The sequence below is a fragment of the Vanacampus margaritifer genome, chromosome 10, assembly GCF_051991255.1.
Source record: "Vanacampus margaritifer isolate UIUO_Vmar chromosome 10, RoL_Vmar_1.0, whole genome shotgun sequence".
Lineage (NCBI taxonomy): Eukaryota > Metazoa > Chordata > Actinopteri > Syngnathiformes > Syngnathidae > Vanacampus > Vanacampus margaritifer.
In genome coordinates, this window is record NC_135441.1 from 27,274,955 (window position 1) to 27,346,478 (window position 71,524).

The window sequence follows — 71,524 nt, forward strand, 5'->3', positions numbered from 1 at the left end:
TGTTTGTTTGTGTGTGTGGTTCATTTAGGGGGGGAAACACTACATCCCCATCAACACCGCCCTGCTGGCCAAGGTTGGAGATCTGGACGCCAGCGAGATGGCGGAAGAAACGCCCACCCGACCCGTTTCGCAGCGCGACTCAGGTGGCACCTGGTAAGGAGGGGCGGGGCATCACAATCACTAGCAATATGAGCCGCGCACAATTACAATTATTATTCCAACACATTTATTTTAGGATAGTTTACTTTCAAGAAAATGAAAAAAAAAATAACATAAAAGTTCAATTAAAGCAAATTTAAAAACATAAATTGGACCATGAGCTGGATAAGCAATAGGAGATTAAAATTGAGTTTAAATGGCAAATTAAATAAAATACAATTCAAACGAATTTTAGTAAAGAAATTAAATCATTTGACTGCAGTACTTGAGGTGAATGAAATTGAAGTACATTTACTATATTTTATTACATTAAATACATTGACATTGTTTTTAGTAAGTAATATTAAATTAAACCTAATGTAATGAAATAAATTTCATGAAAAGATATTTCAATAAATTAATTTAACCAGTTTGACTTCTTGACTATTTTTTTAGTAAATCAAATTAAAAGGTAATTCAAGTGTAAGTAAATAAATTACATAAATCAGTTTGACTAATTGAAATTAAAGTAAATTTTGAAATAAATCAATTACATTTACCACAATATTTTGAGTAAATCAACTTAAGTGAAATGAAATGAAATAAAAATACAGTTAATGCAATAAAATTAGAACAAATGTAGAAGAGGATAACATTAATTGACCAGTTTGTCCTTTTTAACTCAAATCAAAGTATGTAACCAAAAAAATCAATACATTCGATCAATTGAGTAGGATTACTTTTTCGAGTAACTGCCATGAAGTTTGCAGGCCGACAACCTGTTTTCCTGCAATTCTCACGATTTTGATCGTGAGATAATCCAACATGATAACATCGAAATCATACAATTGCAACATATTTCTTTCATGATAGTTCATGTTCAAGAAAATGACAAAAATAAAAGTTGAATGAAAGCCAATTTAAAAGCATCAATTGGACCGTACACTATGCAAGCCGATCTTTCCATACGTGTTCCACGGCGTGCTAGCCAGTTTGCGGCGTGCTATTCAACCGCAGCAGAAGATTGCGCCGAGCCAACATTTGCACGAGGAAAGACTTTCTGCTACTACGAGACCACTTTGTCGATTTATGTGGCTTTCGTGTCATATTTCTTCAATCTCTCGGGGCGTCACCTATGTTCAAAGTATGTTTTCCTGACGACGTGATGCAAAGCGGCGATGACAGCTGAAGCCCAAAGCTGAATTACTCCTGGCGTCTTTTAGCCGCGCGGCGGCCGGGACGGGCGTCCGTTCAACGCGTTGTTGCTCTAAGTCATTAAGTTCCAGCAGTTTTATTGCCGCTTGGCTTCAGCAAACGCAAACGCTGAGACGGCCTGAGATGGAAAATCTTTCTGTGTGTTAGGAACATCAAGATCAGACCGGCGAGCGTCAAAACCTTCGACCAGGTCACCGTGGACGGCGACGACAATCACAACCAAAAGGTAGGATGGATGGATGGATGGAGGGAGGGATGGAGGGATGGGTGGAGGGATGGAGGGAGAGACAGACGGACGGATGGGTGGTTGGTTGGATGGATGGTGGAAGGGATAGATGGATGGATGAATGGGTGGTTGGATGGACGGGTGGGTGGATGGAGGGAGAGACAGACGGACGGATGGGTGGTTGGTTGGATGGATGGTGGAAGGGATAGATGGATGGATGAATGGGTGGGTGGATGGACGGGTGGGTGGAGGGATGGATGGATGAATGGAGGGAGGGATAAGAGGGTGGATGGATGGATGAATGGATAAATGGATGGATGGAGGGATGGATGGATGAATGGAGGGAGGGATAAGAGGGTGGATGGATGGATGAATGGATGGATGGAGGGAAGGCTGATTGGATGATGGATGGATGGATGGAGGGAGGGGTGGTTGAATGGATGGATGAATTGGTGAATGGATGGGTGGTTGGATGGAGGGATGGATGTATGGGTGGTTGGATGGTGGAAGGGATAGATGGATGGATGAATGGGTGATTGGATGGACAGATGGACGGATGGGTGGTTGGATGTATGGATGGGTGGAGGGATGGATGGATGGTTGGATGGAGGGAGGGATGGGTGAGCAAACAAATGGATCTAGGGAGTGAGGGAGGGATAAGAGGGTGGATGTATGGATGGATGGAGGGAGGGGTGGTTGAATGGATGGATGAATTGGTGGTTGAATGGAGAGAGGGAGGGATTGGTGGATGGATGGTTGGTTGGATGGATGGAGGGATAGATGGCTAAATAGGCAATTTGATGATATTAAGAATGAATCCAAGAAATACTAATAATAAACATTTTTCAAGCGTGAAATGTAAATAATTGTATTGTGCCGGCCGTGCAGTGCGATAGCGGGATGGGCCTCTCGTCCGACAACATGAACACGCTGAAGAAGCTGGAGACGCTGGCCGGACGACCGCTCAGCATTATGGCTCTGGCGTACGTACACACACATGCAAAATGGCACTAGTAGCGGAAAAGAGTTCTAGTACGCGGACCTTTTGTTTTGTTTTCTTAACAAAAATGCTTTTTCAATGTATTCATTTTTTTTATTAGTTTTCGTTAAATATAACAACCTTGCGACTCAGTCACATGTCGGAACACATTGTGGCAAAAACAACAACATTTTGTACTGGCTGTCCGCAACTTAGCCAAAATGTGTCTGTGACGCACGTTTCGGTCCCGAGCCACCATTTGAAAAGCACTTTTGTAAACAATACGACATGAAGTTTAGCAACAAAGCGCATTTTTCAACAACACGTCAACTTGTGTTTTGCAGCATGAAGGCGATGAGCAAAAGCAAAGAGTCGGTCCTGAGCGAGCCCGACAAGGACAAGTACCCGCCAAGCGTCCCCCCTCTGGACCTCGGTCTGGACGACTCGGCGTTGGACGCCGACTTGGAGTGTCACAGCCCGCCGCCCGACTACAACTATGTGGTGCGCTACTCCACGCCGCCCGTGTAAGACGGCGTCTCGAAGTCTCGGAGCGTGTTCCGAGACTTCGGCCCTCCAGCAGGAAGAACAACTGTGAAACCAGCGATGGGCAACCGGTCCAATTGCGTCGTCCCGGCGACGCGTCGGACCGACTTTGTTGCAAACCAAAAGCGGCTCAGGTATTTCAGTCAGCTCCATATCAGGATTTTCTACTGTGAAACGGCTCCACGGGGGGCCAGCAAGAGGACAAGACGAGCGTCCGGGTCAGCTCATGACAAAAAAGGAAACATTTTTCAATTGTTGTTCACGGGTGTCTAAATAAGTCGCCGGTGAGAAAATTCCCAAGGACCCCATGATTTAGTTTGCCAACTGGCACCAAGACGCCTCAAAAATAGCCAAACTGCAAATATGCAGTCCATTTTGGAAAAAAAATGATTGCAGCTCTGCTTACCTTTTCACTCTAATGTCGTGAAATGGCACTTATTTGCACTAAGAATGCAAATGAACGGTGTTTGTGACCCAACTGTTCCAGACAGGTCATTAAAAAGTCCATTTTACAACACTGTTACTGCAGCTCTGCTTACCTTTTGGTTTTAATGTAGTGAAATGTCACCCCTCTGTGCTCAGAATTTCGCCATTGCCCCCTCCCCCACCCCTCACCAGACACAACAACTTGTATGCAAACAGCAAAAAGTAACTTTTCTAAAGTTGTTGTATTGCAGCTCTGCTTACCTTCTGACTTTAAAGTTTGTGAAATGTCCCCCCTGTTTCCTCACACATATTTGCTCAAATGTACCCAAATTGCTCAGGTTGTCTCATAAAGCCACACATGAACTTCAATTTTGCTTTAATAGTCTATTGAAGAAACCCCGCTCAATTGTACGTATATTTCCTCGTTGACAAATTTAGATGGAAACGCAATTAGGATGTCATAGGAAGCTTCTTTTGTTCACATTGTTTATCCCCCAAACACATAATATGTATTTATTTCATTAGTAAACACTGTCAAGTAGCAAGTTGCGTGCGTGGAGCGATGTTTAAGCAAAGCTGACATGCAGCATGCAGACGTTTGTCTTTCTCTTTCTGCTAACCATCGCTTGCGGGGCAGGCGTCATGGCAACGGCCTTTCATTGGCTTGCATTTTGGACAATGCCCTTGCTTTTTGACAGAATTTTTAAGGGGGGGAATTAATGGTCATCCTTACATACTCTTCGGGGTCAATTTTGACCTTTGAGAGTAATTAAGAAAAAAATAAGTCAAAATATTCTTTTACCAGGAAATTGCATGACTTTTCCTGAAGTCCCGTAAAATTTCGAAACAAGTCCAAGTCAGGTATTTTTTTATACAACAGCGTTCACAGGGCAGTTTTAAACCGTATTGAGAACTGTCAATATTACCACCACGGAATCATTCATGTTATCTTTTGAAGGTCATAGGTGGCATCTGGAAACAGTGAACGGGTAAAGCAGCATAAGAATGATCATCATAGAACTACAGTGGGCTAAATCCAAGATGAAGTGAATGATTAAAAGTCAAGCGGACGAACGTTCACGTCAATGCTGGTCCAAAACCACGTTTATTTCCAATTTTGACCGATAAGGGGAAGTCAAAAGTTCTTCTCTGGGCTCATCAGTGCAACACTGGGCCAAGTCCCAATTACAAAACAGTCACGCCCATGAAAGCAAAGAAAGCTGAGAATGTTACGAGCGCTTTTCCTTGAATGTTCATCATCATCATCATCATCATCATCTCTCATGAAGATGAAGAGTATGTAAGGGTTACGTGAACGTAGCGTGGACCAAATGTTAACTCATCAGATTGCTTGTGTTTCGTGACCAGAACAGGAAACAGGAAACAGGAAATGCATCCAAAAGTGATGATGATGTTGTTGTTGTTGTTGTTGTTATGCGCAGAGGAAATGACGATGCACTGATACTTTATATCAAATGTATTTGTTTTCATATTCTAATGATCATATTTTTATTCCACACTATTGTGGCTCACAAGTCGTACAATGAAAAAATTTAACTCCTTTATTAGCCGTATTCATTCAAACGTGTGTTGTAAAATTCCAGTTGACCAAAATGTTTGTGTCGATGCAGCTTATCTGGAATATCTTTTTCTTTTCTTTTTTTGTAATACTTGCAGCAGCTTATTTGTCATTCACCTTCACTCATGTAGTATAACACGTTTTTTTTTTTTTACTAATTTTCCACAACACTGTTGCTGAGCATATAGAGTAAATAAAGATCTATATATTTATACTTGAAATGCTTTCTTGTCTTATTTTCATTCATATATATATATATATATATATATATATATATATATATATATATATATATATATATATATATATATATATATATTCTGATGGGCACTATAACGGCAAAATCCTCGTTCCCGAATTGTGTTGTTGACAGCTCCAATAAGTTCTGGATGGATTACAAACTTCCACTTGTAATGACACAAAATGTTTTCTTTTTACTTTAAAATGGTGCTCCTTAACTCAATGACTCGCAGCCATTTTCACTGCAGCAACCCCCTTTGCTCCCGGCTGTTTTACTGGATTGGGGGCTGATTTTGCAAGGACCACAGAATACTGTGTTCTATTGCTATAAAAACAAAAGAAAGATTAGAGTCTCTTCTTTCATCAGAAAAAAATAAAATTATATATATATATATATATATAAATATATATATATATATATATATATATATATATATATATATATATATATATATATATATATATATATTTCGATTTGTTTCTGTTTTGCAGCAATTAGCATTAGAATATAGCTAAGTTTCATCATTATTCACAAATCTGTTGAAATACACTGGCAAAAAGAGCTTTTTACAACATGGCCCTGGTTGATCTTTTATACTCTGCTGCCACCCGCTGGCCATTTTTTTGTGATAACTACAATTGCGTTAAGCAACTTCTTCAGGTCAGAGGCTGCATCAAAGCCTTCTGTATGCGCTAGCATAAAAAAAAAGAAACTTTAAAAAAAAAAAAACGTATAAATATGTTTTTTAGGACCATGGCAATATTTAAAATAGAACGTTTTTATATACGTTTTGGGGAGCAAATGAGTACAATTTTGCGTTGCATTGTGGCCAAAGCTGCAATCAAATCCAAAATTCTCATCCTGACTTCTCTTAGTGTTCATCAAGCGAAATGTGTTTGTGTAATGATTGTGGGCTAGCAAACGGTGCGATTCCCTCCAGACTGGCCACGTGGTCACGTTTGCGCTTCCCTGCTTAACATTCCAAGTCTACCATTTGAAATAAATCCCCACAAGTGAAGCCATTTTGTTATTAGAGAAAGATCCACAAAAAGAGCATTCCTGTGAAATGACTCGAAATGCAGCCGCATCATTGCTTGCCCTCAAATATTTAAAGATTTGCTACTCTTGCAATTGTATTTTTGTGGAAAGGGAAACGATTTGAATTGAATTTGAGGCCATACGACCCAACCCAACTTCTATTCCTGAGGACATTGTGAATGTACGAGGTGGGAGGTTGCAAGATTTCCTGCTGGGCTTCCATCTCATTTGGTTTTCAACCTTGACCTTCCTGTTGACTCACATTTGTCTTTGGGACTCGTTCCCGCCGCCGGACGGGAACGCGGCGCTCCTCGGACGCCGTGACGGCGCTTCCCGGCCGGCGGGCCGAGGTGTCGGCAGCATGTCGGGGACAAAGGAAGGAACTCTTCATTTTAAATCACAACGCTCCCGACTGAAGGACGCCACACGCGAGGCTTCCTTTGGGCGCGCCCGCATGGAAAACTGGTTCAGATTTGATTCCGTTTCCTTCGTGTAAAGCTTCAGATAATAGCACTTCTGTACTAGTAGGCTACAAACTTCACTAGTAGAGTAAAACCCCTCCATATTCGTAGTTCGGCATTCACAATTGTTTCACCTTTTTGTGGATTTTTTTCATTCATCGAGTTAAAAAAAATATTTTTTTGAAACAATCACAGACCTTATTCATCATATTTGCAATTGCCTCTTTGAAGATTTTTGTTTTTGCCATTCACTGAAATGCTCAACTATGCACTGTTTTGGCGCCGACAACACTTTGGCACCATCTTGTGGCATCTCAAGGCAATTGCAAAGCTTTCTCGAGGGACTTCAGTTATCAGTAACTCTCAAGCAATCATTTGTAAAAGAAAAAGAGACGATTCAAAGTAAAGTAAAATCAACGAAAGGGGCCAGAAACGAGTCAAATTTGTTTCGGCTGCAACACAAAAATTGATTGATTGCTTGACTTCAATTGAAGTGTTTATTAAAAAATGTAACTGTGTTGAGAATGCTGTGAAATGTATATGGACACAATGTTTGGTATTTTCACATATTTCGGGCTAGTTTGTAACGTGCGTCGCCGCACTAAATTGGGCTTGGCGATGATGATGATGATGATGATGATGATGATGATGATTGTGCTTTTCGGATATCCTGCAGTGGATTTTTGTCACTGGGAAATCAATGCACGCTGAAGACGGGAAAGGTAAACGGATGCCCCTCATCATGGAAAAGAACTGTTGCCAACACCAGCCTGTTGTTTGTTGCCAAATGAAAAAAGAAAACAAGACAGTCACGACCCCCCCCCCCCTGCCCCCCCCCCCCTCCTTCCCCCACCGACATCCTTCCCTTGTTTGTGCGCGTTTGGCGTATTTTGCTGCTTAACCGCCACGCAAACACGACGGATCCGGTCGGACCCTCAAGGAGACTCGGGTTCCCCTCCGACACTCCCAGTCTGCAACTGACTTCATTCCGTATTCAGAGTGCGTCTACTAGTACACGCTTTGTCCTTGCTAGTAAGACCATTCAGCGCACTAGTAGAAGGTGTCTTACTTTTTCTCAACACTAGTGTCACTTTTGGCCTCGTAGCGCACAGTTGAAATGGCTAACTACTGTGCTGCACTAGTAACACGCACTAGTAACACTACTCATGCACTAGTGGCCTCTTGATCAAGGATATTGAATAAATGCTCAATGGCTTTGTCATGGAAAGCCATTTGAGCATTTCTTTGACATCCATCTTAACTCATTCACTGCCATTGACGGCTATAAACGTCATAAATTCATTTTAACTATTTCTATTAATTTAACTTTTTTCCCCCACTTTTTTTAACAAGAGTATGAAAACCTAGAATTTTTTTTGTACATTTAGAATAGATATAAAATTTGTCATTAATTGTGAGTTAACTAGTGAAGTCATGCGATTAATTACGATTTAACATTTTAATCACCTGACACCCTTAATTTTTTTTATAATATTTTCTTTTTTACATTAAAATAAAAATAATTATAATAATTGTTTCCAATTTTCAATAATCTTCCTTTTTTAAGAAAAATAATTAGGGGCGTCAGGCGATTACCATTTTTAATTGTAACTAATCGCATGACTTCAATTGTTAACTCACGATTAATCACAAGTTTTAGATCTGTTCTAATACAGAAAAAATTCTAAGTTTTCATACTCTTGTTAACAAAAGTGGGAAAAATGTTAAACTAATAGAAATTGTTCAAATGAATTTTTGACGTCTATAGCCGTCAATGGCAGTGAATGAGTTGATAACGATACATTAAGTATTCCATCACACAGGTTGTCACTCAATGTCTTGCTCTAACACTTCTCTTAAATAGATGCAAAGCACGCTTGCTTCAAGCTGTTATGTTAAAAAAAAAAAATTACATTGACACATTAATTTTTTGATTTTCACCATTTGTGGCAGAGGTTTGCTGCTCCCTGTACATTAGCAATACTTTGCTGCCATCTTGTGGCAGCTATGGGAAGTTGGACACATTGAAGGGTTTGTCAATTTTGCGCCTTTTTGCTGATGACACCATAAGCAAAGAGAACATGACAAACCCGATTATGAATGACATGCATTTTTTGACATTTTTGGACATTTGGAGCTGGCCTAATGGGCCGCCCTGATGTCAACGAAAGTTCCCAAAATGTTCCCCGACCGCCTCCAGAATGTGTCAATTGCTCAAGAGCGCCTGCCTGCTGGATGGAATCAATGCTCAGCCTGACTCGGCACGCACGTTCCTCTGATCTATTTTTGGGCGCGCTTGGACAGAATTTGTCAAAAATGTGATCCCGCCCGGCACGCCAACAGCGCAATGTGTGTTGTGTTGCCGTTAGGTCTAAAAATAGAAGCAGATGTTCCCGTTGCGCACGCCTCCCCGCAGAGAGGCGCTGCGGCCGCTTGCACAAGTTATGCAACGCCGTCTAAATCGACATGTGGGAGGACACGGCACCGGCTTGGAATTTGTCTTTCTCATTTGAAACACATTCACCTCCGCCAGTAGACGCATTCCTCTCTTAAGGGACATTCAATAACATCGTTTATCACAAAGGGGGATCTTCCCCATGCGAACCGGCAACAGGTGAAAAGGCCTCAGAACCTTGACACATTTTACTGCTCTCACACACTTTTAGTAAACACATTTAGACTTACAAAAACATGTATTTCCCCTTTAAAAGGAGAACTCAACAGGAAGTCAGACTCTTGCTCCACCCCGAACTAAGATTTGAAATCAAAGGGGCACCAAACACACAGTTTTTGCCCCCAAATCAAGCTTTTAAACAAACATGTACTACAATGTAAAAATAATAACCAGGACATGTAGACAGCATTTGTAGACACCGGTTTGTACAATTTATCAGCCCCCCCCCAAAAAAAAAAGTTGATTAAGTGTTGAGTTTATGAAAAAAAAAAAAAAGATGACGCTTGCTCAATAAGAGGCACAAAACTGAGGCATCAACTAAACAATTAAACATTGCATATTTCACACAGCAAAATGTTCAACTAAGCTTTACAATAAATCTCTACCAGCCTAAAGCTAACTTAATGCCAAACACCATAGACGGGGCTAATTGAAACTAGCATTGGTGTTAAGGTCATTCGATTCCTCCTCAACTCAACTTTATTTATACAGCATCTTAAGACAACCGTTGCTGTGTACAAAATGCTGTACAAGGAGTCAAGTGAAAGTCCTTCAAACAACTTCTGCTTAAAGCGTACATGCAGGAAGCAGAATTTGACAGTTCAACGAGCACGATGCAAGGCATGCCTGCTTCAAGCTGTTTAATTTGTTGCATCGAGTTGAAGTTGACTGTGAATTTGATCCATAGAACAAAAGCAAATAAAGCAAGCCAATTAAGAAATTCAAAACTGTTCAACCGAAGCACATACTCTGCTAGCTTAATGCTAACATAGCATAACAAAGTATTCATGGCATTAAAAAAAGAGACAGAAGCACTTTGCATGCCACTCTTAAATCAACAAACCTCACTCAAACTCAAGTTGATCTTCCAATACGTCACCGCCATACGACTCCAAACGTCTAGGCTAAAATATACATGACAAAAACTAAACATCCAAACTTGAAATCGGATTCATGTTACTCACCGGGCCTTTCCTTCTTTGGTCCTGCCTGTCTTCGTTGTAAGCTAACTGTAGCGCTCACTCACACAGGCCACTCAAATTGTATTTTCCAGGTTGAACCGAACCATCCAGCAAAGTCTCATTACGTCCAGTTTTTCTTGAAAAGAAAGATTTTTTTTTCATCATGTCCTACTTCTCTCAGCTCAGTCAATCGCACGCCATTGTGGGTCTTACCTGACTAGCTCTGATTAACCAATCAGAGAACAGAAAAATGGTGACATCACTAACCCTTCGCGAGGGCGGAGAGTTGTCAATATTGAATTTGTCATGCCTTCTGTAGGTATGCTGTGCACCCATATGTTTTGCATTGCATTATTTTATATTGTTCATGTACATTGTTATACTGTAATCTTTATTGTTCATGTACTTTATAGCGAATGAAGCATTAAAAAAAGTTGTCGATTTAAAAGCCATTTGGATAAATACTTTCTGCATCTGCTGCTGGAAATAGGAAAGTTGTCAAATCCTGAAATTTGTTTATGTTTCAAGTGTTTCTTTTTTTTAAGACCCCTGTTTTTTTTTGTTATATATATTTTTTTCTTCTTTGTATACTTTTGACAGATAGTTTTTTTTTTTTTAAAGTTCTGAATCTGAAATCTGATTAGTTACGATTGGTTAAAAAACAAAACAAACAAACCGCCAATTCTTTAGCTTGCGTGCGTGTTTTTAGGCGATAAACAATTTACTTTCCCTGGACGTTGTGCATGGAGGTACGCTGCCCCCTTGTGTTCACTACTGACATTGCAGTTGAAGTGAAATCCAATGCCTCGAAAAGCCACCAGAGGGCAGCAGCGCGTCGACAACAGCTTAAACTGCAAGGACAAACTAAAAACAAAAATGTCAAGTGATAACACTTTTAATCGTCGTCTTTTGTCGTTGTTGTCTTTCGGTGTCGTGTCCAGGATTGCCTGTCGACACAAGTGACAGCTTTACAGGGATTTTTATTCTCCACTCCAATGTGGCACAATGTGGAGAAACAACACAAACGAGCCTCACACTTAATAAATATCTTTCTATTAAACGCCTGACACTCAATAAATTTCCTTCTATTAAAATAAAAAAAGACAAGCGTAAAAGAGGAAAAGTGCTGTCTGTCAGTGGACACTTGTAAATATTTTGTAGGCAATAAAGCGACATGGTCAAACATTTATGAGCCAATTAGTCACCTGACAAATGAATGAGCCCTTGCAACAAACCAAATGATTTTCGAACCATTTGAAAGTCGTCCACGTGGCTCGTTTTGCATGCTGGATTTTGGGCGAGGATTTGCCATGACGATCCTGTCGCTCTCATGGGGGGGGGGGGGGGGGGGGCTACATGAGTTGGTGGAGGGGGGCGGGGGGTGTCTTCATCCTTGTAACCGGAATTAGCTGTGAAGTGCGACCTTGAGGTGTGAACGTAGCGCAGCGCACGGTTCAAGGGAGGGGGTGGGCAAAAAAGGAGGTGTGCTGGGGGGGGGGGGGTTAGGGGGGGGGGTCTCTCCCATGCTTTGCACCTCGTTTGCATGTGAATATGCGAGCAAATATTGGAAGCGTGGAACTTGCAAACGTGCACATCCAGTTCGTTAAAGAGGACAATCTTCTTATCAGATGAAAACTTTCGGCTCACGACCCTGACTGAGTCTTTCCGTAACACTTTTCGTAACACTTTTCACAGTGAGAACGCACAAAGTGCTTCACAATAAAATACACAAACACGCCATTTTAAAGTTAATAGAAGAAAGCACATATGTTAGCCTATATGTATATTTTGAACTTTTTTTTTGGGGGGGGGGGGGGGGAGAAGGTACACCCACAGCTATAAATGTATTATTTTCTTTATTTTCACTAATACGAAGTATATCCATGTCGATAAACAACTAAATAAAAGTGAAAATTAAGCTTATGTACCAATGTACACTCTAAAAACAGTTGGATCAAAAACTATGTGTCAAAAATGAACCGATCCTCCACTTGAGCCTATTTGAGCAAAAGTAAAAAAAAAAAAGGGTCTTTTAGGGTAAAACAACTCATAAATATTGGTCAGATCCTTCACTCGAGTCAAAAAATGGGGTCATTTTGTATAAAACAACCCAAAAAGTTGGGTCAAATTGACCCATAAAGTGGATCGGTCCATTTTTGATCAATAATTGGACTACCTTTGACCCGACTGTTTTTTGAGTGTCTAATAAATAATATTCAAAGTTTTGGGGTCACTTAAGAAACGTCCTTATTTATTTGAAAGGAAAAAACCTTTTAGCCTGCATTCCCTATATGTTCTTTATTTGACAAAAAATAATAATAATAAAGTTTTAAAAAAATATATAAATGTTGGGGTAGGCCTATCCTTATTTTTTCAAAAGATATTAAATAAATCAGACCGAGTCACTGAAAATAAAAATGCCTTTCAAAAAATAATAATAATAAAAAACGGTTTGTTTTCATTGTATATGATTTGGGTGATTACGAACTTGTATTTATTTATTTATTCATTTCTGTGTGCACAATTTGTGCGGCCTGCGCGTTGGCGCCTTTCATCTTAATGAATGAATTTTGGGAGGAGGCCCACTGTCACCTGATGACGTTCCCCCTCGCATGTGTGTGCGTGTGTGTGTGTTTGGGGAGGGTGCAAGATGGGTGTGTGTGTGGGGGGGGGGGGGGGTCACTTTCATTTGGATGCAAATGCGCAAAGGAGTTGACGTCAAGGCGGCTGGCTTGCATGCAGACTTTTAGTGGCATCTTGTCAAGCAGCCGCAAGCACATCATGTGCATGAGAACGCCGGCAAACTGCACGGACTACAATTAACAACAAAAAAGAGGGGGGCCCCCCCCATTTCGGACCACTACTTTCACGAGGATTCCCTTCTTCTTCTTTTTTTCCAGCCCATTCCAAGCATGCGCCCGTAGACTCTTTCCCTGTCCAAGCTTCGTCCTGCAGCAGCGCGAGCCAAAGCCATGTATGTGGGCTACCTTCTGGATAAGGAGAGCGGCATGTACCACCAGGGCCCCGTGCGGCGCTCCAGCATCAGCCTGCCCCCCCAGAACTTCGTGTCGTCGCCGCAGTACCCCGACTTCAGCGGATACCATCACGTCCCCAACGTGGACGCGCACGGCCACGGCCAGGCGGCGGGCGGCTGGGGGCCGTCGGCGTACGGAGCCCCCCGGGAGGACTGGGGGGCCTACGGCATGGTGCCCCCCACCCCGCTGCAGGCCACCCCCGTCAACAACGCGTCGCCGGCGCAGGTGTCCTACTGCTCGCCCGAGTACGGCCACATGCACCCGCCGCCCGCCTCCGCCCTCTTGCAGCCGCCGCCGCCCACCACGGACGACGGGAGCGGCGGCGGCGCGGGCGCGGGCGCGGGTGCGGGTGGCGGTGGCGGCGGCGGCGGCGGCGGCGGCGGCGGGAGCGCGCACTTGTCGCCCGACCGAGAAAGGCGCAACTCGTACCAGTGGATGAGCAAAACCGCGCAGTCCTCCTCCACAGGTGAGAACCTCACAAAACAAATCATTCCACCAGTAAAGGACTGCAGGGATTGGAAAAAGTAACCGCCACAAAAAGGCCCGCAGGGATCAAATTAATATGACAGGATGGCGTGGAGGGAAATTACATTTTCCAAGTGTCTTTCCGATACTTATAATACGGCAAAGAACCGTATGGTTTCTAAAAGTTATTTCCGACGCAGGTTGCCATATTGGGTTCCACACCGATTGATTCATTTATTATTATTATTATTATTATACAATTGTGTTGCCTATAAGTGACACCATAATAGCTCAAAGAACCATATTGGTTCCCAAAAAGTTATTTAACTTTTCAAAATGATTTAATAACAGGGTGTAACCTTGCCTTAATAACCACAGTTGGTTACTAAAAAAAAATTCTATATCTTTTAAAGAGTGCATTGTACATTCTTAACATGGCCAAGTCTTATATTTGGTTCCCAAAAGTGATTTTCCCTTTTTATAACAAATTTATTTTCTAATGTGCTCTTCAAAGTGATTTTTTTCCCCTTAAATAATAATAAAAGAGTGTACCTTGCCACTTTAGACCAAGGAACCATATTTGGTTATTAAAAGTCATTGAGGCCTATTAAAAGAGCGTTTTACACTACAAAAGTGCATGCTGTTTATTTTATTAACGTTCCCTTGTTGAAGACTATTTTGCAATCTTATGGCACAAAGATCCATTTTTGGTTCCCAAAAGTCTCCTTCCCCTCATTTAACATGTATTTGATATTCTTAATATGATGAAAGCGCATTTTGGCTATTACACCATTAGAAGACTAAAGACGCAGATTTGGTATAACTAAATAATTTATTAAAAATGCACTCTTATTAAAGACTGATTTCACACCCATAAAAGGACATGAGAATGATCTGACCCTTCTAAAAGGGTGTCTTTTAATGAAGTCAAGAACCATATTTGGTTCCTAAAAGTTATTTTCTCCTTAAAAATATACAATGTATTTTGAGAACTGAACTTTAAAACGAGAAGAAGCAATTTTTGGTTGGTTGTGCATTTTCCATCCTTAAAGGCCAAGGAAGTTTGCTGCTGCATGAAAAATGGCCTTATTAAAAAGTGTACGTCCATAATAGGACAAGGAACCACATTTGGTTATTGAAAGTTCTTTCCCATATGAAATAGTGCATTCATGTTTGCTTTTTCTCCATGAATTTTCTCTTGATAAAAATACATTTAATTCTCTGAAAGAGACTCAGCAACCATATTTGGTTTCCAAAGGTTATTTTCCTCCTATGGCAGAGTGTATTTTTACACCACATATTATATATATAAATATATATTTATTTATTATTTTTTATTTATTTATTTTTTTTTTTGTTACCCTTAAAAGGACAAGGAAAAAGAATACATCGCCCTTTCAAAAACACATTTTTACTTACTTGAAAAGACAACAAACCATATTGTGTTGTATTTGATTCTTCACAATGATTTTGTCTACTTAAAGAGTGACTTTCCAGCCAGTCGTGGGTTAAAAAACAATTTTTTGGTTCCTGGCTGGTAGTTTGCCTCAATAAAAGGGCATCTTTGTCAACCCTTTGTCAATAGTTTTATGTTATTGAATAGTGTCTTTGTAAATTCTTAAAAGGGCAACGAGTCATATAGTGGTGGGTTCCTAAAAGTTATTTTTCAATGTTAATAAGCCCAAATTCCATATTGGGCTCCCTTTGAGCTCAAGGCCCAAATTGCTCCAAAGATAAAAACGTGCTCAAATAAATCAACTCGTGAACATTAACCGTACACATAAACGCATGATTAATTAGCATTGCTAACAACAAACATCGATCAAAAAGCTATTTGCAAAAAAATGATGACTCATGAAATTGTTTACTGCAGGAGCTCTTATCAGTTGGGCAACCAAATCATGCAAAATTTTGTTTCTTCGTCAAAAATGATCAATGAAAATGTATCTTAAGTACTAATCTAATAATGACAGTAATCTAAATTTCTTTGCTTTTTTAAAATGACTAAATCAACGCGTTATCTCATATTCAATGGTTGATTTTGTGTGTCTTTTTCTATTATTTATTATTTTTGCCTGAATTTTCTACCATTTTAAATGACTTGCAAGAATGTATTAAATGAGTATCGGTAAAACTAAATTTAAAAAAAGTAATTAATGACACAATTTGACATGTTACTTGTGGATTTGGTATCAAAAAAAGACTATAACTACAAACTATTATAATTATGTATTTAAAATATGCATTTAACATTTCTCTATTTATTTTATTGGAAGAGTAGTTGGTTAGAATGAAATGAAATTACATTTTAAATATAAAACCAATAATTATTGTATTATTGAAATAAACGATTTTTAGATAATTAATATGTTTTTTTTAAAACTTGTTTTAATTCATTTATTGTAAATAAAAAAATAAAGACAGCTTACCAGTATTATAAATAATTTGACATCCATTTTATTGGATTAAATAATTGGTTTGAATAACATATGATTAAATGTATTTTTTTTTAATATTTAGTTTGAGTCACTATTTTTTTAAATATAATTATTTTTTATTATCAAAACGAACTCTTTTACATAGTTTACGTTCGTTTTCACTATTTATTGTGAATATTAAAAAAAACTGGTTTGAATTGGTTGTAATGAAATAAATAAATAAAATGACCATTAAAAATTTTAATGGTCATAATGTTATTAAAATGACCTATTCCCCACGCTCATTATATATATTTTATTTTTTATAATTGCATGTAGCCTACTTGCTTTGTTTTTAACCTCGTCATCGCATAACTTGTGTCGTCTTTTCGTTGTAAGAATCCAATGTGGCAGCCAAAAGTTTGCCTGGCCTGATCTCACTCTTCTGCAAAGCTAAACGAATGAATCCGAGGCCCGCGAGCGACCTGTCTTTTACCTCGACGAAGGAAAGACGGAAAGAAGGGGAAAGAGGAAAGAAGGCGCGGAGCCGCGCGCTCGCGGTGTTCGTGGCAGCGACGGCGTCCATGCGTGGGAAGTCACGTGATTTGCTTTGGCGTTTGCTGTACGCGCGCGTGTGCGCGTCAATCATACAGTGTGGCTGCTTGTCGACACCTCGCCTCACTTTGAAATGCAGATGCGGTCGCGTTTCCTCCCTCCGGGACCGAGCGCTGCTTCTTGCACCTGTGCAGCGCATTTTTCTGGCGCTCTACATTGTAAAAAATACTGGGAAAGCATCAATAGGTTTCACCGCCTCATCTTATTTCAAATACACCACAAGTCCATGGACAACTAGTGGTGAGTTCGGTCAATTGGAATCAAGGATCATTTAATTCAACTGTAGTTCAACTTACTGTACAAACAACAACAACAAAAATGCCAACAATATGTCAGTGTTAATTTTGGCACAAATTTGAGCAAGAATTATACTAGCTGATGCACATGATTTGCTTTTGTGGGCCACATAAAGTGAGGTGGCGGGTCAGATGTGGCCCCCCGGTGTTGAGTTTGGCACAGGTCAGTTCAATGAATGGTGGGCATAACATTAAAGGCAATTCATTTTAATAAATCATGACTGTAAAGAAAAATGTGTGTGCTGATGGCTGTTGAAGAAGCCAACACAATTGAGCAGTGACTTTTATTTTCAATTGGTTATTTTTTTCTCTTCCAAGTGTAAATATTAGCCTACTCTATAACGGAGTCTATTTGGTCCCACTCAAATTTTCTGTGCGCAATTTAATATTCTGGGGCCACAAATTGCCATTTTTTTGCACATGATGTCACATTTATTGTGTTTATTATTGTATTGTTTTGGTGTTGATCTGGGTTCTTAAAAATAATCATCATTTTGACTGCTCCACCCTCCCCCTCGTGCCACGGACTCGCCCGTCGTCTCATTGCAGACTTGAGTCAGGAAAACCCAAATAACTTGTTGGTGCGGTTGTGTAGGAAATTTTCAAAAAGTTTGCACCAAAGAAATGCTAAATACGATTATTATTATTATTCAATTTATTTTTTACCACCACAAGTCAGGTTTCCATGCAATTGTTTGGAAAATTTAGTGAAAATGCGCAAAGCGGACATGCGACTTCTGCACGTTTCCATCTGTTGTACTTTTGCAAATATTGAGAGGGGGACTCCGCCGCTGTGGGTGGCGCTATACACCATAGAGATGTGGTCCGCCAGTATTTTAAAAGAAGAAGAAGACCAGGAAGCGACTGCACTGTGCGATGACGTCGTATGAGTTTTCTTTTGTAATTCTTGATCAACCGAAGCGTTTCTTTGCTGTTTTCCATCGAAAATTCTATTAATATTCACTTCTTTACTTCATTCCAAAAAGATTTCTGTTTCGCCCCCCCAAACATACCTTATTTTATCTCCACCATTGCTTTAGGACTACAAACGTACGTGTGACGTAATATCCGGTCAAAAGGTGCGACGTGTATCCGGTCTTGTCAGCGTTAATCTGCAAAATCCGCCCCCTCCAAGCGTAAAAAGTTGTTGTTTTTTTGGCGAATTTTGGGCCCTTTTCTCGAATGACTAGTTTTATTTTTGCATTTCTTGAAAATTCCACTAAAAATGGGTGGATGGAAACCCCACTACAGACTGTTTTTTATCTGCTGGCTCGCTTGCATGTGCGTGTGCCGCAAAGTTTAAAAATCCCGGCAAGTGACTTGCAGGTCCACATCAAAGCGCAGCGCGTTTGCATATGTGAAGAGCAAAGAGCAAAGATGCGGATTTGATGCTGGCAGCTGATAGGGCCGGTCCTGGCATGCCCAAGGCCGGCAGCCGCTTTCCAGTCCGACCGGACTACGCGCTCGCTTTCAAGCGCGGAACAAAACCCAAGTCAAAAGCCAGCTTTGCAATTGGGAAGAATTCCAAAAATGTGCTGTCATTGTGCCCAGTAGTTATGATTTGAATGAATGGAGTATGCAAATTAGCGTCGGCTCTGATTGGCTGTTAGCAAGCAAATGCATGACACAGCAACGTCATCCAAAATCAAATCAAATGTCATTCTTTAGTCAATGAAGCTCAGTCTGGCCATGCTGGCAAGCTGCATGCTAGCATAGCATATCCTTAATTGAGTCAAATTTTCCTGATAATCAAAACACCTCAGTCGCAAGCAGATAGCAACTTCCAGTGAGCTTGAATTCCGAATCGTCCGTTTTATGTACCGATGGAGATAAAAAGGTTGGTTAGCGGTGGTTCACAACGTTGACGCTAGCGCAGTGCATCGCAAATAGGGGGTGCGCGGTGCGATGCTAACCTCAGCCAACATGTTTTTCCTTGTCGTATGAGTATAAAGCGTAATTGCACATCCACTGCAGTAGGTGGCCTCGCTGCGATCTGATTGGCTGCCGTTTCGCTGGAAGGCTAGGACGCACATAGCTAGCTTTTCGACAACTGTTCCACCACTTATACATACTTAATATATGACACCTGAAAGTTGTTGTGAAGTGAAATTGACATCATTATAAAATATATAATAATGTAGTGTTTGTGAATGGCAGCTACGTGATAAGCGCAAGTGCATGTTTTTGTTTTCCATGTGTCCGGCGAAGGGAAGACAAGGACGAAGGAGAAGTACCGCGTGGTGTACACGGACCACCAGCGGCTGGAGCTGGAGAAGGAATTCCACTTCAACCGATACATCACCATCAGGAGGAAAGCCGAGCTGGCCGTCAACCTCGGCCTGTCCGAGAGACAGGTGGAACACGCCACATATTTGTTGGGTTATGATTGGATTCCAGCTCCAATAAGTAGTCGAACCGCAGGCCAAGAAATTGAGATTGCTGTTCTGGTTATATTATAATAATAAGGGTTTTATTGCCTTGATAAAAAATTTTTTTTAGGATTATTGTGAATAACAAAATATATAACATCCAGGTTTATTTCAATGTATACCATTTTTTTCAATATATATATTTAAGGTTAAAATTTGGACATAAGATACATGCCATTATGTACATTATAGATGACGCACATGCATTACAGTGAATAATTTTTTTTATTATTTTATTTTTTTAACACAATTTACATACAAGCACGTTAGCAATAAGACCTTTTATTCATTTATTTAGATTGTACTATATTTGTAGTTTCTTCTTGAAAAATGAAATATACATTAAAAACAAAATAAAATAAAATTATATTAAAAAATTTAAATAATAAACTATAACAAGACAGAACATACAATATAAAGAACAGTACAATTAAAACATATAAAATAAAAAATACACTTAGAATATAAAATACAATAAATTAAAACAAGATTAAATTTTTTTTATTTTAATAAATATAAGTGTCAAATAAAATGATAAAAAAATAAGGTAAAACTAAAAATAATAATTAAATAATCAAAAAAATGCAGAAAATATAAGATTAAGTGAAAAAGGAAAATACGATATTATTTTATTTTTTTTAACACAATTTACATACAAGCAAGTTAGCAATAAGACCTTTTATTCATTTATTTAGATTGTACTATATTTGTAGTTTCTTCTTGAAAAATGAAATATACATTAAAAACAAAATAAAATAAAATTATATTAAAAAATGTAAATAATAAACTATAACAAGACAGAACATACAATATAAAGAACATTACAATTAAAACATATAAAATAAAAAATACACTTAGATTATAAAATACAATAAATTAAAATAAGATTTAATTTTTTTTAATTTTAATAAATATAAGTGTCAAATAAAATGATAAAAAAAATAAGGTAAAACTAAAAATAATTAAATAATAATAAAAAAAATGCAGAAAATATAAGATTAAGTGAAAAAGGAAAATACGATATACATATTTTTTTCCAAAAAAGTAGAGAAACTCAAACAACCAAATTAGGCAAAACAAAAATGATATCTGTGTGTGTCTGTTGGCCGCAGGTAAAGATCTGGTTCCAGAACCGGCGCGCCAAGGAGCGCAAGCTGATTAAGAAGAAGATGGGCCAGTCGGACGGCAGCGGGGGCTCCGTGCACAGCGACCCGGGTTCCGTCAGCCCCTTGCCCGTTCCGGGCTCGCTCAGTCCCACGGACATCCACGGCGCCCTGTACCCTACCCCCCACACTCACCCTCACCCTCACCCTCATTCCCACCCTCACCCTCACCCTCACCCTCATCCCCATCCTCACCCACACCCGCACACCCACCCCCACCCTCACCCTCACCCTCAGCCCCCTCCAGCACAGGCCATGAGCACGTTGCCGTCCATCAGGAATATCCAGCAAGTGACTGTGAGCCAGTGATGCGACACCAAACACGCGCAACCAAACGGAGCACTCCGACACGCTGCAGCAGGACTTTTCACACAAAATACTTGGCTTTTTTTTTTTTTTTTTTTAACAATAGTTCCATCATTAACTTAGGAGGTGGAGGAGGAACGGGGAAAGGGGTTTGGGGGTTCCAACTTCCAAAGTTTGACATTGTGAATTTTAACGAGATATAAATGTTTTCTGGATGTGATGTCTTTGTGAATAAAAAAAAAAAGCAACTCAGGGAATAATCATGTTAAATTTTGAAGTGTAAAAAAAAAAATGTGGATGACAATAGTATAGAATGGTGTTTTTATGTCAATGTTAACAATGTATATAAAATACTTTTTTTCACAGAATTTGTGGAGTTGATCCATTTAAAAAGAATCATCATATATAAAATGTGGTAAATTGCTACAGAATTTTGTAATTGACTGTGTATTTTTTTTTATAAGCATTAGTTAAATATAAACACATAATAAACAAGAGATCTTCTAAATACATACATATTTTGAGGTAATTATTTTAAAAGTAAAATGTAATACAATAAAGATACTTGAGTTGTGGCAGCCCAGCTATGCAACGGGTTCCCATCAAAAGCAGTGCTTTGATGTTTAAAATAAATCAAAACTTGCTCATTTTGAAAAAAAAAAAAAAATCATTTTTTGCTAATATTATAGTGTGTGCTATTAAAACAGAATGACTGAAAAAAAGAGATGGAAAAAAAATAAGCTTACCTATGAAATATGACTCCTGGTTGTGATTGTACAGCATCGCATACGCAATGTGCAGGCCTCCTCCTTGTTTTGGTTTTCGTCACATGCAGCTCTTCGGTGGCAGGCAAACTCCTTTTTGCACAAATAACAAAAATCCACACTTTTACCAAAGCTTCCATCGGGTAGCTGAAAATGAAATTTGACTCCCATCAGTCCCAGCAACACGCTTTTATCTGATTTCCTGTTTTGGTAGCCGCATGGTTAGCTGAGCTCTGACGTGTGCGTCGGCGTGGTGTAGCGGGAAATCACACACCAACAAAGGTTCCCCTGCTTGTGTTTATATATATATATATATATATATATATTTTTTTTTAAAATACATATACATTTGGTGTCTTTTTAAATGCAGCAGAGGCCTGCATTTAGTAGACAGTTTAATCATTAAATCAGTTAAGTTGACGTTTTGGGGGTTATTTTCTGTGACATGAGTGATGTGAAATATGTGTGCAGCTAACAAATTAGGCCCAGTTAAGTCAATTGCATCGTGCACCTTGCAAGCCCCACATAATAAATGTGTTCAAGAAATATTCATCATTCTAAATGGAGTGCTTGGGTCAAGAGGGTCAAAGTACTTGGGATTATTTATGAGAGCACCTCTGTCTTTTCATTCAAACATGACCAGCAGTTTGAGGAAAACAAAGATGTAGCCTTAGAAAGCTCTTCTACTGTACATTCATGAAAAACAGGAAATGTTTTTATTCTTCATAGTGCCTCAATTTCCTATGAATATTTTTTTTCAAATATCAATTTGAAACAAAGAAAATCGATATTTTGTGTCAAGTGATACAAAAAAAATTCACTAGATCCACCTGGTTTATACAACAACAACAAAAAACTCAAATGTCATGATTTAAATGGTAAATGTTCACTCATCTCTTCTGCCTGACCTTCTCCCCCTGCGTACTCGCTCTCGCGCTCGTACGTGCAAGCGTGCGCGCGCGTCTCCGTGATTGACGTCACGTCTCGCTGCCCCAACATGGCGGACTTTGATACCATTTACGAGTTAGAAGACGACGACGAAGACGAGCGTGTCGTCATCGAGGAGCGCTTATCCAGATACTGCCCGGATCCCGTTGTGATGCGCGGCGCCGGACACATCACAGTGTGCGTTTTTTCCCTTTTCCGTGTCTTTTTCTTTGTCTATGTCTCGTCAAGGTGTCGTGTTTTGTTGCTGTCACTTTTGCGTCTGGTAGTTTGTGTAGCCGCTAGGTAGCTAACTAGCCCACTCGGAGAAGCAAAAATGCCCCTCGGGGTGTTGTTAGGACACGAAGCGAGCGTCTCCAGCACCTGGCGTCACTATGGCAACCGATAACTTTTGACGCTGTTGTACGGTGCGGTCTAGCCGGCCGAGGACGTTGTCGTCAGCGGGTGACGTTAGCAGCCGAGCTCACCGACACGTCACGTAAACTCGTTTCGCTTGGACGTCAATTTGACGTCGTTATAAAGTCGCGTACGAGCGTCACTCTTGTGTTTACATTGATAAAACGTCGCCCCGTCTTTTGATATGACGTCATCGGTTGCTACGTCAAGTGCCATCGCTGTAGAAGCCGACCATAACAAAGGTGTCAAAACAAGTTTCCTTTTACTGATTCAATAGCGTTTTTATTTATTTTATAGGAGTTTTCTTCAATGGACTTATTTTTTAAATTGTAAGGGCATTTTTTTTCTTTGTTGTATAGGATTTTTACATTTTGGAATTCTATTTTAGATTTCAAAGAAAGTCTTGAATGGAATTATTTTTTGCATAGTAATTTTAAAAATGTGATTACATTTTTAAATTAGAGGATTAAAAAATGTTATTACTGAGAAATATTTCTTGCATGCTAATAGAATTGGAAATATTTATTATTTTATAAGATATTATTTAGCTTATCCCTTTGGTGGTGTTTATGTATTCAATGACTTATTTTGTAAAACACTAGTAATAATATACTTTGGAATATACCATTTTTATGTCTTATTTTATAGAACGTTCTTTAATTGTATTCATATTTTTTATTTATATTTGTATAATGTACAAATATACATATGTCTATTTGCATTTATATGCCATTTTTATTCATTTAATAATACTTAATATAAAATATTCTGAGTTATTTATTGCATTTTTTATTATTTAATGATATTGTGTAAGATATTAGTATTAAATAATGTACTTTAATATTATTTTTTAAATTTCATGTCTTATTTTGTAGAATGTTGTATGCATTTAATGGATTTCAGTTTATATTTATATAATAGACATTTTATTTAACAACTCATTGTAGAGAACATTATTGATCTTTTGATTTGTTTAATGAATATTTTCATAGTTATTCTTAGATGGAACTTGTATTTAAAGGCATATTTATTGAATGGATTTCCGCCCCCATGAACTGGATTGTATTGCCAATTGTGGCCAGTGGATTTGTACATACAGTATTTAATGTTGTACTTTTTTTGATGCAGTGCGAAATGAACACTTATTTCTATATTCCTAATGTACGTTATCTCTCTGTGTTTGCAGTTTCGGGCTGAGCAACAGATTCGATAGCGAGTTCCCGTCCATTCTCACGGGAAAGGTACATTTGCACGTTTGGAGTTTTCTTGCACTTTCCACTCACTTCCAGTTGAACAATTAAAAGACTCAGCGCTTCTTTTGTCTTCCCCATTCAAATGTCCCCGCCAGCTGATTGGTGGCGTGCTCGCTGGCCCCGTCAATGAGTAAGCCGCCGCCAGGGGGGGCCCCGGGTCCGTCCGCGGGGTCCGACTCCAGGTGACGAAATAATGCGAGGGCCAGAAGAAAAGGGAGCGCTTCCTGGGTCAGACGCAAGAGCACAAAAAGGCTGCAGGGCCGCGCGCGGGGCTGAGGGAAGTGCGGGGCAATAAAGCGCACCTCCGCCATTGTGAAGCCGGCCGACATGTGATGGACGAGCTCACAATTATGATGATTGAAGGGTGCGCATCAGGCCCTGCTGGGCTTTATTCCCAGCTCTTTGCTTGTTTGCAAAGAGACCTTTGCATCCTGTCATAAAAGATTACGACCCCCTTTTATGGCGTGCAGACTCGGGGCCAGGAATGAGGATCCATTCAGCTCGGCGCTGGTTAGCACTCCCGCCTGCCCGTTCGCCTGCCGCAGCCACAGGCCGCACTTCTGCCGCTTATCTCGTCCTTTGAGGCTTTGGACACGCGCTCGCAAGGCCAGGGACAACATTACGAGACCGCATCGACGCAGAAAATGTCTGACTTGCCGTTGCTGTTGAGATAGTGAAAAATAGCACTCAGAGTGTCTTGATAAAGTCAACCGCCGTTATCGTGGGGTTCATCTTTCACACACACCCGCCATATTGTAGATTTTATGCAAAGTGTTTTTTTTTTTTTTAACATTACAATGGTAATTTAGAGTTGCATGCCTTCAGTGTAGTACCACGTTGTGCCACAACATGCCGGGCAGCACTGAGCTCGACTGTCAGAAATGCAGCCTGATTTATCCTGCTTTCACGTGCTATGGACGAAAGATGGACCTTGTCTGCAATCACATCTGGGGTTGCGGATTTATATCTTGGAGAAGTCGATGGTTTTTCTAGATCCATTTTTTGGGACAGAAATTGCCTTTTTCCTCAGATTTCAGTTGACTCAAACATTCGTCAAATCGATCAATATTTAATTGAGTTAGAAAACTTGCAATTCCTCTTCCCTGAATGCTGAAAAGTGCCGACGCGTCAAATTTGGAAGTAAAACCCGCTGTTGGTGTGTTGGCAGGTGGCGCCGGAGGAGTTCCGCAGCAGCGTGGGTCGCGTCAACGCCTGCCTGAGGAAAAACGTGCCGGTCAACGTCAAGTGGCTTCTGTGCGGCTGTCTGTGCTGCTGCTGCACGGCCGGATGCAGCCTGTGGCCCGTCATATGTCTCAACAAGAGGGTCAGAGCACAAAGCCAATACTCCGGCGCCATCTATATATATATATATAAAAATCGCACTACTCTTTCCGAGCTCATTGGTATTCTCTCCTACCGCAGACAAGAAGGTCCATTCAGAAGCTGTTAGAATGGGAGAACAACAGATTGTACCACAAGGTAGATAACCTTCCTCCCTCTCCGTCTGTCTGGGAAATGTTGGTGCGTGTGCGTGTGCGCGTGCGCGCATGGACATAAAAGAAGCCCTTCAGTATGTCTGGCCACAGTTTGACCTCACACGCGCCAGACAGCCCTGCTATCTGTGTGTGTGCGTGTGATGGATGTATTGATCTGCTCTTTTCTGTCCAGCTGGGTCTGCACTGGAAGCTGAGCAAAAGAAAATGTGAGAGCAGCAACATGATGGAATATGTAAGTAGTCATGAGGCATATTCATCTTTTACTCCCAACTCAAAAATGGACCAATCCACTTCCGGGGTCAACTTTCTGGGTTGTTCTATACAAATGTTTGACCCAAGTAAAGGATCTGACCAATATTTATTTATAAGTTCTTTCGCGCTGAAAGACCCAATTCTTGACTCAAAGTAGAGGATCGGTCCATTTTTGACCCATAGTTGGGTTACTTTAGACCCAATTGTTTTTAGAGTGTGAGCCATATGAGCAAAAAGTCAAGCAGACAAATTTTATCTGAAGGTGCTTTTCTATTGGCTGCTGCTAGATGACATCACTTCTATGTGACACACTTTCAAATGTCTTTATTCTGGTTAATGTATAAATATGATGTATTTAAAATAACATTTAAAATCATCCCCAAAGGCTCTTATGTATTAAATAAATTTCTAAAGACTAAAACAGGACATTTTCGATATAATTGTAATTAGTTTGTTAATTTTGTAAACATAAAATGTAGTTTGTTAGTTTTTTTTAAAGCATTTTCGTCTTTTTTAATTTTATGTCGTTAACAAAATTGTTCTTTGAGTTTGTTTTTTCATTAGTTTTCATTAATTTAAATAACCTTGCTCCCAACATAGTTATCTACATTTAATCCATTAACTTTTTTTTTTTTTTTAATATATATAAATACTGTGAAATTAGTTAAGTGCACACACGAGGTGCACTGGAATATAAACTTCCATGCCTTGCAACTCCCATTTTGTGAAATATGAATTTAACGTCTCGAATGACAATCAACTGCTCCGAAATGAAAGTAACGCAATTTTGTTGTTTGTGTGTGCGCAGGTGATTCTTATAGAATTCTTACCCAAGTATCCAATTTTGAGACCAGACTGAAGATGCAGCCTGCACCCCCTTTTCCTCTTCAGTGCCTTGTCAGAATGGGAAAGAAAAAAAATAATCTGGGAAAGCAAAAAATGATCTCGTAACACCCCCAGTGCAACTGTTCGTGGAACTCTTGCCACATCGTCACTTTGCTTTTGAGCGCATTTTGCACAGCCAATGAGACAGGCCCCCCCCCCCCCAATTGTTGCACTCCCGTTTCATCTCGGGGGTTAAAAACGGGTGAAAATGCATTTATACCCCCCGCAAAAGACGTTAGGGCCTAATGTTTCTTATGTAGATTATAACATGGAACGTTTATTCAATGCTGCGCTGGCTTTTCTTTCCATCCTCGTCTTTTCCTTCCCTCTCTGTAAATACCGTTAACGTCAAATGTCCATCGTTTACATCATAGCTGTTTATTTGTTGTCGTCGTTGCCAATGAATTGCTGAACTATAGTTTTTCGAGTTTGTGCGGAACTGTTTACCTTGTAAGCCATACACAGCATATGTAGTTGAAGAGACCCTAATACGCGCGCGTCACAGTATTGAAGCTGTCATGTTTGCCAATAAGGGAGAATGGAACCCTTCATGTGTCATCATTTGGTTTTTGTTCAGTTCACGGGTGTCAAAAGTCGGGCCCAGGGGCCGGGTTGATCATCACACTAATGCAAATCGTCAAATGTCTTTTTCTTTTTTTCTGAAACGGATGTTTGCATTTGAGCAGAAAATCTGTGCCGAAATGGAACGTCTTCACTTGAATGTTTTTTTTTTTTACTAGCATTATTACACTAAATGCTTATTTTTGTAAGGGCAAAGAAGTGGTGCATTTCTGATCAGTTTATGCAAATTTCATCCTTAGAATTAAACTAAGGATTTTGGAAATACTCCAAATGAGAAACTTTCCATGGATGAATTAGGGGTCATTTAAAGGAAATGTATCATATTCAAGCATATTTTCCCTTAAGCGGTTATCTCTCCTTGCCCACAGGCGAGGGCATTACACAAACTTAAAGTGGAAGTAAAAACAAAAACTTTGCAATAATATGTTGTCTGTGCCTCACTATTCTAAACACGGCATTGTAATTAATACTGCGTTGGTGGCATAATTAAAAATGAACTCAAATCTGCTTTCTGCCATTTTAACATGATACTGCCCTCTCATAAAAGTGCCCTTGGGCTCGCATTGTAAATGTCATGGCTCACCTGTTTTCTAGGTTGGGCTACATTTAAGTCAAGAGTAACCACTTGATTGGAATCTGCTAAGGTGCTAAAATATATAGAGGCAAAATTAAATTGAGTACACATCTGGTTTATTCCCATAAATTCCTGTGGAAAGTTTCCAATGTTGACAAATCCCAGAATTTTGCAAGCCAAGTTTTCAGTTGTATCGACCCTCTGAGGACGACGAGAGCAAGTTTGATCGCAACGATTCCTTTGTGTTCTTTTCTCCCATGTCTGCATCCATTCACACAAACTAGTGCCTCTCCCATAGTTGAACCGCAGGCTGAAATTGTGTCCGGTTACCATTTCTTCTCAATGTTTGCCCCACATGACCACACCCCCAACAAATAAGCAAATAAAACTCATTTGGACTTTTCATCTGTTAATTGTCTCTGCTCCACAAAACGCACCTCGTCCAAATCTTGTTAGGCAGGCGCGGCGGCGGTGGAATCGTTAACTTTAACAAGACGGCCCGCAATTACTTAGACACGAGTGTAAAAGTCTTGCAGCAGCAGCATCAGTATTACTGGTCGCCTTTTTATGGTCCTTTGATAGTTTTCACGTCGTCTGTCCTGCAGCGCGACCCCCGTCAACAGCAAGAAGATAAGAAAGTGAAACATTTACTGTCGTATAAACCCACAACGACATTTACAGGTAATGAACAGGTACATTATGAGATGACACTTTCTGCTCATTTGGGACTGAACAGACAACAGCGGTAGACGCTTCAGTCCACCACTAGGGGTCAGGATGTACAATATGTTGGACAATTATGCTGGACTGTTGCACAGCCAATACAAAGGAAGGGTGACAATTCAGTTCATATCCTTGAAATACAACTTAAAGTCAATGTACTAGTACACTTAATGCCCACCCTAGTGACGACAGAGCATACTAGTACATGGACCTTAACCTGGATATCTAATAAATGCTCAAAACTGGTTTTCCCAACTCGAGCCTACTCGTTTCTCTCACCTTACCCGCTAGTATGCAGTTGAATCGTACGAGTAAACTACTGTGCTGCACTAGTAACACTGCTAGGCTGAACTAATAGGAATTTGTCACACACTAGTAGCATCCCTATCAAAGATATAAAATAAATAATTCATATAGTAATTAATGTCTATTAATTAAAAAAAAAAAAAATTGATAAATAGCATTAAAAAAACAATTTCCATCCCATGATCTAAAAACAGGATATTTATGAAAATACACAAACATGGATTATGATTGAAATCCTGGTTTGGTTGGTAACATATCAGAATATTAGTACAAAATGTTGTTTTTATTTAAGCTAAAAGATCATCTGTCTGCTTTCATGGAGGACAACACAAATCAGAATATTTATCGTTGAGAGGCCGAAAAAATTTTTTTTTTGTGTGAGACAATTTTAAGTTAAATGAGATATGTTAATGATGAATCTATTATCAAAATAGTTGTCGATTACTCTCAATTGTTGCACCTCTACTTCCCCATTTAACGCTGTCTTGACATTTAGTCGATATCCTTGACACCCAGCTTGAGGTCCGCCCACTAGTACATTATTGAGATGGCTTCAAAGTAATAACAAATTGCATTAATAGCCTTTCGCGTAGCATAATTCCCAGTGTTTAAACTGCATCCTTCAATTCCTAAAAAAAAAAATATTACCATTAAGTGTTCTCTCAACTTTTATAAATATTTGTTACAGTTGCACTTGACAAGACAACCTATTGATGTTGCCGCTCCCCCCAAAAAACAAGAATTGAACCTCTTGATTCATTTTGAACTTCATTACATTTCTTCCCAGTTGACACAAAACAGAAAGATTTTGTTTCCTTCCTTGGCACCTCTGCTGTAGTCAATAAATATCCACTAGTCACTGTAGCACTCTTTTTATTTGATCTAAAGAGATGACAGTGAAGAGCGGCTCAGTGCACATCACAGCCACTCGGACCTGAAAATTCTGCGTCAACAACATCAAAATGGAAAAAGAAAAAGAGGAGTGGGTGGTGTGTTGCTAGGGGGGATTTTTGGAGGGCAACTTTACATCCAAGGGGGGCACGTATCAATATGAGTGACCATCTCAATTACTTAGAATATGGTAGAAAAATCCATTCATTTTAGTATCTGAATTCGGCAAGTGACACTGTACAGATTCATTCAACACACAGGAAGAGAATTTTCAGGCCAATTCCTACATTAAAAATTTACGGCGAATTTTGAGCTATATTCACCCAAATTTAAAATCATTAAAAAAAAAAAAATCTCAGTATAAAGTGAACCTATATACAGTAATAGCAATTTTACTTAAAAAAAAAACAAAACGAAATAAATGACATTTTCTACTGAGATGCACCCGTAAATGTGAATAAATACAAGGGAATGGACACAACAGTGTCACAAGACAAGTATGATGACAGAAAGTGAAACATACACGGGGTGAGTCTTGCTGAATGGAGGACTGCGTTGTAAGGAACTTTTTAAAGTCAAGACCCCCACAGTGGCTCGAGCATCATCCCCCACCCCTCCTAAAAGATGCATTCACTGTGATGGCTTTGAAAAAGTGCAGTAAAAGTGGACAAAGGACACTTTGGTCTTTACAGTCAGGAGTCGTTTGGATTTGGTCACGAGGAGCCAATGTGAATCCTTCATCGCGACAGGTTGTGTGTGTGTGTGTGCGCGTGTGTGTGTGTGTGTGTGTGTGTGTGTGTGTGTCTCCTCCCATCCCAAAAAAGAACACAGAAGAAATGCGCTCCAAATAATTCAAAGTCCTCCAGTTGGTGGACCTTGATGTCGATTGTCGTCACGGTTTCACCCTGGTCAAACTCAAAGTCTACAAATGGGGGGGGCACCCCCCCTCCGCCTCTCCAAATATTTACTCACTCTTTGGCTGCGTGTTACTCATAATTTTCATAAATTTTAGATTTGAAAAAAAAAAAAGCCTAAATAATGGCAAATGTACAATCAACTTTTGAAGAAAGAAATATTGTCATTGGTAGTATGAAAATGGCACAAAAGTGATGGCGGCGAGGTAACATTGAAGTCCATGCATGTTCCTCCAACCTTACACCAATTGTGTGTGTGTTTTTTTTAAATGGGGATCTCTCAAAGTTAAGGTGTCATGCTATAAAATGGACCCGTCGATGAGCTGGAAGACGCACATTCGTCTTGTAATTCCAAATTTCAGTAAGAACCGAAAATGCACTATAACCATTACAGATTGAACCTCATTTCACCAACGGGTGAATTTGGAAATGGCGAATATGCGGGCGTCCGCTGTTTATAAGGAATGGCCAGTCAAAGAGTGAGTTAATTTTTTGGGGGCGACACCCTGTATTTACGCCCTTTCAGAAAGCAAACCAGCCCACGTGTAGGTGGGGGCAAGTTACCTGCTGCTAGTGCGCAGGACGCTTCCTAATTCTGAAGTTGTCCGTCTGCTAGACCAGACTGCCGGGCCAGCACACCACCGTCAGCGTGACTTTATTCTTCTGCAGCTTGAGCATGGGGATGAGCGACGAGTTGTTCATGCCCACCGTCGTGGCGCCGTTCACCGCGACGATCTCGTCACCGCACCTGGAAGACACACCTTGGTTACATACCGGGCATAGAACCGCCGGACACCGGACATTATTTTTTTTTTTTACACATTTAACATTTTTTAGCGCTGAAAAGAGCTGGAGAACAAATCTTTGGACTCTTGAATGCTTGAAGTGTCTGAATAATGTCGTAAAACGCCGCCTGCCAGCATACTGTCACGTAAATAGCCCGGATGTTATTATTATTATTATTTTTTAGAAAACAACAGTAACAAAATGATTGTAAAATGTCATTTATTTATCAGCATTTTTGGTAAACTAAGTGAATTTGATTTAGTTGTATAATACTAATCAGAGCCAAGTTAGATCAAATCAACCAATACTGTGTAACTATATCAACTATTTGTGCAAGAAAAACAAAAAGCGGTTAACTCTTTGACTGCCAAAAAACGTTAAATAACGTTTAGTAAAATCCTATGGAGTGCCAAAGACGTTAAAAGACGGGTTTTTTTCAAAACAGAGGTGAAACTAACCATTTTCTATTGTTGATTACTGAAAAACGGAATAAGGTAGAAACAAACTTTTTTTTTCTGATGAAAGATGAGAGTCCAATCTTTTCATTTGTAGTATGTGTGTTTCCATAGTCCAAACACATACTTTTCTGTGGACCTTGAAAGATCAGTCAAAAATGCTTAAATCGGTTGGCACCCACGGCATTCCTTTTCTGAAAACGTCTGGCAGTCAAAGAGTTAAGAGCGGCTGCTTTTTAAACGTACTTGAGGCGGCCATCAAAGTGAGCGGGCGTGCCGGGCACGATGGTCTTGATGAAGAAGGGCTGCTGGCCGTGAGTCTCCTCGTAGCCGCCGACGATGCTGAAGCCCCAGCTCTCGTTGTTGCTCTTCTGCAGGACGATGTCCCGGCACCAGTGCATGTGGCTGGCATGACAACGGCAAGGTTAGACGCAAAAAGGACATTCCAAAATGTGCCTGATTGGGAGGACGAGCTGTACCTGGGTAAGCCCAGCCATCGTGTCCACAGCGGCGTCCAGTTGAAGGCGTCTTCCCGCTTGTCCTCCGTGATGTCCGACCTGTCGCCGCCGCCGGCGTCAGCGTCTTCCTGCGAGTCTTCCGAAATGGTTTGGATGACCCGGAGCGCCACCTGGGGCTGGGCGGCCTGCGCCTTCAGCGCGGAAACGGCCTCGCTGTAGGTCAGTTGCGTCAGGTCCACGCCGTTGATGCTCAGCAAAACGTCGCCTGAGGACGCAGAGAATTCAGAACACCGTTTGTGAGCGGAGGAAGATATTTGTAATGAACACCCGTTATTTGTCCTGCTGTGAATAGTGAAAGCTCACAAGCAATTGAGGCCCGAGGTAGCCGAGGGTAGTTTCCCACAGAAAAGAACCAATCGGTGGATTTCCAAGTAGTGAATTGCGAATTAGCGTGGGTTGACTTTAACTCATTTGCTCCCCAAAATGCATTAAAAAATTATATTTTAAATATTGCCATGGTCCCAAAAACCTATTTATACATTTATGTTTTTTATGCTAGAGGATACAGAAGGCTTTGATGCAGCCTCTGACCTGAAGAAGTCGCTTAAAGCAATGGTAGTTATTAGAAAAAACGGCCAGCAGGTGGCAGCAGAGTATAAGAGATCAACCATGTTGCAACAAGCTCTTTGATTTGCGAATAACGATGAAACTTAGCTATATTCTAATGCTAATTGCTGCAAAACGGAAACAGATATAAATGTACTTTTTTTTTTTTACTGATGAAATAAGAAACTTTAATGTTTCTTTTGGTAGGTTCCATGTTTTTGTAGCAATAAAACACAATATTCTGTGGACCTTGCAAAATCAGTCAAAATCCAGGAAAAAAATCTGTGAAAATGGCTGCAAGTGAACGCAAAGATTGTTCTACGCACCTCGTTTGATGGTGCCGTCTCGATGCAGGCATCCGACGGGCTGCACGCTGGTGATGTAGACGGGAAGGCGGCTGCGGCAGTCTCTTCCGCCGGCAATGGTGATTCCCAAAGAAAGGCGAGGCTCTTTCTTCAGGCTCACCGTCTTCTCCTGGCTGGAAAAGCCACCAGGCGGGTCCTGCATGATCGAGCCACGGCGTTCAGGAAATGCAAGGTGCATCGAGGTTGTGAATATACATTTACATGGCAAAACTCATGGCACAGTGCACACATTTGTGTTGTTTTTTGGAACAATATATTTACAGTTGAGCCCCGCCATTTGGGGCCGGCCTGCACATCTGCGTATAAGTGATGCAGTGACGCCAATTGTTTTGAAGTTATATACTATGATTTTACCGGTCCGGCCCACTTGGTAAAATATTTTCCTCCATGTGGCCCCTGAGCTAATATGAGTTTGAACATTTCCCTTTTCTAAAAACACTCAATTGTCTTCAATAATTCTCTGACATGAATTCTTTGAAAAGTCAAAAACACAAGGTCTTAGGCTACCTACAAATTTTGCCTTCAAAACTAGACTAAATTGGTTACGAAAGAAACAACTCAGAAGAGCCACGAAATCGTCCGACGGTATGAAAGAAAGTCGACATGTTTAAGGAGTGACTTAATGCCAGGAGTGAGGCATGTGTGTATCCCGCTCAAAACAAACTATTACATTTGCACTCGAGTCAACATTCAAATAAGTGGACTGATTAAGATGTGTGGCTTGTTGCTGTCATTTCAGCTAACATTCATGAAGTGGTGCCGCCAATCACCACGTCAAACAATCGCCTTAATGGAAAAGCCTGGGGCAGTAAGTAACAAATGTGGAAGATGCGAGATGGAGGCGACGTGCGAGCTCCCACACCGGCGTCTCGTAATGGAGAAGATGTGTGGAAAGTGACGGCTGCCGGCAGCCTCCTGGCTGCGCTCTGCAGACTGTAAACCGTCGGAAGGGAAGCTCGGGGGAGGTGGCCAGGCCTCTTCCTCCGCCCGGCGGGGGGTCCTCCCCCCCAGCAAGACGAAAAGGCTCCACTCTGCAGGCGAAAGCTAACTGTTACCCGCTTTGATCCTCTGCCACCCAAAGAAAGAAGGGCCCAAAAAACAACAAGGCAGGCGGCCCCGCGGTGGCAGACTGAGCAGCACCCCGGGCCTTTTGATCAGGACAGGAGGAGGCCCTCCACCGCCGCTTTCATCTCCGCGCTGCGACGCAGGTGTCTGCTCTCAAAGCTTTGCACCCCCAGCTGGGGGGCTGCTATTCTTCCTGCTCACCCTGTATGGAACAACTGAGTGGCGCTGACAAAACGGCCCACGTCACAATTACACCGTGTAAACACCAACAATGTCCTGTTTGAGGATGCTAGCACTAGCCGCAGAAGCCGCAGAAGCCGCAGAAGCCGCAGAAGCCGCAGAAGCCGCAGAAGCCGCAGTGCTTGTGTCACAGGAAGCTGGACATACACGCTGCAACGCACGTCATTTCGGAGTGGGATGTTGGGCAAAAATGTCACGTTATGGAGCAAAGAGCTGTCATACATTTGAAGCACAGATACACCAACATTTCCCCAACAGGAAAGGAAAGCGTTCCCTCTCACTGCAATCAGCTGGACTTGCACTTTTCATAAAAATCCAATACAAATTGGAAATCTGCCAATGTGAATGGAGCGCATAAACACACACACACGTGATACACCCCGTCGATGCCAGATTGACGTCATCCAAACACACTAACAAAGACAAACCACGTCGGCTCAAATAATACAAATAAACATTAAAAAAAAAACATTTCATGTAAATCTATGATGTAAATATACCAAATTAACTCATTGACTCCCATACATTTTCACTCCTGGCTGTTTTACTGGATTTTCACAGATTTTTCAAGGGCCACAGAATATTGTGTTCTATTGCTATAAAAACATAGAACCTACTAAAAAGAAAGATTGGAGTCTCTACTTTGATTAGAAAAAAAAGTATATTTCTGTTTCGGTTTTGCAGCAATTAGAATATAGCTATGTTTCATCATTATTCACAAATCTATTTAGAAATGTGAGTAATGAGCTTTTTTTCAACATGGCCCCTGGTTGATCTCTTTTGCTCTGCTACCACCTGCTGGCCGTTTGTGTAATAACTACCGTTCTTTGCAGTTGAGAGGCTGCATCAAAGCCTTCTGTATGCTCTAGCATAAAAAGAAACGTATAAAATACATCTTTGGGACACTTAAAACATTTAAAATAGAACGTATTCATACGTGTTTGGGAGCAAATAAGTTAACATGGAAGTCAATTAAATGTTTTTCCTTTACAGTTCTATGCACTCCACTAGTTAAAACACAGCATTCTTATAAATATTATCTCTGAGGAATACAAATTAAGCAGAACAATACACCAGTTTTTTTTTTTTTCAGAGGGCGGCCATTTTGCCACTTGCGTCAACTGAAGATGACATCACAGTTGCTCAGGGCTCAGGCAACAACCAATCACAGCTCACCAGTTTTCTGAAGCTGAGCTGTGATTGGTTGTTACCAGAGCCCTTTAGCACTGCAATGTCATTTTCAGTGACAAAATGGCCGCCCTCTGAGATGAATAGAAACAGGCTGCTTAATGTAACGTAATGCCATGTTTAGAGTAAATAAAGAAAATGTTTGACTTGAAATCCACTTTAAAAGGGGAGTCCAGCAATAAATAAGGAAAATAATTTCTCATTTAAATCAACTAGATAAGTAACCTTTCATTTTTGTATTATTTATGAATTTTTCTTCTGTGTATACGGGTTGTTTCCACATATACACAGCCATATGCGATGTGTCACTTGAAATCAATCACAAATCTTCGTGTGTGTTTAAAACAGAGTTCAGCCATTTTAAAACTCCTTCATGATGTTACAAATCCAAGATGTTACAAATCAGTACGTTTGTTCACCGCTTTCCACACACCGCACACGTGTAAAATTGCGCAATGCAAGGGTTCACATCGAAAGATGACTCAGGTTGATGTGCCAAAACATGTTTGGTCGTACCTTCATGTAGGTGGAGCGCCGCCGGAAGTACTGCGGCTCAGGCACCCTCCTGGCCGCTCGGCCTTCGTCCTGAGTCTCTCCCTGCCTCAAGACTACAAAGTTGACGCGCACCTCGCTGGCCTGCAAAACAAAACGCTGTCACTCACTGGTAGATTAAGCAGATGCTTTATCTTAAAAGGCAAGCGAGCGTGCAGAACTTTCAAGTGTTTGCTCAGCAGACTCATGACAGACGCGAACCTTTTGACGTCATCTTGAAATGACACTGTGCGTATTGTACTCTGTATTGTCTATGCATGCATGTGCCTTTAAGAGGCGGGGTAATATGTTAAATGTGTGACCTCACTAGTATGAGTTATGAAGCAAAATCCAGCTGTTTTTTTTATCCATCTCAGAAGATGACATGAATGTTGCTCAAGTCTCAGGTAACAACCAATCAAAGCTCAGCTTCAGAAAACAGGTGAGATGTGATTGGTTGTTGCCTGAGACCTCAGCAACATTGATGTCATCTTCAGTCGGCAGCAAGTGGCAAAATGGCCGCCCCCTGGGATAGACAAAAACAGATAGATTTTGCTTCATAACTCATATTCCACAAATGTAATTTAATTGAATTGAATCAGAATGTCATGTTGTTTGGACAAGTGAGGTCACGTAATATATTATTGTCAAGAAATGTTTATGGTTGACTTCTACGTTAAAAATCTGTGATATAGCAAGGCCGTGAACAATTAACTACAATATAGCAAGAAAAACTGTACCTGTATGATCTGGGCGGCACTCTCAGGTGTCCCGTGCCTCAGGTCCTGTCCATTGATGGCCAACACTTTGTCACTGTTCTTCAGTTTGCCGTCTTTGGCCGCCAACCCTCCCGACAGCAGATCCAGGATGAAGACGCCGCTCTCGTCCGACTTGCGGATCAACTTTATGCCCAGCGGTTCCGAGCGCTGACTCTTGGTCAACGTCACCTGCAGTACTGTGCCGGGGTTGTGAGCGGAGGCCGCGTTGCCGTGGCCGCTGCCGGACGGGACGGGGTGTTGATCGGGGCGCGCCTCCCTGGGTTTGAAACCTTTCTCTTGCATGACGGTGAGCCTGACGAGGGAAGGCTGGCGCAGCGCGGCCACGGCCCGGGCGTGAGGGACGGACGCCAGGCTGATGTCGTTCACCTGGAAACATTGAAGCACAGACCGGATAAAGCTGTGTGTACATCAGGTGGTACAGTACCCGTTTGGAATAGTACAACCAGAGCTGTTGAAGCGTTTTTTTTATTTGCAAGTGGGAAACTAAAATGTTGCCATTTCACTTTACACAAATCCGAACTCTAACCTATATAACACAAAATGTACATAACCAGGTTGAACTCTAGCCACCATGCTGAAGAAACAACGCTATACAACATTTTGACAATCAGTGACACCAGCCACAATTCGACCTGAGGTTGCTCCCGCCTGCCGGTGGTAACCACACCTTGTTGCCATGGAGATCAAACCCGTTTATCTTGAATATCTGCTTTCACATTCCCTGACGTAAAGACGCGTGTTTACAAAACTCGGGGGAATTTGTATCCTACTCCCAGCATAAATACGTACACACTACCATTAGCTTCTGGTGAATTCATAGATATGACAAAAAAAAAAGAAGCTTTTTTTAAAAAAAAATTTTTACTGTCTGGACATTGTTAATATGGTAAATGGTAAAATAAACAGTAGTTTTGCTTAAAAGGAACTCCGACTGTAATGACAAGTTTGCTCTATATTATTTAATTGGTTGTCCCTAACATAACTATGAGATTAATTTTACAAAAATCACTTCCAGTTGAATACGTTTTGTAGAAACTTTTAGCTTATTATCCGCAAACTTCTGTTCGAATCTCTTCAAATGTGAATGACTGTTTGTTTACTTTATAAGTGGCCTGCGTTTAGCTGGCAACCAGTCTAGGTTGTACTCTGCCTGTCGCCCAAAGTCAGCTGTGATAGACTCACCCACGACCCTAATGAGGAAAAGCGCTATAGAAAATGGATGTATGGATTAATAGAATATTGGAGACACTTTCCGGTCCCAACAACACTTATCATTTTCCAATAGAAATTTAATGGCGTCTCATTTGTTTTCCATGAAAATGATAAGCCACTGGAGTGAGGTCTGATTTTCAAGCTTAAAACAATGTACGAAATGATGCTTTTTACGCATAACAAGACCTTCTCACAAATATTGTAAACAATACGCAGGCACCAGGGTAATTCTAACACTGACCTGAACTGAAATGACATGACAGGACATAAAAACTTGCTGTGTGTCTCAGTCTCGCTCTGCCTTGGTCAAATGTCATGGGACGGTTTGTTGAATAGCGGCGCACTCGGGAGAAATATCAGTCGTTTGATACTCAGGAATGCGCATAAAAAGGTATACACATTGACAGACTGGCTCTTACTTCCAAGATGTGGTCTCCAGGCGCCAGTCGGCCGTCGCGTGCCGCCTGCGAGTCGCGTACGATCTCCTGGATGACGATGTTGCCCAGCGGCGTGTCTTTGCCGCCCACGATGCGCAGGCCCAGCTCTTCATCGGCCTCCTCTCTGAAGAGCTCCACCACATTGGACTCCGACACCAGGCTGGAGCGCAGCGGCGTGTTGTCTGGCATCAAGGGGGACGAGAACTGTCATGAAACACCTTTCCTACTTTGCTCCATTCGTTTTCAACACATGACAAGGTTGTCATCTACTTTGGCTTCACAATTATGCACTGGCCGTCATAACATGACTGTAGCTGAAGATTGCAGAATGTTACATATTAATTTTAATAATGTGCTAATTTACACGTTGGCCACTTGGATGCTACAATCGTGTTAAAATGATCTCAGCAGGGATGTGATTTGACCAAAGTGAAATTATCTGAAAATTTAGCCAGGGGTCTGGGGGCCGCTGGCACCCAGCTAGGTCCAGGGCAGTGCCCTGGTGGGGGGACAAGGCGGAGCTCATGGGTTTTCCGTGTTTTTAAGTACTTTCAATGCACTCACATGACAAAGAAATAGACAAAACAACAGCATAAATTTTCAATGTATATTGAACTATCCCATATAAAATGGCAGTTTTAGTCAACTCAAAATCAGTCACATTCAAAAACATTGGACTGCCTTTGCTTTTAAAAACTATCACTGAGAATATCATCATATCTAACTAATGTGATTACTAAGTTAACACATAAATAATGTTGAAGAGTTCAAATTTCATGAACAAATAATTGTATCATGACCAAATGAAAAGTAACTCATATTAGAGCATACCACAAATGTCTTTGTTATAGCAGAAGATGTTATCTGTCGGAGTCATGTGCATACACAATGAACTACTAAAAAAAATAAAATAAAATAAAAATAAAAAAAATCGGATTTTTTTTTTTTGGGGGGGAGATAAAAAAGCGGAATTCCGCGAATTAGCGGAAAAATCACATCCCTGTCTCAGAGACACTGCAAATGACAAGAATAGACAGACAGACAGATAGAAAATACAAGCGAGAGTACACTCCCTTAGAAAAGAAACTTCTGTATTCAGTTCTCGAACGAACAAATATTGATTCCGAAAGAACAACTAATCTGTTGAGAGTGTATCCATTTATGTTGAGCACTGCACTGTACATTGCGTCTTATCTTTGATAAAAATGTTAAAAATACCACACAGCATTGATAAGGTTGGGTGTTTTTCCCAACCTTATCAATCTCCCCGTTTCTACTGATGCCTGTGTTGAAGCAGAGGTGAAAGACCTTTGGCTGTAAATCTATGACATAACGCCGTGTCAATAGAGAGCGCGACACACGTGATGTTCCATCTTGCGGAGTAGAGATAGGTAAAACAAACAGGACAGTGAGGAGGACTAAGTTCCACGTGTAGTCACGCAGACCACATTGAAGCAAATACGCATTGCTTTTACTCGTTAGTCGTGTTTTCAATTCCTATGAAAAAACTATTTTGGGTGTTATCTTTCGGCTCCCGCATTTAATGCAGATTTATAAGCAATCTTTTTTTTTTTTTTACATGGGTTTAAAACAGGCAATGTGGAATTTAGAGTTGCATGCTTTTGTTGCAATACCACATACTGCCACAATGTGCCGGTCAGCACTGAGCATTACTGGATGTATGCTGTGTAATTAAGAGCAAGAAGAAGAGGCACAGAGAGCTGCCAACTCAACTCTAAAAACAGTTCTCCCCAAAAAGGAGACGGAATATATTGACTATGTTTATAGGTAGTCTAGAACCTTTTTAAAACCCAAATATTGGCAATATTAAGGTTCTGAAAGGCCACATATTGTGAACATGCAAAAACCTGAATATGCTCAAATTTCTCAAAAAAAATAAATGCGGTGGGTTTGCATGTGGGACTGAAAAGTATCCCCTGGGGTTGTCTGTAGTTCATTTGTAAACTACAGTCATTTCTGGACCATAATCCGCTACTTTTTTCACTTGCATTCGACCCTGCGGCTAATACAAAGGTGCGGCTTATCCATGAGATCACAAGGGGGCGCACTATAAAGGAAGCGCAAGAGCGTCAGGCAAAGCAAAACAAACCAAGTGAGCCCAAATACAGTAGAGAAGACAGATCTAGAGCGAGACAATTTGCGCCCTCATAATGGAAAAGAAAGTAGCGGGAACCCGGTGCGGTAACATTAAAACACCTGCGGCTTACAGTGGGGTGCGGCTTATATTGTGTAACAAACTCGAGTATTCTCCAAATTTAGCTAGCGCTGCTTATAGTCCAGATATGACTGTAAATGTAGTTCCAGACAGACTTGCAAGAAGCAGGCAGTAATTTTCCAGGCAAAGGGTGTCTGCTTAAAACAGCTGTAATTTGCTGCGTGTTCCTGCAGCTATGCTAATGATTCACCCGTGGCAGACTTGGGACTCGACAATCAGCAATTCTTCTGCGTCTACAATCACTCCCTCCAGACGGGGGATGGGCACAGCGGCAAAATCATCTCTTTTCATCTCAGCTAAACATTAGCCAGACATCTTGAGGGAACGACTTATGCACTAGAAGCGTCTTGATGACAAATGACTCCATACCGTCCTCGCTTTCTTCGTAGGCGGGGTTTATGAGTCCGGGATCGGGCAGGTCTCTGGCGGTGCTGCGCGGCGGTGTTTCTGAATGTTTAGCGTCAGCAGACAGATCGCCGTCGCCTTTGCGTCCCTTCAGTTCGTTCCAAGAGGGCCTCTTCCTCTTCTCTGCTTCCTCTCGGAGTCTCCTGAAAGCGGGACATCTGGGGGGGGGGTTGCGGGGTGGACAGAATACGATCAGGAAGAAGTGATGATGGCTCAATGACTTTTTTTCTTTTTTTTTTAAAAACATGGAAGAATAGCAGTTTTATGAGGTGCAATGAGAGGAGTGGACATAATAATGGAAAGGAAAAATACTTGTGCCTTAAACTATGTGGCAAGTTCATTTGTGTGTATTACAGGCAGGGTGTCCACTTGACTATGGAAAACTTTTATTCGATATTATCCACCTTAAGTCCATGAACCTCACTAGTATAATGTGTCAAAACTGCACTAGCAGTACTAGTATTATGCAGTTGTTTTGCTCTACTAGTAGTATGTCTTCCTACCCATATGCCAAAGTTGAGCGTACGAGTAGCCTACGTCGACCATCGGTAGGATATCAAGGTGGCGATAGGCCGGTATGTTTTTTTTTCTTTCAATGCCGATACGATACACATTATAAGAAGTCAAGGAGGCCGATAACCGATATTTGGAGACAATATTCATTTGCAGTAAAAAAAAAAGAAAAATAATACAGTAAACATTTTCTTTTAAACTATACTGACACATTGGTTTAAAAAATTATAACAAAAATTGCAGGGATCTTTCAAGGTCATTAGCATGTGTTAAGCTAAATTAAATAAGCAAGTAAATAGATCTCTAAAGTTTTCTACTGTGAATGAAATTTCAACATCATTTCTTAATTATTTTAAATAGGGTATTAGTATAATATAGACTTTAAGGTGGTTTTCAAGGCTATGGAATAAATGCTCAAACTGCTTTGCATACTTGAGTGAGCTTGTTCCTCACGGGCGAACTTTGCCCCCTGATTGTTTGCGCAGGAGCGGCCGCTGCCCGCCAACCACAACAGGCTGCGTCACCGCGGCCGACCTCGGACATGGGCAGGACATGAGCAGCACCTCGCTGGCGACTGATTTACAGATCGCCATGTTGCACAATCAAGTATATGACAGCAGTTCAAAGCAGGTCACATATTTTTATAGTGCACATGCACCACTCTCATGTTAATGATTTTCAGTATTATGAAATGAAGCAGAATGGGATACTTTTTTTAAACGCACACAGGGGACTTACATAATCTATGGCTGGTGTTGGGAATTCCACCCAATCCATAGAGTGCCCTATTTAGTGGCGTTGCCATTTTGCAGAAATGCAGGTACCTAACGATACGAGCAGTGAATTTACTGTATAATGTATGAATTACAAATGCGCTTACAGGCTTTTTAACAACTGATTAGAAAAGATCAATACCACTCTCCAACGTGCCCATTAAGCATTACACTGCAGCCATCAAACAGTTAGCTAAGCATTAAATCGCAATCAGGATGTGAAGCTAAACCTGTGTTTGATTTGTTGAATAAATGGCCAGACAGCGAAGTTGCCTGGCAACCGGCAGAAAGAGTCAAGGAAGTTTCTGTTCCCCAGCTGAGAGGCCGTGTGGCTCACAACGATCCCAGGATTAAACGCATGCATTTAAATGTGTGACTTAGTGCACCTTCGACATGCTATAGTAGAAAGATTAGCTCAGTTGTTAGTCTTTATGCTAAACTAAGGAGCTGTGGGCTTCGGCTGCATATTAAACTGACAAATCTTCTCACTTAGACATTAGGAAGGAGGAGTGTGTTTTCCCCCCAAGCATCACTACAAAGCTTGTTATGCACTTGCTCTGTTACACTTGAACCTTTTTGGTTATTGTTTGACATGTTCACTCTTAGGTATTATTTACTTGACCCATTCTGTACCGTGTAAGGGAACTTTAACTATATCATGCTTTCGCCGGGTTCGGCGTAAAAGGCAGAGGCGGAAGTACGCGATGCTGTGTCAATTGTGCCTGACAGATATTTTTCAAGTCAAAAATGTTATAATTTTTCTTTTAGGGGCCTTAACATGACGATAGATAACGCACCAATTTTTGTACCTTCGTCGGAAAATTGCGACCCTGCATTGGGTTTTGAGGCTCCACATACAAAATGTTGTTTTACTACGACTGAACACCAGCAATGGACAAATTCCTTGCACGCACAAAAAGTCTCAATGACTTTAGCCATTTTAGTTTGAGGAAGCCATTTGGGAGGCACACTGAAATCCTAATGAATTCACACAAAGATGCTCGATTATAAAGAAAATATTAACTCATTCACTGCCATTGACGGCTATAAACGTCAAAAATTCATTTGAACTATTTCTATTAATTTATTTACTTTTTTCCCCCACTTTTGTTAACAAGAGTAAAATAGTATAATATAATAGAGTAAAATAATATTTTATTTTAATTCAAATAAATTTATGACGTCTATAGCCGTCAATGGCAGTGAATGAGTTAATTACGATTATTTTGGTAATAATTGAAATCACAATTAGGACGCTCATTTATTTTTTGGTACAAGACAAGAAAATGTTTAAATGTAAAAAAATATTAAGACAAACAACATTCTTTGAAACACTATAATTATGCAAATTCCTTTTGAATGATTAAAAATAAATGAAATTAGTTATTTTGAAAATTGTAAAAGTTGCAAACGTATAAATTTAAACAACTCAAAATTAGTATTATTAATCTTTTTTTTTAAGATTATGCTGATTTTGTAATTGTGGAATGTGATAATTGAAGTTGTATTTGAATTTCGATTAATTGCACAGCCCTACAATGAGTGCTTATCCTATAAGTGAGCTTGCAATGCTTTTTTGACATTGCACAGTGATTTTATAGTTTTAATAAAGTGTGTTTTCACTTATTTATATATATTGTAATTTATTTACTTTTAACTACACCCCTACTAAAATAAGGGACAAGAATAGATTAATGCTAATAAGATAAATTGCGTTCATTTCATGAGAACTATTGCTTTGGTTTGTGTGTTTTTTTTTAACAAATTAAATTAGTGAAACCAGTATATTGATTTAATATTCCAGTCGATACTGCTGGCATTATCTAAAAAATGTTTTATTGACTTATCAAACAAGCCTGAGGAGGTTTACCTATTGTGCAGATGAGGCTGAAGTTCACAGCGTTGCATCTGCTGCTGGCACTCTGCATAGTAAGGACACATGACAGCCAGCTTGTCAAGCAGGTTCCTGACCAACAGGGTGGAGGGCCGACACTGGTGCAGCTGCAGCCTCTGGCGGTCCACGGGGCAAAAGTCCTTCTCTTTCAAGAAGCTGCCCAGACACTCAAAGCAGTAGGTGTGTCCACAGGGGGTGTCCATGGGCCTGATGAGGGGCTGCAGACAAATGTGGCACACCAGCTCGTCGTCCACATCGTCGGGATACTCGTACAGGTGGCTGTCCTGGCCCTCGTGCTGCTGCCCGCACTCCTTGCAGACCCTCGCCCAGGACAAGCCAGCAGTCTTGGTTTCTGCCGTAGACATCGTCCCTCGCAAATCCTCAAAAACGGCGCGTTCAAGTGAAGGCGATTGCGCTCAGGCGGTCGGTGTGCGATAAAGGGCCGACGGTCGCGCTACCTCCATGTCTTCATCTTCTGTGGACAGAGACGAACAGAGCGAGTTGAAATGAGGCGGTTGAAGAGCTACTCCCGCTCAAGGCGGCCACAGGAAATGACAAATCAAGCAAGCGATAGCAACATGGCAGCGCACTGCAGCTGCTTCCTCTCAGCGGGCTTCCTGAGGGACAAAAGGAATTCTCATTTCAGCTACAAAAAAAAAAAAAAAAAAAAAGTTGCTCTATATTCCACGGGAGGAGCTAACTATGAAATGAGGAGAGTGTGGACTGAAGTCAAACCGTTGCTAAATTAAGGAACAAAGACGTGGTGCTACGAGAGAGCGAGAGGTTTGAATGAAGTGGGCAGCAGTGGAGGTCCTGTCACTAACGGCCCCTTGAACCCAATCAGCAGCAGTCTTGCTCTGTGCACTACTTAATCTCCTTAAATTCTCCCTCAGAAGAAGAATGCTGAATAGGAACACATTCTTGGAACAAACATCTGACCTCCTACAACACAGAGAAACACATACTGTACTTAACCTGTTGTGGATTTCACAAACTATATGTAGCGATACAACACGCCGTCGACAGTATCGGGATTTGGGACACGCCTCTCGATTGATGATTTCAGTGAATCACACCCGGGTATATTGCTATATTGTAAGTACGTTTTTGAGGGATTTTTTTTTTTTTTTTTTTTTACACGACACAGGAAAGTCTGAGATTTACATATGCCAGCCTCAGTGCAGTACCATGTTTTGCCACAACAGACTAGGCAGCACTGAACTCTACTAGAATAGATGCAGCGTAATTGACTTTCCCGTGGCACGCCCCTCCCTTTAAATGCGACGAGCCGATGGGTGTTGGGGGCGACTACGTCATGCGAAACAAGTGACGTAGTATGTATCGTCTCGTGTAACGAGAGGCCAAACAGCCAAATTGAAATTATCCCAGTGTGTTACCTGAAGGTTTTTGCCCCAAATGTAAGCTTTTAAATTTAAACATGCACTAAAATGTCAAAGTAATGACCAGGACTTGTAGACAGCATTTGTAGACACCAGTTTATACAATTTATCGGCAAAAAAAAAGGTCGATTTAGTGTTGCGTTAGCCTTTAAAAATGTTGGCGTTTTCTTTCTTTATTTGTCAGTTTTATAGTCAACATCCACTTGAGCTTGACAAGATTTTGACGCATGCTTGTTCTAAGCCGACCTCTTATTTTGAAGAATTGTGCATGCCACAGAATCTTTTTTTCATTTCCTCAAAGTCATGTTGCAAGACGCGTGTTTTAATAGCGTTATTGGTGTTTGAATACAGTACGCTTAAATATGGTTAAAGCACGTGAGAATAGTAAATTCGTAAGTTGTTTTTTTTTCCTAATATGGTCTACATTGCTGATTTCCCCCTATCAAGTATGTCTGGAATATATTTGTTGCAATACACGGCTTTCACTGTAGTGTAATTGTCCTGTCATTTGGCACACAAAGTGCAGGTAGCAATAGGCGGACAGACTGTATCGGAATTTGGGACACACCTCTCAATTGTTGCCGTCAATCATGATGACATTTCGGATAAGCGCTTGTGGCCGCATTCAATGTGGATGAACTGCAAGAGAGACCGCAAGCTAGGCCTTCTCTCAGGACCAACTTCAGTCACAATAAGCCAAACATCTCCCACACAAACACTCCAATTAGACTTCCCAAAACAACCGGAGCTGTTGCATCTACAATTTATGCAATTCATATTTTTATTTCTCCGTTGACTTATAAAAGGCGGCCATCCAAATACCGCCGCACCGCGATTCCAACAGCAGTGACTTTGTCCAAAAGCACTACAAAGGTTTGTTTGTCATTTACCTGACATCCATGCATTTTTTTAAATGTTATTTCATTCATTTATTTATTTTTGAATCGGGGTCCACAGGTGAGCTACAGAGCAGCTGACTTTGGGCAACCCTGATCTGGTCATCTAAAGTGGCCACCAGTCAATCGCCGCTAACAGATTTACATGAAATATTTTTGTATGAAGAACATTTCTTGGCCATGATTTTAAAACAAATAATAAATACAGTGCCTTCTTCTTACACCACCCAACCAACTAAACGACGGTGCTGTTTGTAACCTTGAAACCGTAGAGAGTATGTCGGGGCCATCGTAAACCGAGGACCTTCAACTTGGGTCCGCTTAGCGCATGTGAATGGAAGAGCTACGGAAAACATGACATCAAAACAAACGTAAACATTCAACTAGTCAGAAATGCCAAATTGGGTGCACAAGGACGGATAAAATTGCTGTAAATGGCTTGAGTTCAACATGTGGAGTTGGAAGTAGAATGTTGGCTTTGTTATTTGTTCAGACTTGCTCACATTGGCAAGAAACTACTTTAGAGTGTTCTCTCTACGACGGCGGTCTTGAAGATAAGTCGCCCCCCACCGCCCCCCCCCCCCCCATCTGGGGTTATTATCCTCGTATTGTACTCACCAGAGATGGTATCTCCGATGTGGAGCGGCGAGCAGTCAAAGCACGCAAACACGAGACTCGAACCTAGCAGCTGCCTCCAGCCTCAATGAAACCAGAGCCCTGCCTCCCCTGCACACCGTCACGATAATGTCTGGGCGTGCACGTGTGTTGCGTGTGTGTGTGTGTGCGCCTGAGTGTGCCAGACGGAATATGTGTGCGCTGCACAGGCGGAAGGAATGCAGTGGTGATTTGGTGTAACTAGGCAGAGCGCAGCTCGGCCCGAGAGCAAAGTGTTCCTCTTGTCAGTGGCCGTAAGTAATGTGTGTGTGTGTGTGTGTGTGTGTTGTGTGGAGGTCTGCTGATGTTGCACTTTGTCAGGTGAAGTCGACTGAATGACTGAATGCAAACAAACGTCTGATCCGTGTGTTTTTCTTTTTCACTTGGTACAAGTGATACCTGCTCTTGTAATGGATCCTGTAGAAGGATCCTGTGACACACGCAGGCAGAAACAAACTCACCCAGGCTGTGACCCTTAGACGAGGGGGTGGGAAAGTAGGTACAGTGAAACCCTGTTTATTGACAGGGATACGCTCCACACACACCCCAGCATCTGGGGTCATCTGCAACATAGAGAACAGACACACACACCGTAGGTTTTACCCCTCTCACATTCCTAAATATTCATTTTTTTTCCCCCCCAAAATGAAATGGTGACATTGTTTAACTCATTGACTCCCAGCCATTTTCAATGAAGCAACACCCTTCGCTCCCGGCTGTTCTACTGGATTTTGACTGATTTTGTAAGGCCCACAGAATATTGTGTTCTATTGCTATAAAAACATGGGACCTTCCAAAAGAAAGATTAGAGTCTCTTCTATCATCAGGGAAAAAAAGTATATTTCTATCCTTTTCCGTTTTGCAGCAATTAGCATTATAATATACTAAAGTTTCATCATTATTCACAAATCTGTTTAAAACACTGGGAAAAAGAGCTTGTTGCAACATGGCACTGGCTGATCTCTTATACTCTGCTGCCACCTGCTGGCCGTTTTTCGTAACAAATACCATTGCTTTAAGCGACATCTTCAGATCAGAGGCTGCATCAAAGCCTTCTTTCTGTATGCTCTAGCATGAAAAAAAAAAACACATAAAAAAACTTATAAATACGTTTTTTGGGACCATGGCAATATTTAAAATACGTTTGTATATGTTTTTGGGAGCAAATGAGTTAAGTTTGATATCTTTGTTGATTGTTATGCAATAGCCGATAAAAGGAAAGCTTGCAAAATGAACGCATCAGATTTTGGCTTTGCTGTGACGTCGGTTCAACACTCGAAACACGTGAAAATTTTTTGGGATAAACAAAAGCTAAAACTTTGCATCAGCTGCCAGCGAAACTCTCTTGGAAGCAGAATTGTGTTGTGTTCTGGCACATTACGTGGAGGATGGCAGCTTCGTCGACATAAGCTTTCACACACGCTAAAAAATACATTTGCAAGTTATAAGCAAGACGACCACAACTACGCAATATTGGTCAGCCCACCACAGGGTTGCCGCGAGGGTGCTGAGTGGCACCTTGGAGGTGGCCGCCTCAGAGTGCACCGTGGCCGGTCACAAGTCTGCTGACGGACGGCTGAATTTCAATGGAGCCAACAATGAAAAGAAATGGCGGGCACAAGACGCCTACAACTACCAATCAGAGAAAAGTCTTTTCAAATCAAGGAGAAAAGCAACCCAATCGGAGTAACCTGGTCAAAGTGACCAAGCAAAATGAAAAAGGGCATCCTGGTCATTTTTCAACCCAAATTATCTTGCAAACCCGATAAAAGATTATTATGATCTTTTTTTGAGGCATGGGACCTTTAAAACACATTTCACGGTAATACTTTTAAGTACGGGTATTTCTTACCGCTGTTGTCACTTTCTCGCTGTCAAGAAATGGGATGCTTTTGTATAACATCACTTTGAGGAAGCGAAAAGACGACGACTCTCCCATGGTTATGAGTACGTTTAGTTTAAATTAAGAAATGCCATCACTCCATATGTGTATTAATTTAAAAAAACGAGTTGTATTGGCAGTTATGTAAGTAACGTGTATTCGTGTCACAAAGTCAAGGCGATGTCACTCTCCAAAAATGATGTCAGAAAGAATCAAACTATGAGGCGCTAGAAAAAGATTTAAGACTTAAAGTAATGACACAAAAGCCTTGAAATTCAGGACAGCGTTACACGACAAATCAAAGATAAGCAGTCTTTACTTTTCACAACAGTTTGTTGGCAGAATGTGTGTAATATTGGGTAAAAAAAATGGCCGATGACTGAACTGGGGAACATCTCATAATTTTATTTATTGCTGTGTTTTGTTTACAAAGTTCTAGATGTGTGTATCTCTCCAATGAAATAAAAGATTCATTTTTTTTATTTATTTAAAATTGTCCAAATTCTCTGATTTCAGCATATCAACAGCAATTGTAGTCCTTCATGAAAGAAGACTGATTATCTTCTGTGTTATGGTTTCATCAAAATAAGACATTTGCAAACATCTGTATTTACTTTGGAAAAGAACCGGTAACAACATTAATCCCCCCCCCCCCCCTTTTTTTATCAATAATACAAATACGAAGTACGAAATAAATCACTGGTTAATAAACAGTAATCAGGGGGAAAAAATGCTTTTGTGATACACTTTAATGCAAATTTAAAATAAATCCGATTAGTCAATTAATCAATTGAATAATCAATAGATTAATTGATTCTAAACATATTCGATAGTGACAGCACTATAAGCAATGTACCGGTATTCCTCTTTTCATTATTTTTTTCTTGTTTTTCTAAGGACCATAGTGGAAATGAACTGATGTTAGCCGTGCTAGTTAGCTAGCTTATTATACCAATTGTAGACATGCCAACTCTCATTGTAGGGATTGTGTTGCTTGCAATAAACAAACAAAAAAAAAACAGCTCCTACCGCTGATGGAAAGTTTCAGCAGTTACGAAACCGACTTTAAAATCGCGGAATTCCTACAAACCAGCAACCTGATCAATTCATGCCTAATTGGAAACAGCTGGAAGCTGCTCCTAAAAACACCACACACACACAAAAAAAAGAGACAAGCCACCAATGTCAAATCAAATGTTGTTCTGTCCTGTTCTGGAAGAGAGCAGGCGGTAGCGTAGCCAGGAGAAAGCCCGGTTTGGTTCCCACAAACTTCACAGCGTTGCCAACCACAAGTGCTCCCTTATCAGAGTCCATTTACAATATTTAAGATGTGAAAATCGTTTCTGTAAAAGGTTGTTCCATCTTCCTTCTTATGCACCTTGTTTTGAGTTGCTCATTAACAGCGTGTAGTTTCTCTCACCTGAGCAAAGACTGTTTTAGCCTGGAGATGTTGTCTTGCCTTAACGAGCAAACGCCTCCTCCAATTGAAATACCTTGCAAGTCGCAATCATGTGACAATATAAGCTTTTTCCACTGCTCGGAAGAGGGAGAATGTTGGTGGTCCGACAATGTCCTTAGGCCTCACCAGGGATTACGAGTCTGGGCCCGACCGCTCGCTATGACGATATCGTATACCAGTGAGTCACATGTCTCGCCACACCCTCACAGAAATCGGGTGACGCCACGCCAGACGAATGATTTCACCCGACCGTCAGACAGGCGATGCGTCAAATTCCGGATTACAAGCAAAGGAAATTGCACACAAAGGAAAGTTGATCAAACTAAGAAGGACGTCGGCATTTGATAATGACGTCATTGCGAAAAGCTTGAATGTGTCGATTTTCACCAAGGGACATTTCATTTTCTTCTTCTATTTATCTATATTCATATTTAGAAGATCCTAAAAAGAGCCTGTTGATCTTTCAAGATGGCAGCCTATTCATCTTCTAAATGGATATTTAATTACAAAAGAAAGCCATAAAGTTGTACAATTGGATGCACTTCAAAACATCTCAGATTTATTGTTGCTTATGTCACAACAATTCTGCATGCCAAATGTTGCGTTCCACAATCATCTCTTATCGCAGATCACCAAGTTGTTTTTTTTTAAAGGGGTTATTACAGTTCACAGGCAAGTCTGAATTTAGAGTTGCACACCTTCGCTGCAGAAACGTGCCACAACCCTGGTCAGCAGTTTCACACTGTGTATGGTTTGGTTGAACATTGAAATACATAATAAGTATTAGGGGTGTTCCAATCAGGGTCTTATGCTGCCGATTCTGATTATCCATGATTGAAATCGGATGATAGCGATCATATAAATTAGCTGCACATTTTTCAGAGCTGCTCACTAAAGATTTTAATAATCGATTAATCTGTCAATTATTTGCTATCAGTTCATTGAGAAATCAGATTACAAAAAAAATATTCTAGCCAAATTCTCATCCCTTTATTATACAAAAAAACAGGACATTATTTTAAATTGACAGTGTAGAAAATGCAAAAATATACCGTATATTATGATGAAGGGTTGCTACACTGCACAGAGGCTGATCGGCCAATCACGAATAATGATCTGTTGTTTAATGAGGCCGTTTACAGTAGACTGTGCCGCTTATTTGGAGAATTGTGCGAGCGAAAGTGTTTTGATCATTTCTTTAAGCGTTATATATTGTCTCCTATTTCTTGAACGTGTACGAATGGACAACTCCGATGCTACGTCACAAGTCAAAATGACGGTCTTACAAGGTGAAAAGAAGCCCTCCCGCTCATTGAAAAGCATTCGACTTTGGATCGTTGTCATTTGATTTGTGGGGATTCATATTTTGATTTTAAAATGTGATTAATTGTCATTTAACTAATAACTACTATAATCCACCTGGTTTATATAGTAGTCACAGGCAAAACGCAATACAATTCGCCATTTGTTTTCACACAATAACGAAAGCATTTTTGCGGAAATACCAGAAATGTTCGGAATTGTCAGTAGCGGGTCTGAAATGTCCAGCCACAAACAGGGCCTTTTGAAACTGCATTTTGAACTTGAACCAAGAACCATAGCGGATTCCAAAAAAGGCGCCATAAAGTCATAAAGACGGCAGCCATGACATATGACATGACATGTGATCCGAGGTACACAGACAGGTGCTTCTAATCACTTGAATTGGGGCTCTTCATGAAAAGTCTTTAGCAACACTTATTTTGTCATTGGCCAAATGACTGCGACTGTGATACTCGCACTTTCAAAAAGTCATAAAGCCATAAAGTTACCACAATTGGTCGTACCTGGACACAAAGGCTTCCAAAATGTCAGGCAGAACTTCCATGTCCTGCAGTAAAAAGTTCCTAAAATAAGACGTTTATGGCCCCTGCTTGTTTATCACCCCGCTCATAAATAACTCAGTGTCTCCATGTCAACGGTGGCCTCGAGTCGTTCATTACAATTTCAATGTAGCAGAAGATGTTAAATGAACCGAAATGAGTAAACAGTTCGACGGTATCGATCAGCTTCTTGACTTCGTAGCAAAAGCTAAACAAAGTAGTTGTAATATTTTCACATCATAAATTGGATTATTAAAACGCAGTTGATGTTTTTTGTCTTTCTTGGGTGTTTTTTTTTTTTACGGACAATAAAGTAATTTGTTCATGTCAGACAGAAACGCGTCTTACCTGTGAAGGGGTGGTTGGTTGTTGTCGTTTAAAAAAAAAAAAACTCTTCTACCCGGAAACGGCTAACACAAAGACGTCAGTCAGTCTGTCTTGTCAACGTGGGGCGAAAAAGACGAGCAAACAAAGAATATCGACGTGACCCCGGTGAGTTTCTCGTTATTATAATTATTTTTTGTCTCGTCGCCGGTAAAAAAGTCCCAACTCGCCGTCAGGTGTAGTTGGACGTGCTCGGGAGGAGGAGGAGGGACTTTCCCACGTAACGCACTTGAGACAAAAAAAAAAACAAAAAAAAAGAGAGAGAAAGTGAAGGCAGTCTCCATGTACACAAACATGGCGACTCTTCTATGTTTCTATCTATATTCTATATGATATGATATGTTATGTTCAGTAGGCCAAGTCGCGTTTGCCCAATTTAATTAAATCTAACACGACCTCATGAAATGCTGTTATTTGACACCGTCCGGGGTATTAATTAAATAACACCTGCGTTTCCAAAAATAAACTGTACTTAGCTTTGACTTACCATTACTCAAGAGTTTAGTTTGTTATTTAGGTCTTTATTGGCATAATAAACAAGTCTAATAACCTTTGTATATATTGAACAGTTTTATCATTTATGATTGCCAGCCCTGGTTGTTTTTAGAGCAGATTGAAGAAGATGATAAATCAAAAGAAGGCAAAAACTCCATCATAGATTGGCTTTAGCCAGAGCGGCTTGGTCTTAATTGGCAGGTAAACATGCTTGTCTCCACCTGTTGAGTAGGACTTAGCACTTGTGGCTAAAGCCAAACTGTTTGAGAGTTTTTACTTTTGTGGACGCGGATTCCCCAACCCTGAAAATCACTCGTCGCCCCGCAAAACTGTATAATCGCTTGGGATCATTTTCGAAAGCAGGGATTACCAACCTTTTTGAATATAGCCAAGGGCTACCGGTTCGATACACACTTCTGAAGTAACGAATTTTAAATTCATTATTTATGTCAATTATCTATCGACCATGTGAAGATAATATAAGCCATGTCGTCAACCGGTCAGCTCTTCTTTGGGATGCTAATGTTGCAAATAATGTGATCGATGTCACCGGTTGTAATATGTCCGAAAGGAAAAAATAACAAATCAAATCTTGACATGGCAATAGAGGCTGAAATGGACAATTCCGCTCATGCAGCCATTTCTGATATTTCCACGGTGAAAACAGACGGTGTTAGGTTCCATTTATTCAAAAATAAATCCAGTGGAAAATGTTAAGACAGCAATCGTGTATATTGCTTTTAAATAAGCTTTTAGTTGTGGGAATGCTCATTAGTTCCACTTTTCCATCTAAATGAATGGAGGGTACTTTCAGATAGCACTTTTCCATATAAATGTCAACTTGCTTCAATAATTCACGCCTCCCGGGTCCAAGTGTTCTTCTTATTTATTTATCTTTCAACTACAATTAATACTTTGTAATTTTCTCATAATTTCACTTTCAATTTACTTCAAATGTAGCATTTAGATTAGCATTCAGCTATTAGCATTCAGCTATTAGCATTCAGCTATTAGGATTCAGCTATTAGGATTCAGCTATTAGCATTCAGCTATTAGCATTCAGCTCTCAGCATTCCCACACATTTTCTGCAGAAATTGCACTTAGTCTAGTTTTAAATAAGCTTCTAGTTCTAATAGTGTTTCGGTTGTTGGAAAAGGCCTCGTTCACCCTGAACGCTCACCACTCATGATAGCTTCCCCTTCGCTATTAATTAGCATGGCGAGATTGAAATCAATGAGCCACTTCTTCCATCCGCTCTGCGGCTCCACTTCCTGCACTTTTCTGCATTGTCACCAGCAGCGAGTGTCTGCTTGTGCGAGCTGGCATCAGCAAATGTCGCTTTGTCTTGGAGCTTTTACTTCCATGGCCATAAATCGTCGGGGGGGGGGGGGGGGGCTGTCTTTCACAGAGAGGAGGTTTTATGGCACGAGGACTTCCCTTCCATTCTGCAGGGGGTACCGTACTTTACACCGTTCATGTGTCACCGTAGTGGCCACCAAACCTATCATCCACCCCCTCCCAAAAAAAAGACACCTAAAATGAGTCGGAAATCCCAAAGTCCTCATATTACACTTCAATATAGTCCAGTTTAAAGTTTAAAGTAAGAAAGACATTTTGTCTACTACGACAATGATATGCAATTAGTGCGGACACCGGTTGACCTCTAACGATGACAAAGGAATGAAAATAGAGGTCAAAGCTCCCCAAATCCTTACCGGTCATACAAGTGTAAAAATAAGCGAACATTGGTTTTAGTAAGTGTAAGAAGTTGCTGTTAGTGGCGTAAAACCAATAAAACAGTCAGTCTCAACTTGACTGCACTCCATGTATTGTGATTCTCATCCTCAAACTCTCTCTAAACGTGTTATTTAGGCAGAGACGTGTTTTAATAGCGCTATATAAAATTAGCGCAGCCCTCAAAATAGCCAGAAACAACCCCAAATAAATCACATTTTGTGCTCGCGTGTCAGCTTTTATTACGAAAGGTAGTGGTTTTATGGCAAAAAAAAACAGGGTTAACTACAAGTTGACAGTATGTTGGCATGTAATAAATGTGCACAGGGTGTGAAATATGAGGCCTGACAGTGTATACTTGAGCAACAGTGCCGCCCTGTGTTCAGATGAGGTGTTGTTGCTCATCAATAGTGATTTGGAACATTTTTCCCCATCAGGGAGAATTTAACTGAACACATTTGTCACTCCTTATTTCAAGCGGTGAGAAGTAACTAAGTAAAAATACTTCATTAGTAGGGCTGGGTTAAAAAAAATCAAATAATCGATATCCAATCGATTTTCCTTTTTGAGCGTGAGCATGAACCGATTATTTTAATATCTCTTTTTGCCATAAATTAACAAGAAAATGTAATTTTAAAGGCTGATTTTTTTTTGTATCTCACTGTTTTCTTGAAATTTACTATTCACATGAATTTAAAAGTATTTTCTTACATTGATGAAAGACCTGACGTAACTCACTCTCTTTATATCCACAATTATTGAATTAGAATTCTGAAAACATTTTCATCTCATCCATGCTGATGTCAATGTTTGTGTAACACTTAAGTGATTGTGAGACTGCTGAAATTAATACTTTGTCATTTTCACATGATTCATCTGTCAATTTACTTCATAAGCATTCAGTTTAGCATTCAGCTATTAGCATTCCCACGCAATTTCTGCAGAAATTGCACTTAGTCTAGTTATGATGTTATTTTAATTCATAAATAAATACTGTAATTTAACCACGTACTGCCTCTGCAAAATGTAATTTGGAATTTCATGTTTGTGAAACTTTTTTTTTTCTTTTCATATCCTTGATATTTAAGAAGAATTGATGTTCCATAGTTAATCAATATCGGATCAAACTGAAGTGAATCGAATCGGGGGGGAAATCGAAATCGAATTGACCGAACTCGTGTGAATCGAAATCAAATCGATTGAGGAAAAGATCTTGATTGGCTGATTGTTTAGGATCATGGCGACTTACAAGGCGAAGAAAAAGAAAAAAACGGCAAACAGTGACATCGAATAATGTGAAGCAAGTATCTGTACTTTACCACCTGTGCTGGTTTCTGATCTGGATGAGATTTATTTCTCGGAGCGCATCCGTCTGTCGTCTTTGTGGCAAAGAGTGTTTGTCAACATTGGATTTGATCAGGCACAGCTGGGAAACTTGCAAGGTGGGGGGGTGGGGGGGGGGGGGTGAAAGGACCCGAGACAAGGTAAACACGGAGCTAACAATACGCCACATCCTGACGCATCCTGGCTCTCGCCCGTAAGCGGTGTGTGCCTCCAAACAAGAGAGACGTTGTTTGTCTTTCCTGGGATGGGTAAACATCCTCGACACAAAACAGTTCGTTGGGGAGCCCGCGAGGAGAGAAACTCGCACCAACGTGGGCAGCTGCGCTCTCACTCCAGCAGCTTCTTTGAAGTGCCGCCACCACAACGCAGCATCATTTTATCTTCTTTCTTGGGAACGTGCACGTTACAACTCACGGGGTCCTTGTTCTGGATTCAGGCCTGGAAGGGGGCGGAGTCAAGCAACTCTGGTGACCCGTAATCTATTTTGGGATAAGCCCCTTGCAGTTTGTTTTCATTAAGAATTGTCACCTCTGCAGCTGCCTCGCACGATCAAAATAGAAGCGAGTTGTCTTGAGAACCGCGCCAATCAACAGCCGACCGATATTTTGACATTTTTATTTTAGTTCTAAACCAAACAAAATGGAGCTGGAGTGCTGCTGGCAAAACTTGGGGCTCTTGGGAGGGTTAAAATATTCCTCAAAAAATGCTTGTTGGAAAATTAAATGACATTTGTAGTAGTCAACCTGGAATTCTTTTGTTCAAGTCTGAAAATATACCTACCAAAATAAAGACTAGAGTCTCTTCTTTCATCAGGAAAAGAAAGTATATTTCTATCTGTTTCTCTTTTGCAGCAATTAGCATTAGAATATAGCTAAGTTTCATCATTATTCACAAATCTGTTTAAAACTGTGGGGAAAACAGCTTGTTGCAACATGGCCTTGGTTGATCTCTCGTACTTTGCTGCCACCTGCTGGCCGTTTTTGTAATAATGACCATTTCTTCAACCGTTCTCTGCAGAACGAGAGGTTGCATCAAAACAAAACAAAACGTATAAATACCTCTTTTGGACACTTAAAACATTTAAAATAAAACATATTTATATGTTTTGGGGAGCAAATGAGTTCATAATCGATAGATGAGTCGATTCTAAAAATGTTCGATAGTGTCAGCACTATAAGCAATTCATCTTTTGATTGTTTTTCTTGTTTCTCTAAGCACCATAGTGGAAATTAACTGATGTTAGCCATGCTAGCTAGCTAGCGTAATAATCGATAGATGAATCGATTCTGAAAAATATTCAATAGTGACAGCACTGAGTAGTATTAAACATCAAGATTATTAGGATTTCTACCACATTAGTGAAAATAACTGAATATGCAGAATTTATTGAGAGTCATTTCTAGACGACTATTTGAGTAAGTACGGATTCACGATTGTTTGTGTGAGACGGTCAATCCTGTTCTGCAACATGCATCATTACACAGAAAGGGTTCAATTCCTCCTTTCACTAATAATTAAAAGGGGGCTTGCTTTGATAAGTGTAGCATCTGCTGTTTTGGACAACTGTCGCTAAGTGGAAAGGACACCCCCCCCCCCCCACACCCTAACCCCTCACCCACACCCCTCTGGCCGCCAGCGGTTGCAAGACTAGCATCTTGCCCCGGAGAGGCCAGCCAGGCATTTGGTTCAGGCCGCAGCCTGTCTATGCAGCCCCCAGGCCTGTCTGGCCTCCGCATGACGCCTTTTCATCACCGAGTTGTGGCAGCGCATCAGCTGACGGCGCCGTGACGTGGAAGCGCGCGCTCAGTAAGCGGCCGTGGGTGTTTGCGGCCGTGATCGCGGCTCACCCGACCGACCCTGTAGAAAGAAGTCCAATCAGCGCGCAGGCCCGTCCGCGCTTCCTCTGCGTCAATTTGCTCAGCCCCAGTTTATCTTCAAGGGCTGGCTTGTTTGTACCTGCCGTGTCGTTCTGCTCGTCGGCCCAGCATGACACCCCGTAGCCCGGGTTCAGCCCCCGTGAGATCAAAAGAGCCCACTGATGCTTATCAGATAATATTCTTGTCCCCTTTGAGTCCAGCCTCCTCACACTGTTGACCCGAGCCGTGCACGCGGTTCCTTACGGCCCTTTGGCCTTTCCTCTTCTTATCAGCGTGATGGCCGGCCTGTGATAAGGCAGGTCCCGCCTGGGGACAGAAGGAGGCTGATGGACGCTCTTCTTGCCTCACTTGGACACAACGTGGCGCTTATCTTACCTTTATGAGTTTTACGTATTCGCCAAGTGGGAAAAGTGAGACATGTCTCGCTATTCAAATTGTAGTCTGGTGTGCTTTGACTTAATTGTACACTCTAAAAACAGTTGGGTCAAAAATGGACTTGATGGGTCAATTTGACCCAACTTTCTGCGGTTTTATACAAAATGACCCCATTTTTGGACCCAAGTAAAGAATCTGACCAATATTTACGAGTTGTTTTACACTAAAAGACCCATTTCTTGACTCAAAGTTGGGTCTAATGGACCCAAGTAGGGATCGGTCCATTTTTGACCCATAGTTGGGTTATTTTTCACAGTTGATTGTGTCATTCTAAAATGCCCTCTGGTTTTAATTTGATTAAAAAATGGATTAAAAGGAATTTGATTAAATTATTTGATTATTATTCAATTATTTGATTTGATTACATTTGATTATGTTATATAACGTAAAATGTCATATAATTGTAACAATTATGGGAAAAATATTCCTAATAATATTTTTTATAGCTACGTTTTGTTTAACAATTGCGCCGTTCTAAAATGCCCTCTAAAAAAAAATTATATAAAAAATTTGGTTTAAAAAAAAAAAGAATAAAAAAATAGATATAAAAAATGTATATAAAAATATATATATTTAAAAAATTTGATAAAAAATTGGATTTAAATTTTTTTAAGGGGCTCCAACAAATGTACGCAATTTCCATTCCTTTTTGTGACACTGATGGTTGGAACTTGCTAAAGTTGCAAGCCAAATGTATCTGACTGAGTCAGACAGACAAGACAAGACAAGACAAGACAAGATGGTGTCCAAAGTCACGACCCTGCCCTGACCTGGATGAAGGAAATGGTCACGCTGCTGGAGACAAAGCAGGCCAAAGGAGAGTCTGCGAGGGGCTGGCCGCTCGGCCCGCTAACAATGGCTGCGTGCTCGCTCGGAGACCTTTGGGAGCACGGGCCACACAAAGGCCAGAGAACCCGTCCCCCACCCCTTGCCCCCTCTCTGTCCCCCCTCCCACATTGCAATGGAGCTGGCATTTCACACTGGCCTGTGAACAGCCATTCAATCCAACTACTGTTTAACCCGACCCCTGGCCTACACTCAGACCGGGATGAGTCTGGCGAGACCTCTTTACAGCTATCTGACCTTTAGGCTGAGCAGGCCTCGGCTTCAGACTCTCACTTTGACATTTTTCCTAATTGTTGCGTCTCGTCAATAGAGCGCCTCATCAATATTATTACTGTGTCAGATGAATGTTTATGTGCAATCTGATTAGAGATAGACTGATAGGTTTTTTAAGGGGCAACACCGATACCGAATATCAGTAGTCGAGATCAATAACCGATATTTGGAGCCAATATTCGTTTTCACTAAAATGAAAAATATTGGCGTCAAAACTTTAACAAACTCCAACTCTTTCTTGTGTTCAAATATTTTTAAGCATACTGTATATTTATTGAACAACTTTTACGATTTGCAAATTATTCTCATTGTATTTAATTTTTTTTTTTTTATCTTGGACACTTGAGGGACATTCTAGGGTCATGAACCTGTTTTAAAAAGTTCACATTTAAAATGGTAAATGGCTCCCTATTGTTTTCTACAGTAAATAAAGATTTCCAAAATGTCTAAATATCTGCAGTGTTAAGTTTTTACTTGTCTAAGCTTTCATTTCCAACAAAATCTGACGAGTTCCCAGGTTCAGTTCTCTTATAACGTTAACTGAAAATAAATTTAAAAAAAAAAAAATGCCGATATTGTTGATCATCTGCGTCGATAATCAGTCTATATCCTATTATACACATTACATATTGCTGGTGTCGGACCGAAACCTCATAAGTCACAATTTGGTCAATTTCATATTTTTTCAAAAATGTATACTATTGGTCAGTCTCAACGTGGGTGTTAGGGCTGGGTTTTAAAAAATCGAATAATTGATATCAAATGGAATTTAATGTTTGTGGATTTTTTTTTTTATCATGTCTTTGTTTTTTAAGAAGAATTGATGTTCCATAATTATCAAATTGAACTGAATTGAATCGAATCGGGGGGAAAAATCGAAAAGGAATCGAGCCGAACTCTTGTGAATCGAAATCGAATCGATGGAAGAAATTTTAATCGATACCCAGCCCTAGTGGGTGTGCTATTTTTTGGGGATTATTGACCAGTATTATGTGTTAAAAATGGCTTGCTCACTTTGACGATGCAATGTTTATTGCAACAAAAATTTCATGAAAAGTGATCATTTTTGATATATTCCGCCCAACACAAAATGTTATTAATTACGTCTGTAGCATACTTGTCCTATTTAGTACTACATATCACATACTAATGTTCAGCATTCTAATCTTGAGTTCTTTAAAAAAAATAAAAACTTTTTAGATTAGATATCACATTCTACAAATTCCAACTCAATGCTGCTCCTTGTATTTGTCTGACTTGGTTATTCCCCTTCTTTTTAATATGAGCGTACGCGTCAATATAGCTGCTGTGAGAAGTGAATTTCCCTCACGGGACGACTCAACGATGGCCAGCATCTATCAATAAAGTGTCTGGAGATTGTCCCAAGAAGCAAAAGCCCCCTCGAGAACAAGAGACAGCGGCAGACCCCTCGTCTGGGTCAACTCCCCTCCAGCCGGGACCACATGACCCTCTCTCCTTGTCAATGGGCTGCTCCTCCCCGCTACCTGTCCGCGGGTCGGATCAAGGTGTGGGGGCCGCATATCAAACAGGCCGGGGGCTCCCTTTGATGTGGATGGAAACACAAACACTGATTTGAGGAGAGTCGTAATAGCTTATTTGTTCCCTTTAGTCATTCATTGAGCTGCCGCTCGCATGTGTATGCCTTCAAAGGGAGGCCGAGCGGCGCGCACCGGCCCGGCCAGGCCCGGTGGTACAGTAGCCGAGCGGGCCCTGAGAGCGGTCCGCTTGTGGGAAGGCCATCTGGCTTCCTCTTCCTTTAGATTTGATATTGATTTATTGGCTGTACGTGGCTAGATAAGGGAGGGGGGGGGGGGGGTGCCAGCTGCCACAAGTTCTCCACTGCATCCTGGTAGACAAAGGGCCTCCTGGTTATCTACATCCTGCTAAATAGGTGATGCGTCATTCCTTGTTAGGATTTACAGCTCCACCTTGTTTTTTTTGTGGTTGGTGTGTTGTGGAGTCTCTCAACTTTTACTGAGCCAAGCCATCGAGTTTACATTGGGGGAAATCTCATTCTGCTCCACTCACAGTCACAACAACAACAACAAAAGTCACAAAAAGTGGAACAAAGGTATGCACTTTCTGCCATCTAGTGGAATTAATTGTTATGCCCGTCACTAGTGACCTTTTTTATGTTTGTAAACAATAAGCACTGGGATACTTACGGGTGGCAGAAAAGTGATTGATCTGAACTGAAAACTCAACTCAAGAACATCCCTACCCCAAAGGTTTAGTTTTGGATTAGTTACCCCCGCCCCCACCACACACACACACACAATTTTTGTTGGTAAAAAAAATCCAATCAATACATCAGAATTTATGTGTGAAGGAGATGTCTTGACAGGGAAGATCGTAAGGCTGGTTGCATCGTAGCCATTTCTAAAGCGATTGTGTGGGAATCTGTTCTACACATCACATGGTTAGAGATGTTTTTGTCCCCATTTTGTCACAAATGTCACATTATCTTACATCCAGAAGTGGCAAATCCAAGTCCAGAAAGTAAAAACCCTGCCACAGTTTGGCTTTAGCCCTAGGTGCTAGCTAGCTAGCTCCCAAGCTAGCTCCCATGGTGCTTGTTCACCTGCTAGGGAGCTAGCTAGCTAGCTAGCAAGCACGCATCAGGGGCTAAAGCCAAACTGTGGCAGGGTTTTTACTTTCTGGACCTGGATTTGCCACCTTTACAGCTTATAACATTTTCCTATGAGAAGATCCTGTGTGCTCTGAGCTGTGTTAAGCATGAATTTGTGCGGATAAGAGAGTCTGAAATGGGCCAGAGCCGACATTATAGGTGACATGCTTGCAAATCTAACTTTGAATTTGAATGGGAAAAATTGACCACATTGCACGATTTACCATAAGGACTCCTTGCGGTGTCAACGGCGCGAGGCTCTAACATCTTCTTGGGCTCTTGTACCGAATCGCTTTTTTAACATGTATATTTTTACCACAAGCTTCGCCATTTCATTATATTGCAAAATGGTTCATTATTGTTGTCAAACATAATGTTTACTATATTTACTGCATTTCTATGGCATGGTGGCATGTGGTGGGTGCGTCCATGCATTTTGATTGGCTATCATTTGCGGTTTCTCACAGGTGTGTACTGTATAAAATGTTTGCTTTTTGTAGTCCTTGAGTAATTTAGCAAAATGGCTAGCCTGCTAACTAACATCCCATTCAGTGTTAAACATGCTCATCTGTGCCATTAATCAGAGCAGAACAGATTTAATATCCAGTCCCTCAATAACTATCTCTGAATTTCCACCATGTCTATTTTTTCAATCAACTTACCTGTTGAAATGTACATTAAGCAATTTACCACACGGAACATTTTCTTTTCCACTGACACTAAAGTCGTCGTCAAGCCATTTCGTCTCCGCCTTGACCAAATAACGTAAAGTATGCGTAACATCATGACAAAATGTGACTATACATTGCTGGCATCGATCAGATAGATGCAAAAAGAAGCGAGTTGTGAGTTGTATGATTTTCCCGCGCCCCAAGTGACATCACAGGGGTTGGGAATCACCGTATTAGTTGAAAACCAGCGTCGGCTCTAATGAGGTGCAAAATGACATTTGACTAACCATAGCAAACCCTGACGGCCTTTCACAGAAACTATATTGAAAAGTGCTCTCTTTTGCATAACATGTCTCCCATTCCTGCTAAGTGAGCCGGGAAGATTAAGACGGGGGGGGGGGGGGGGGGGGGGGGGTCTTGTTGGCAAAGGTGTCATCGTCAATTGTGTGCTTATGCCTGATTTTTCTCACCAGCGCAGCGCACCACCCCCAGAAGAAGACACACAGACAGACTGTGGTGTCACCATGCCTGTTTCTACGTTCGCCAACCCCCCCCCCCCCCCCCCCCTCTCCCCTCCAGCAGCCTTTCTTCATTGGGCCCCTCCCCTCCCAACACAAGCCTGTGATGTGACTGTCTCAGATAATGAGGTGAGAATTTTATTGCGGCCCTCTGTGATCCTGGCACCAGTCTGTGAGGATGACAGCGGGCTGAGCGCATCCCCCGCCCTCTGACCACCCCAGACCCCCATGTCATGGTGCAGGGCGCCCCCTCATGGCCAACATTGAAACTGAAGGGTTTTCCCGGTGTCCTATGGAAATTCCTTTGAGCAATAATCCCAGCAAAGTGTGGTGTTCCCTCTAGTGGTAGACAAAAGAATCACTGCCCTAGTACAGTTCTATAGTATTTAACTTTTTTTTTTGCATTTAATCTTTTAGAACTGTATTCTTATTTTGAATTTATATTTAGGTGAAATTTGTAGTACCTCCATTTTCCATATTACTAGTGAGGCAAAATTACAAATTGGCATTTTGGTGCTGCTATTAGGGTCCAGTAGGCTGCTCGTACATGACACATGTCCACTAGTTAGTTGCTAGTTAATGTGTTAACCGCTTACTTAACTAGTTGACTAGTTGATTGTGTACTAATAGGCCAGTACTAGCAGCATTATTAATGGGAAAAAGTTATTCGCAATCGTTCTACTAGTGCGGTGAATTGTCTTACTAGTGAGTGCAAACAGCATGTACTAGTTCACTCTTTGTCCACACTAGCGTTTAGTGAACATTTATTCAATATCCTATCAATATCCTTGTATGTGACACATGCATGCCTACTAGTGAGGCCTAGTAGTGTGCAGCACAGTAGTTCACAAGTAAAGCACCTGCATACTGCTTGGACAAGTGGTAGATGTTTAACTATAGTAGGATTTTGGATCATTACTAGTAGCACACATTTGTCAACTAGTTCCCAATTTTACCTCACTAGTAAGATTTAATTGCCCTATTTAGCATGTCAAAGTTGTCTTACTAGTGAGGACAAAGATCGTACGTGGAGCTGTATATCAAGGACTAGGATGCTACTAGTGCATGACACATGCCTACTAGTGTGGGGCATAGTAGTAAAACTAGTGCACAGTAGTTTCCTGGTAAGGGTTAATTACATATGAGTAAGCCAAAAGTGGCACTCGTAGTAGCGCAGTTGTATTGAGTACGAAGAGCGTACTCGTCCACGGACCTGAAGCGAAAGATACCAAGAATACGAGTCAACGCTGACTCAACTTTGCACTTAGCGCACTTCAAAGTGAGACATGGAGGGGGCGGACTTGCGCATGCCATGCGGAGGGAGAATGACAATGCCTGCTGGGCCTGAGCGACATGCCGCTACCCAAAGACACAAAGGCCCGCCGCCTGCTCCCGCCGCTGAGGAAGGGCTCATTCAAGAGCGCCGATATACATACAGGAAGCTCGCGGCCTAACTCTATTCTATACAAATGACCAGGGACACAGGAAGACGGACAGACGGACAGTCGGACAGACAGACAGGCAGGCAGGCATGCAGGCATATTGTCACACTGACCTGTCTGACTATTGAAGCATTTATTGATAAGAAAGACCACATCAAAACACTTATCATTGCCTTATCAAGTGGATTTTAATCAGTGGTGGGCGGTGCGTAGCGGGGACTTACCAGACTTAATCCACCTCGTAAGGCCACCACTAGCCACGAGTAATCAACACCCACTCATAAAATTGACTTTGTGACAAAACAAAGAAAAATGTGTTTTCTTGCTTTTTGTTCAAATGAAATCCACAAATGAGAAAATCCTGCAGTTGGGAGACTTTGTATTTCAGCCAATGTTATACTGTACTGTAATTGCCTATGAATGCCTCAAGATGGCAGTAGCTCTATACTTGTTTGTAGCGCCAAGGAACAATGCACCAAAATGCCACCAGAGGAAGCCAAAGCAAAACTGTTTTTGTATAAAAAATAAATAAATAATTAATGCAGTACAGTAGATGAATTTGATGAGGATCAGTTTATGTTCACTTTATACAACCCACCAATACTATATATATATATATATATATATATATATATATATATATATATGTATATATATATATATATATATGTATATGTATATATATATATATATATATATATATATGTATATGTATATATATATATATATATATATATATATATGTATATGTATATATATATATGTGTATATATATATATATATATATATATATATATATATATGTATATGTATATATATATATGTGTATATATATATATATATATATATATATATATATATATATATATGTATATATATATATATATATATAAAACAATCAAACAGAATATATCGGAAAATAAAAATAAATACAAAATAAAATATAAATAAATACAAAAACAAATAATAAAATAGTGATAAAAAAAGTAATAATAAAAAAACTAAAATAAAAATTCTGACAAGACAGAAAACTCTAACATCCATGTGTACACGTAATGGAAGCAGTGTAGCCAAAAGAAACGCTACAAAGTGAAGAGGATAAACTATTAGGGATAAATAAGTACAATTTCATGGGACAAATACCTTTTATGAGAATTTACTGCAGCCAGCATGTCGTGACAAAATGTCCTAAACTGAAGAAGGTGCAACGTACCATCCAGCGTTATGATTTTCGTGTGATCATGATTTTGTATAGAAATTCAGGATCACAGACCAGGATTACCCCCAGCAGGCGGTGAAAGGGCCTGCCGAGGTGGCCCGCCTCTCATTTCCTCTGGTGGGCCCTGTTATTCTACAAGTCTTTTGTGGAGAGGGCCAAGTGGTGCGGACAGAAGAGGGTGGTGGCGCTTGCCAAAGGCGCGGAGAAAACAAACAAACAAGACGGCTAATCCCTGCTGATAAACACACAGCGTCGCAAATTTCTCATTTGAAGGCACAGACGGAATCAAAAACAATTTCACCCCCGACAGGAAATCATGTAAAGAGAATTCAACTCTGAATCAGAATCTGATTCTGATTCTGAAAACACGGACACCAGAAGCACCACATGCACATTTCATCGGTAAGAATGTGATAATAAATTTTCTCTTATAAGGTGCGTATAACTCTAAGTGCTATACTCAAAAGATTTGCCTGCATCATTTTCCAGAACCATCTGCAATTAAATGAAAGCAAAGTGTTCACATTATAGCCTACTCTGAATGAGCCATGCAAACTGTGAAGTTCGGTCTTTGAGAGGCTTTCATGACTCCATACAGGGATACGTGCTGGCGTAAACCATGCACTGATAACAGTGCTTTCAGCCAAAATCAGACCGAAGATGTCAGTAACAGTGGCAACGCAAGATGGCTGCCCTTGACGCTCATTTCAGTATTTTGTTTTTAAATAGATTAAATGTTATACAATATGTTAGATTAAAACTAAGTATCTTGAATAAATTGAAAATAATTTAATAATTACTCTACTCACCTTTATTTGTAGGACTGTACCTAAATAGAAATCGAACATAAAACAATTCAAACTGTGATGCAGACGTTGCCTCATAGCGCCCTCTAGTGTATCCTTGATGCCACTTCGGCTCCGGTGATGAGTGACGTCACTACCGTAGCAGGATCCGCCTTGGCCAACGGGCTCCAGTCCAGTCCACAAATAGATGCCTGATGTCTTCTAGGCCGTGTAAACAAAGCTTTCGGGCAACCAAAAACTGCGTTACATTCGTTTTTTAAGGCCAAATTATGGGCACGATTAAAAAGGACAACAGGCTGACAAGTTCGCAAAGCTTCTCGTGTGTCGGCTTTGCGGGTTTATTCAGTAAAAGCGCCACGTCGCCTTTGGAAGTGGTGAAAATTAAAAGTCAGGTGGGAACATTTCACTGTAAAAAAGGCTTCGGACAAACTTTTCTCCTCATCTACCACAATGAGGGACTCAAAGGCTTTTGGAAGGGGAATTTGGTCTCTTGTCTTCGCTTGTTCCCCTACACCGCAGTCCACCTGACAACCTACAGAAAGTAAGTTAAAGTCCGTACACTTAATTGGCGTTTACACGACAAGTTTGAGGTCATTGTGCTCAGATTGGAGGTACATTTTGACTATTAAAGCTCTACTGATAGTTGTTAGTCCTCCGAGAAGTTGGAGGTGACGTTTGTGTGGCGAACAGAGCCAACTGTGAAGGTTTTATATAATCTCTACGATTGGTGGAAAGTACAGTCTTTAATAAACGTTCTATTTAAGTGGATATAATAAATTCGTTTATCACGTAGAAGTAGTTTGTGTTCGACTTCCTGTTTTCTGAGCTCCTGTTTTTTTCTAGCCAATCAGAGGACTTTATTTTCTCAGTCGATATTTAAAGCAAAGGTGCAGTAGTGTTACCCTGAGTTTAGGCTAGCGGGTATTGGTTGCTTTTGGAAAATAAAAGGATGACCAGTATTTGTTAATCTTTTACAAATTAAACATTTAAAGATGTAACATTATTTTAAATTTAGTATTTGATATGATGCGAAGCAGCATTTGGTGTGCAATATTGGCTAAAACAGCCTGTGGGTCTTTTGATTGATTTGTACTTTGAACATGAGAAAGAACTGTTGTAACACTGTTTTTTGTACATTTGATATAAAACGCACACTGGATTATCAACTCCTTATTCGCTGTCATTGTTTGGAAATTCAAACGGCATTTGAACCTTCTGAAGTGTAGTGTCGCCTGAGAGGTCAAATTGTGGGCAAAATTGTGTAAGTGTGTGTTCGGTTACTATCGGACAAAACGTGATGTATTGACAACCATATGGTTGATAAATAAACACTGAGGTGTATACAAATAGAAGAGTGGTTGCTGCTATCTGTAAAGGGCAGTGCAAATAGCACACCTGTTAGCTAGGGCACGGGATCATGCAAAAATAACCACCCTTCTCACAGAGTACACAGAGTTCCAGGAAAACAAAACCCTCACTTCCGTGTTCTGCACACATTGTAGGAGTTATTGTTTTACTCTGTGGTGATATATTATTTGGGCTTTTTTTTTCACAATTCAAAACATTTCCCAGGTGTTCTAATAACATATGTGACATGTCAAAAATACCCCAAGGATCAAGAATTATATAGTACACTATAATACACAACCATTTATTTATTTATTTGTTTATTTTTGTTGTTGTCATAATGAGCCAGTTTTGACTTCAAGCAACAATCAATTTGTGCCCAGGATAGTCCACCTTCACATGGACGAACTTGGCTTCATCTCGCAGGCGAGGGCCATCATCGCTGGCGGGCTGGCGGGCGTGGCCGCCGCCCTGGCCACGTACCCCCTTGAGGTAGCTGAGACCCGACTGATCGTCCAGAACCGCAGGGTGCCTTCGTACGTCGGCGTTGTTCACACACTGGCCAAAATCCACAGCGCCGAAGGCCTACGCGCTCTCTACAGGGGCTTTTCTCTCACTGTCTTAGGTATGCAAACAGCAGGAAAAGTCATCGGCATCACTGATACCTAAACTCTGCCACGTGCAGTGAAAGACCGTCGAGTGCGCCACAGGAAATGATCCAATTCCACCTAAAATGATCATTTATTTAATATAGATAATATAGCTTTAAATTAGACCAAACCATGTGCCTTGACTGATGATTATTTGTGAATCACTGATTGACAGAACACCCCACTTTCTTTCTTTTTTTTTTAATGACCATAATTTCCCACCACACTTTGTGTGTGTTTCTAGGTGCATTTCCCTTCTCCGTGGGATGCTACGTGGTGTACACCAACGTGGACAAAGTGTGGCAGGAGCCTCCTTTCCGCTTGTCGCCTCTGCAGAACTTCATCAACGGCTGCCTGGCAGCAGGACTGGCACAAACGCTCTCCTACCCTTTTGAGACTGTCAAACGCAAGATGCAAGTAAGTCATCGAAATACAAAAATCAATCCATCCATGCATTTTCTATGCTGCATACATTACAGTGTTTCTCAAACCTTTTTGGACAAAAACAAGACTTGCTTTATATTATTATAAGCAACTGTAACATTTGTAAAATATGAACACCAACACTGCACTTAAATATTGGAAATGAAAAAAATAACTTGGTGATTCAATTGAAGTAATTGCACATAAGTAGATATAGGTTTGAAAGCACAGTGTTATAAAAAAAATAGATTAAAATAAAATAAATTTGGTACACTATAGATGGATAAAATCCATCTATAGTGTACCAAATTTTCTACTGGATACATTTTTCAAAACTCATTTGGTTTGCATACCACTAGAGGGAGCCAATGTACCACGCCACTTTCATCACTTGATACTACAGTACAAATCCTTCCCTTTTGCCCCTTTCGTAGAAGGTACGTAATATTTGGGAATTGGAATATAAACAGGTTTAACTTTAAAAAAAAAAAAAAAAAGAAGAAGAAGAAGATTTTTTTGTGTGAAAATCTGTTCACTGTGATCCTAAAAAAAAAAAATTGGTGGCTAGATAGGAGTGGCTACAGATTACATTTTTCACTTTAGTTGTATTAACATCTAGAATCCACAAGGGGGCAGCGCAAATGTTTATCATATCTTTTCATGGGCCAACGCTGAAGAAAGGACATTTGGCTGCAATATTTAGTAGTTAGTGTACAGATTGTATAACAATGTAAATTCACTGTGCCATAGAAATAACTCAGCACATAATATGTAAACTGCATGCAACAAAAGTGAGACCAGCCCCAAACTGAAAATATCCAAATTGGGCCCAATTAGCCATTTTGCCCTCCCTGTTTTCATCTGAGGTGCAGGTGTGTTAAATGTATTGCACTCATACTCTTATACTGGTAACTGTAAATTCAATCTAGCACATCATGAGATGGATGGATTGGATTGGATGGCGTTCACTGTACTTGTTTGCAAGGACAGAGGGAGCAATGGCGGCCCCCACGCCGAAATACTACATCCGGTTTGCTCTGTCCTATTATTATTAGCTGCCAGCAGCTGGGAATGTGAATGCATGTCGGGTCTGCTGCAGCAGCAGCTTGAGATAAAACGTCCAA

At 40.7% G+C, this 71,524-nt stretch overlaps 5 protein-coding genes across 11 annotated transcripts in view; 4 read left to right on the forward strand and 1 right to left on the reverse strand.

The window, feature by feature from the left end:
* The window catches only part of kdrl (kinase insert domain receptor like), a 57,918-nt gene extending 52,591 nt beyond the window's left edge, over positions 1–5,327 (forward strand). Inside the window, exons 27-30 of the mRNA XM_077577644.1 lie at positions 29–153; positions 1,501–1,579; positions 2,468–2,562; positions 2,903–5,327. Of these exons, the coding sequence (XP_077433770.1) occupies positions 29–153; positions 1,501–1,579; positions 2,468–2,562; positions 2,903–3,086 (483 nt within the window). The 3' untranslated portion in view covers positions 3,087–5,327. The remainder of the gene's footprint in view (positions 1–28; positions 154–1,500; positions 1,580–2,467; positions 2,563–2,902) is intronic.
* Positions 5,328–13,454: 8,127 nt separating this feature from the next.
* Positions 13,455–21,211, forward strand: cdx4 (caudal type homeobox 4). The gene is made up of 5 exons (XM_077578637.1): positions 13,455–13,813; positions 13,907–13,983; positions 19,519–19,664; positions 20,852–21,024; positions 21,154–21,211. The coding sequence occupies exons 1-5, from the start codon at positions 13,455–13,457 to the stop codon at positions 21,209–21,211; spliced, it is 813 nt and encodes a 270-aa protein (XP_077434763.1).
* lnx2b (ligand of numb-protein X 2b) lies at positions 21,150–53,875 on the reverse strand. 6 transcript variants are annotated; one of them, XM_077578631.1, is made up of 11 exons: positions 53,634–53,875; positions 45,109–45,607; positions 41,917–42,110; positions 39,294–39,493; positions 37,624–38,028; positions 36,869–36,988; positions 33,821–33,995; positions 32,910–33,153; positions 32,677–32,835; positions 31,754–31,937; positions 21,150–22,065 (listed from the first exon to the last, which is right to left on the reverse strand). In XM_077578631.1, exons 2-10 carry the CDS (start codon positions 45,495–45,497, stop codon positions 31,802–31,804), a joined length of 2,022 nt encoding a protein of 673 aa, XP_077434757.1. In that variant the 5' UTR covers positions 45,498–45,607; positions 53,634–53,875; the 3' UTR covers positions 21,150–22,065; positions 31,754–31,801. The 6 variants fall into 6 exon arrangements, with proteins under 6 accessions (XP_077434757.1, XP_077434756.1, XP_077434754.1 ...); XM_077578630.1 differs by lacking the exon at positions 21,150–22,065 and adding an exon at positions 48,544–48,645 and having other exon boundaries at positions 30,241–31,937; positions 45,109–45,604; positions 53,634–53,874; XM_077578628.1 differs by lacking the exon at positions 21,150–22,065 and adding an exon at positions 48,544–48,645 and having other exon boundaries at positions 30,241–31,937; positions 53,634–53,874.
* chic1 (cysteine-rich hydrophobic domain 1) lies at positions 22,935–28,758 on the forward strand. Its single transcript, XM_077578638.1, has 6 exons — positions 22,935–23,097; positions 24,500–24,554; positions 25,735–25,890; positions 25,989–26,045; positions 26,235–26,294; positions 27,123–28,758. The coding sequence occupies exons 1-6, from the start codon at positions 22,970–22,972 to the stop codon at positions 27,171–27,173; spliced, it is 507 nt and encodes a 168-aa protein (XP_077434764.1). The 5' UTR covers positions 22,935–22,969; the 3' UTR covers positions 27,174–28,758.
* A 14,220-nt stretch (positions 53,876–68,095) lies between the features above and the next one.
* slc25a43 (solute carrier family 25 member 43) overlaps positions 68,096–71,524 on the forward strand; it is a 7,759-nt gene continuing 4,330 nt past the window's right edge. Inside the window, exons 1-3 of one of the 2 annotated variants that reach the window (XM_077578634.1) lie at positions 68,096–68,521; positions 69,711–69,952; positions 70,222–70,394. In XM_077578634.1, the coding sequence (XP_077434760.1) occupies positions 68,250–68,521; positions 69,711–69,952; positions 70,222–70,394 (687 nt within the window). In that variant the 5' untranslated portion in view covers positions 68,096–68,249. The remainder of the gene's footprint in view (positions 68,522–69,710; positions 69,953–70,221; positions 70,395–71,524) is intronic. The other variant, XM_077578633.1, reaches the window with a different exon arrangement.

Coding starts and splice junctions, on each gene's coding strand:
- cdx4 (XM_077578637.1), top strand. CDS start 13,455: ATGTATGTGGGCTACCTTCTGGATAAGGAGAGCGGCATGTACCACCAG. Junction 13,814..13,906: donor GCCCTCTTGCAGCCGCCGCC/GCCCACCACGGA, acceptor CGGCGGCGGGAG/CGCGCACTTGTCGCCCGACC. Junction 13,984..19,518: donor CGCGCAGTCCTCCTCCACAG/GTGAGAACCTCA, acceptor TGTCCGGCGAAG/GGAAGACAAGGACGAAGGAG.
- chic1 (XM_077578638.1), top strand. CDS start 22,970: ATGGCGGACTTTGATACCATTTACGAGTTAGAAGACGACGACGAAGAC. Junction 24,555..25,734: donor CGTCCATTCTCACGGGAAAG/GTACATTTGCAC, acceptor GTGTGTTGGCAG/GTGGCGCCGGAGGAGTTCCG. Junction 25,891..25,988: donor TCATATGTCTCAACAAGAGG/GTCAGAGCACAA, acceptor CTCCTACCGCAG/ACAAGAAGGTCCATTCAGAA.
- lnx2b (XM_077578631.1), bottom strand. CDS start 45,497: ATGTCTACGGCAGAAACCAAGACTGCTGGCTTGTCCTGGGCGAGGGTC. Junction 42,111..45,108: donor CAGCCTCATCTGCACAATAG/GTAAACCTCCTC, acceptor CCCCCCCCCCAG/ATGTCCCGCTTTCAGGAGAC. Junction 38,029..39,293: donor CTGGAGACCACATCTTGGAA/GTAAGAGCCAGT, acceptor CAATGTTTCCAG/GTGAACGACATCAGCCTGGC.